The 72,089-nt window shown below is 41.6% G+C and overlaps 1 long non-coding RNA gene across 2 annotated transcripts; it reads right to left on the bottom strand.

Annotated features, from left to right (window-relative positions):
* Positions 1–35,683: 35,683 nt before the first annotated feature.
* Positions 35,684–43,126, bottom strand: LOC118538307 (uncharacterized). 2 transcript variants are annotated; one of them, XR_004918551.2, is made up of 3 exons: positions 42,627–43,126; positions 41,813–41,884; positions 35,684–36,015 (listed from the first exon to the last, which is right to left on the bottom strand). It is a non-coding gene; the product is annotated as an uncharacterized LOC118538307 (long non-coding RNA). The 2 variants fall into 2 exon arrangements; XR_004918550.2 differs by lacking the exon at positions 35,684–36,015 and adding an exon at positions 40,003–40,142.
* Positions 43,127–72,089: the final 28,963 nt, after the last annotated feature.

The raw sequence follows: 72,089 nt of genomic DNA, 5'->3' as shown, positions 1-72,089 counted from the left end.
CCAGGACCCTGGGATCATAACCTGAGCCAAAGGCAGATGCTTAACGACTGAGCCACCCAGGCGCCCTTAAGTTGTCTTTTTTTAGAGGACAAATAGCAAGCTCTCTGTGTGGGCTTCTTAGGGCCCCTTTCTGTAGGATTGAGATGTGGGAGAAATGATCTTACCCTGCCCGGTTCTCCAATAAAAACGCTTTTTAGAGAAAGCCTCTCTTCTCTTCCTTTCAAACTTTTTACACCCTTGAGGTTGGGTAATGGATGAGGGCTGACCTAGCCAGCTTCAAAACCACCTAGGCAGTCTGATCCCTCACTATGTGATGTGGAGATACTTGGCATCCAATGTTTTGTTCTTGGTCTTTCTTCCTTGGCAAAAACGAAGTGAGAGAGAGTCGCTTGTAAGATTCCATTAGCAGGTTAATTTTGGCCAATGCTATATACTTTGCAGAGTGTTTTCACATATATTAATTTCATTTGTTTTGTAGCAATTCCATGAAATAAGCAGGACAAAAAAAAAAGTGACACCCAGATAGATTAACTGGTGTATATGAGCCCAGAAAGATATTAATGGTGGAGTCTGAATTGAAACCCAAGTCTTAACAGCCTAAGGCCGGTTTAGGACTCTCCTCATAGAGTGGAAACACGAGAAGTTTTAAAGTGGGCCCCAGTCCAGCTTTTCTTATTACTTATGTTCTGACTTTTACGTCAGTTTCTTCACCTTTCTGATCTTTACTCTCCTGATATAAAATAGAGGTAATACCCTATTTATCCACAGTTTTGGTGAAGATGGAATGAGATAAAGCGATGCTGAGGATCTGTTAAAATGCAAACCTGGATGGTGCCTGAGATTCTGACTTTCTAACAAGCTCCCAGGTGCTGCTGATGCCGCTGGTTGGAGCGCTGACTGCGAACCCCGAGAGCATAATGCTTGTCAAATGTTTGGGTCACAGTAGACATTCAATAAATATCAGTTTCCTCCTCCTTTCTGATCATCCATTTGCTCTGCTTTCCATTTGGTTTTAGGATCTACTATAAATTCACTCCACTTGTTATTTGGCACAGAGTCAGAGATAACATAAAATACACATGGAGAAGACACCCCCCCACAAACCCCGCATAGGGTCTTTGAATGCAGTCGAGAGAAGAATCTAGCAGCGTCTGAATTCTGGCTCTCAATGGTGTGCCACCAGCACCACTAACATGAGAAGAATGACCCAGATCAGAGGGCGTGCCTGGTTCCTGGTTCCCAAACAACTGCTTTATCTTCACGGAGCTAAGAAATAAGTGGAGGGCTTGCTAACGGGGTTTAAAAGATGTTTTCGAGAGTTATTTTAAAGAAGTTAAGTGGTATTACCAATCATGAAGATGGCTCGCTACCCCTCACATGACGGCCTAAATCCATAAACCAGCTATACCTTTGACAAGTTTGCCGTGATGATCTATTGAGAGAGGAAGGACAAAAATATTTTCAAACCCCAAACCTAACTTCCCCCGCTGAACACATCTGTTTGAATTCTGGCACGGGTAGCATATTGGCATTCGTTGAAGTTCATTAATCTTTAAGAAGATGTAAAGAGATCTAGAGAAACCTTTTTTTGACAGCCAAGGGCTGCAGATTGCGCCTTTGTGTGATAATCAAGTACCATTGTAAATTGTCACCGGTTTCAAAAATAATCCTAATCCAGAAAGGGGAGGCATTTCTGTACTTGTAGGCAATTCTTCCGTTGTACTTCCTACATTTATTTGGGATACTTGATATTTCTTCCTAAGTAAAAACACCTCACCTGTTAACACTTGGAGCCTATTAGCTACCAAACTAGTCTTAGATGAAGCAGAACGAATTCCTTCCCTCGGTGGACAAAATCAGAGGAGACGCCTGCTTTCCCCAGGTGGCCGTGCGTGGTCTGTGGCTTGCGGTGTGTAGGAGGGAACATTGACGTATTGGACACATGCCGTGGAAAAAAAGAACCAACAGGGGTAAAATTGTTTGTGGTATAGGAAGGCACATTTTGTGTATTAATAGAAAAGACTAGAATATGCAGCAATTTTCTTGCAAAAGTAACAGAAATTTATAGAAGCTAGGGGGTACAACAGAACAATTTGTTGTCCCTGAATGTTTTTTTCATTACCAATAAATGCAGACCATAATGACATGTTTACTATTTTTTTCCATTGCAAAAGTAACACTTATAAGACAATACCTGGAAATATAGAAAGTTAGTGAAAATATATTCATATTTTTGGCATTGAAAGGCAACCAGGTTTAACATTTTGTAATGTTTTCTTTTTGTCATGTTTCTTTTGTCATGTTTCTTTTTTGTAATGTTTCTTTCCTGCCTTTTCTCTGCGAGAAGACAAAAATTGGTTACTGAAAATGTTTTTGACCATAATGTGTGGGTTGATGGCCTCAGACCCACCAAGAAAGGAGGTAATTGGCCCCTCCATAATAAGATAGTGCTGCATGCCTGTGCTTACCAAGGAAGGTAACGTCTCAACGAAGAGATTGTCAATGTTTTACGTTCCTTGCCAAACAGGGTGCCATTTTTTTTTTTTTAATAGATCTTCGTGTTTTACGGACAAATGCTCTGAGCTTGTTCAGGTGTGTGTTATCCATCTGCCTTTTAAAATAGCCTTCCTGAAGCTTCCTCCCTTGGGGCTACGAGGCTGCTCTCTTCCCAGCCCTGCTGAGAATCATGAGATCTCCCCTTGCTCCCTGACTCGGGGAAGAACCTCTTTCCCTCTTGACCACACACACAAAAATTCTTGGAAGGGTCTTAATTTGAACTCCTGAATGAGAGCAAACCTGTAATTTTCATGAATTAAAGAACTGGTAATCCCTAGCCTCTGGCTGGTGAGCATCCCTCCTTCCTTTCTGCAATATGAACTTTATAAACAACGAGGTCACATTTAAACAATTCTGAATTTATGTTTTATCTTCTACAAAGTTAGATGGCATATTGAAGAATCAGGTACATCATACTCTTAAAATTAATCTTTCATTGCTCTGACGTATGAATCTTATAAAATTTACTTGGCCTTGCAACAACAATATGTTAGTAGGTATATATATTTGTCGGATGTTTTGGCTTTTATTTTTCATGAAACTTAGTGAGGTAAAATTTACATAGAAAACATGTTCCTGTTGGAGTTTCAAACTGTGTTCTGCTGTGTAGTCACCACCACCATAATCCTAATACACATTTCTGTCACCCTGAATTTCCCTTGGGTTTCTTTGTGGTCCGTCCCCACCTGTGTCCCACCTTAACTCTAAGCTGAAGTACCGATCTTCTCCCACTGTAGATTGGTTCTGCCTAATCTCGAATTTTATACCAGTAGAGTTATTCAGGATGGATTCTTTGTGTATTGCTTCTTTAACTCGGCATAATGCTTTCGAGATTCATCCACGTTGTCGTGTCTTGTAATGTGTTGTTGTGTTGTTACTTTTCATTGCTGAGCGATATTCCATCCTATGGAATTATGGAAAAAAATGTATTTTTTCATTCATCTTGTCATCCTTTTGATGTCTTCAGGGTCTCTAGTGAGAACTTCCTTTTCCCTTCCTGATATTGGTAATTTGTATCTTCTCTCTCTCTCCTTTTTTTTCAGTCTTGCTAAAGATTTGTCAGTTTCATTGCTTTTTTTTCCTTTCTGTGTGTCTGCACGTGTGTGTTTCATTTCTATCTTCCTCATGTTCATATTTTCCTTACAGTTGTGCATTTCTATAATAGCTATTTTACAGTTCTTGCCTGCTAATTCCATGAACTCTGTTGATTGTGTACCTGTTTGTACTGACTTATTTTCTTCTGGTTATGGGTCATATTTTCCTTCTTTTCATCTTAAATAATTTTTATTAGGATTCTGGATATTGTGCATGGGATCCCGTTGAATGTCTGGATTCACTAGTCTTCCTTTAGAAAGTTGAATCTTGTTTTGGCAGAGAGTTAAGTGACTTGCAGTTCAACCCAGTCCTTGTGAGGCTTGTTTTGAAGCTTTCTTAGAGTGAGTCTAAAGCCTGCTTTCCTCTAGGGCTAATATAATTCTCCTCTGAAAGCATGCTCCTTCAGGAGGCTCTGGTAAATATTCAGGGTGTTCAGCAAAGTCTCTCCATTCTAGCTGGTCACAACGCAACTTCTAGTTCCCGGATCCCAGAAACCTGGTCTTTTAGAGTTTCACCCTCTCTGTGTATAGTAGATATTCGACAAAGGACTCAAGGTAACGTCTAGGTATATTTCCAGAGCTCTTTTTCTCTGGTACTCTGTCCCTCACATTTCAGCTCTTTTGGCCTCCTTAAACTCTGATCTCTGTCTCCTAAATTCAGCAAGATGCCTGTGCTCTGCTAGGGTTCCACCTCCTTTTGTTGCTGTCTGGGGAGTAGCTGCCTCTAGCCAGAGAGCCATGTTGATCCTAGGATGTCCTTCACTTTTTTTCCTGTTGTCAGAACTTGCAATGCTGTGCTATGTCTGTTTTTCAAGGTCCCAAAACTCTTGCTTCCTATATTCAGTTTCCTGATTGCTTACAGCAGGGGAACAAATTTGGTACCAGTTATTCAATTGCATTCAGAAGTGGTAATCCCTAGATAGGCTCCAAAAATGTTTAGATCTATTCAGAATGATCAGTGTTTCCTTCTTCAGTTTCTCTTAGTAGTTTTGGGAAGCTCCAATCCATTTATTCTTGAATATATCGACAATCACTTGGAATACTTTAATGTGATATACAAAACATCATTCCTCCTCTGCTTGCCATCATCCCCTCTCCTCCCCTAAATTAGTAGGATGTGTTTTTCGGAGGCCATGGCTTTAGTGGTTAGGGAAAGAATTCAGTTTTCAAATTTAGTGGGTAGGGCAAAAATTGTTTTCCCCTCATTTTGAGGGGATAAAATCATAAGAATGAGGAACACTGCCACACCTAATGTTGCTCAACAGACCCCTAGGTAACTTTCCAAAAAGTTTCACTGAGGATAGCTAAAGATATCCTCACTTAGGGAAGTCTCAGTGGACTTTTTTTTTTTAAATACTATATCAGTAAACTTCTTAATAACATGGTAAGGCCTTGGTATTTATCAGAAAGGGAGTTGAGCCAAAGTGTTTTAAGTTGATCAGTATCTGGAGTGAGAAAAATCTCGGTTTTCATGGGCCTTATCAGAAAATTTTCCCCTTATTTATGAGGAATGCCAAATTCCTCAGATTGAAGTAGATACTCGGGCACAGTTCAATGTTGTAAGAATAAATGCCAAGGGGAATGTGTTTCCTGTTCTAACTACCTCACTCCTAGACTTTTCAATTTTCTCTGAAGGGTACTTAGAAAAATTAGAATTGATGGAATAATGCAGTTTGGATTATATCTTGTTGTTGAAAGAGGCAAGTTGGTAACTAATGATTTTTTTTTTTGTAAATTAGTTCAAGATAACTTTGAGGAGGGCCTCAAGTCTTAATATTACACACAGAGTAAGAGGATTATATGAAGTGTGAAGAAAAATTTCCTTTGATTTTCTGAAAAAGATGTTGAAGACCTGAGATGGAAAAACCAGTTGAATAATGTAATAGTGGTTGGGTTAATCAAAGCTCTGATGTGTCAAGTTTAAATATTCTCTTGAAGGATGGTTGGTAAATATGTGGAACTCTGATTTATAAGAATATCAAAATCATGCTAAGATTGACTGAGAATTGCACTGATACTGGAAACTGTAGGTTTCTAAAAAATTTATAAGGAACTAATACTGAGTTTAGAATTTTCAGCTAGTAATCAAATATAGAATGTTATAAGATAGCTGATGAGATCTTGTATTTGATTTTCTCAAATAAATAGAGGCTCTTGTTGATTCTATCAAGACAATTTTGCCTGTAGGACAATAATTAGCATGTGTTTTTATCTCCATGAACATATGTTTGCAATTGCACCCACACAACGTTTTTAGGAGGAGAATGTTTGCTGGCCTCCGAAATAAGTTTAGTACCTCATGGCAGAATCCAAAGCCAACAAGATAAGAAGCACATAAAGCCTTCTGAAAGAATCAGATTGGTGAATCAGTCAAGGACGGTGGGAGACATGGGGGCTGATAGACTTGTCATATCTTCTTACAAATGTTCTCACCATCAAAAAACCATTAATGTGCCGTTGACTGCTATGGTTAGATGTCAGATATTACCAGATCCTGGTCACAGAGGAGCTCATAGTTTAAAAGGGGAACTTTTCAATAAGTAAACAAATTAGTAGACTTAATTTGCCAGTCCAAGAGTGTTGGAGCACTAGAAAGATCTAAATTTGAATCTTGGCTCTGTTACTTAAGATGTGATGATAGGATTATATGTACTTTCATTTTAATGGGCTTCAGTTTCTATCTCAGGTAAAAGCATCAAAGCTTCCAGGTAGAAATCCTAGGGATTATCTATCATGTCTCATTTTCCCTCATTCCTTACCTCCTATTTAGCAGTAAGTCCTGTCCGCTCTACTTTCTTTTTATTTTTATTTTATTTTAATTTATTTTATTTTGTTAAGCTTTATTTATTTAATTCAGAGAGAGAGAGAGCACGAGCTGGAGGGGCAGAGGGAGAGGGAGAGAGAACCTCAAGCAGATTCTGCACTGAGTGGGGAGCCTGATGCGGGGCTTGATCTCACAACCCTGAGATCGTGACCTGAGCCAAAACCAAGAGTCAGACGCTTTACGGACTGAGCCACCCAGGCACCCCTGTTGGCTCTACTCTCAAATAGATGTGAACACCTCTCTCCCTTGCGCATTTACTGCCTAAATCCAAAGTACCAACATCTCTGGCTTAGACAATTAGCCTCTAAGCGACTACTCTTGTCTTCCCCCTTTCTTGGCTGAATACCAGATTGATCCTTTAAGTGTACATTGGATTATAGCACTCTCCCACTCCGACCCTCCGGTTCCTGCCCATTGCATTGGAATACCATCCGAACCCTTCTCCATGCCCTTCCTAGCTCCCTGGGAACTCGCCCCTGTCTGCCCTCATCTTCAGGCACACCTGACCCTTCTTTCCTTCCATACCTTACTCACTCCACTGCAGTCATCCACGACTAGAAACTTGTTAAACTCATTTCTTTCTCAGGGGATGCTCTTCCTCCATTTCCACAGGCCTGGCATCTTAGTACATAAGCTCTGTGGCTAGCTCAAGTGCTACCATCTCGAAAAGGCTTTCCTCACCCTGTCTAAAATGGCCTTGCTCTCTCTCAGCCCTCTGGCCCTGTTTTATTTTCTTTATGGCAATTTTGCCATCTGAAATTTTATTACTTTTAAAAATACTATTTCTTCCTTACTAGAGGCTACATTCCATAAGATGGACTTTTTCTGTCTTGTTCACTATTCTAAGCACATAATGAATACCCAGTAAATATTTGTCAAATGAATAAATAACTTTTAAATGGGGTAATGATAAGATATTTTCTTTTAGATTTTGTAAGGATGGAATAAGAGAACATACACATATCTATATATACTTTAAGACTGTAAAGCATTAAAATCTTAGTTATACAGAGACCTATCACTAAAATGGTTGTAAGGTACAAAAAGTATTTGGACATCGTACTGATAAGTGTCTCCATGAGCTGAGACTTTAGATCTTATATTTAATTCTAGTTTCTGTCTTAGGAGAAAATAAGTGAGTTTAACTCAGTTGGACAAGTACTCATGACTTACTCTTCACAATTAGACTGATTTATGCATTTTTGACTCATTATTATACTCCAGCAATTACAAAATGTCTTATCTCTCTTGGAGGTGGGGGGCACAGTGGAATATCTTGTTTGCAATAATGCTGTCTCTTATGCAGAAATGTTTTCATCCTTTCCATCATTCGATTCTGTTCAAACTATTCCCCAGTTCAATGGGAATAATTTTTACTAGTCATTCAGTTCGCCCTTACAAATGTGCACAAATTCGGCAAAGTCCTCAGTTCTCTTCCTACAAATTCTGAAACCACAATAGAGCATTATATGAGTAATGATACCTCTTAGGACAAGTGTGGGAGTAACAGTGTGACCTACCAATACAATATTGGTAGCACGTTCCTTGGATTTGCTGCCTAGTAGGACTCTCCAAATTCCTGTCCGATACTCTCCCTGGTGCTTTGGTTCAGACCACAGTGTACCAGCCTCAGTGAAGTGCAGCTAGATTGTGCAGACTGTTGGATGTGTTGTGGTGGTTGAGGTGGGCCTCCTCTATTGTGTCCCAAGAAACGAGAATATTTACGCTCTCTCCTTCCGTCTATGTGACTTTAGTATATGTTTCCTTCGACTTGAGTGACTTTGAGTGGGAAATAGACACCAAGATGAATTTTCCCCATGATGTCCGGCTAACTCTGAATGTCTCTTGGCATTTCTATGATAAACTCCATCATAGTGGATTAAATGATCAGTTACTGCTCCCAGGGTTTCTGTCATCTGGTTTGGGGGTCAGAGATGGGCTTTCTGTAAAGCTAATGAAACTATAGCTTTAGGGCCTTCAACTTGCATAGGTCTCTTCTAAGAGCTATACCTATTTTTGCATTCTTTTTCTTAAAATTGCCCCCACCACCCTGCCACCCCAAACTCTGTAAGCTTCAGCTCCACAAAAGCCTGGATCCTATTCCCCACAGCACACCATTGTCTTGGGATAAGAAGCCTAGCACAGTGGCTCCAGAGAGTTGTTGCTTTGGATGATTTTTGGATAAAATGTCCAAATTGGCAAGGTAAATGTTTTACACTTAGACAAGTTGTGTTTGCTTATCCTAGGTCCCAAACAACTCGATTCATTTTGGTTACTAGCTTATTTCCTTTCCCAGTGGTCAAAGCTGTCACATTATGCTCTCAGGAGTATGGGGCAGGAATGTAATGGTTTCCTTTTCACTGGGCAGCACCTAATGCAACCTCCCTGCAACTAGTTGTAGTTTATGCCAATTTCAAAGCAAAATTCTGGCTCTCTAGGAGGAAGATTTAATGCTCTTTGGCTGAGATCTTTAAATTATCCTGTCATTATTACATCCCTTACTTTAACAGCTTCTCATCGTGCTTCCTCCAATACTCAACCCCCAGCTAGGACAGTAGACATCTCCCACAGCCTTGCAGAATACCAGCAACATGGACACAAATCCTGAAGGTGGCCCCCAGGTTTCCTCAGACCTCCGAGAGTATTGTGAACCCCAGATGGCCCGGGCCGTGTCGCTGGGGATATTTTCAGTTTCTTGCAGGAAGGGCTGGAAAGAGATTATGTTGGAGTCACCGAGGGACCCATCCTTGGACCGCCTCTCTATTTTTAGGTACTCTCATTCCCTTGGTGATCTCATCTTTTTGTCATGGCTTTAAAAAGCATCCTTACACTGACAATTCCCTAGTTTATATCTGGGAAGTAATTGGAGGGCTTAGAGTAAAGAAGTGTTGGGATCTGATACAAGCTTAAAGGATCAGCTCAGAATTTCTCCCCTGAACTCAAAACTTAAATTTAACTTTCCACCTGGATGTCCACTACGTATCAGTGACAATTAATAAAAGGAAACCTCATTGAGAATAGAGTTGCGAGGCCAGCAGGGGGAGCTCTCAGGTCCAGCACTGGTTGTCAATTGCAGACCCAAAGGGAATGGACCTTGCTAGGGGACACTACTATCCCAGCAGGAGGAAGGAAGATTTCTTCGGATCCTGGCAACAGCCTAACCAATGAGAGACAGTCACAGCTCAGCCAATGGGAGGCTACTATACTTTCAACTCCCAGTTTACTCCAATGGACGTTTAGTTTATAACAGCCCCTCCTAAGCCCCTCCTTTCCTCAATAAAAGAGGGTTCCTCTCTTTGTTCTCTGGACCCGCTGTGGTTTTGCTGTAGTTTGCTTGTCCTGGAGTGCAGTTCTCAGCTATTCCTGAATAAACCCATTTTTTTTTCGCTGGTAAAATAAACTGACAGTTTTATTTTTAAGATTAACACATTTCAGACATATTATATCCAAATCTCAGCTTCTGATCTTCCCTCCTTCCCTCTTTCTTCAGTTTTCCATCTCAATAAATGGCAACTCCATCCTCCTAGATGCTCAGGCCAAAAATCTTGGAGTCATTTCTGACTCCTCTCCTACTCTCATATCACGTGTTCAAACTATCTAAATAAAAATCTGTCTATATGTTTCTATGTTCAAAATATATCCAGAATCCAGTCACCTCTCATCAGCCTCACTGCAAACACCTGGTCCAAAGCATCTTACCTCTCACTTGGTTGAAGTGCCTCTCACCTCCTACCTGGTCTCCCTGCTTTAGTCTGTACTCAGCATACCAGCCAGAGTAGACCTTTCAGCACACAAGTCAGAGTATGCTATCCACCACTGGAAAACCTTGACGAGCTCCCAAATCACTAGGAGTAAAAGGCCAAGTCCTATAATGGTTCACAAAGCAGTACCTCATCAGACCCCTAGCAACTGCCCTGACTTTATCTCCTTACACTTTCCCCATCACTCACTCTGCTCCAGCCATATTGACTTCCATGTTGCTTTTGATACGACAAGCCAGGCACGTTCCCTGTTCAGTGCCTTTCCGATTGCTGTCCTGTCTGCCTGGATTGCTTTTCCCTCAGATTTTTCTTTCTCTCTTTATTTCCTTCCTTTTTTTTTTTTGCATGCTCCATGAACACTCCCAGGTATTTTCTCAAATGTCCCTTTCTCAATGATCACTCTATTTAAAATTACAACCTCCCCCCATTCTTTAGTCTCTGTTTTAATTTTTCTACATAGCATTCATTACCTCTAACATCTAATGCTTATTTTAATTTTTTATTGTGTCCCCTAATGCTTATTTTAATTTTTTATTGTGTCTCCAGGTGTAGGATTAGGGGCTGTACTTGACCCCAATGACTCTCCTCTTCTTGGTTTTCCCCAGGAAGAGGTACTTGGTAGACCAGTGGGAAAACTGCTCCTTGAATATATATGGAGAAGTGGATCCAAGTGGTATAAAGGATAGGCTGTGGTGGATGTGGAGATGTGCACCCCAATCTCCTTTCTGAGAGGATGTGTCTCCAGCTATTGTTATCTTCAGCAGATGGCCACTAGCTCTCAGCATCTTCAGGGGTCACCCCTCCCTTGGGTGGTTCACGAGCAATGACTGATGGAGGCAGGAGTGTAAAGGCTCAGCCATTTTAGCCCTGAGTGGGATAATTGACAGGCTCCAGAGCTCCCTGTGGGGTTGGCTAAGCCTGCGAGGTCTCTGGGTCTGGATCACAACCTATATCTCCTGCTCAATCCTGCTCTCTCCCTCCCTTCCACAGGTGTTGATCCCAAGGGAACACCTTCTACACTGAACACTAAGCTTGGTCTCAGCTCTGTGGCTGGACAACCCAACCTACAAATTGTTATATGACTGGGGGCATTTTTGTGGGGTTAAAACTAGTCAAGCGTTATAAAAGCCTGGGAATTTTTTATTTTTTATTTTATTTTTAGCAGATGCAGTATTCTGAGAAAGGGATTAACATGATTGAAAGTGGTGGCCAAGAAATATGATTCTTGTTGCTGTGTTGGAAGATCTGGAAGTGTAAGAGGCTAAAATATAAAACAGACTGGGAATCTGTTACAGGAGTCGAGGAATGAAATCCACAGGCTAACAGAGGGTTGTAGTTGGAGGGAAAAAATATACTTAAGTTATTTTTCAAAAGAGAATTGGAAATATTTGGTCTCAACCTGGATGTGAGGATGAAGACAAGCCAGCTAGAATAAAAATTGATTCCAAAGCTGAGAGCAGAGGTGTCTGAGAGTGCTGCTGATGGGAACAGACACAATGGAAAAAGGTTTAAGCAAGAGGATAATACCTAATTTAAAATGTCGACAAGATATTTAAGTGGAAATTTCAGTCTGCTGAGAGCCATCTAAATTATCCAGCCACGTGGAGGGACTTCAGATATGGTGGTCAGGCTATAACCAGCAGCAGGGCCTCATGCCCATGGCTGAATGGAGGCTGAGCTCGAGCCTCAGTGGGGCTCATCTGCAGAGAGGATGGGGCACCTTCCATGACTTGCACAAAAGTGTTGTATGAGCGGGTTGGGGCCCTGGTCATTGTCTTGAAATCAGAGAGAGAGAGAGAGAGATTTTGTGATGTGTGGTTAAATGCATGCATTTGATTTAGATTAGCCATGGAAAGTTCATGAAGGAGAAAAGGCTTCAATAAGTTCGATTTCGGTAGGGTCAGGGATGAGGCAGTTCACTTAAACCTTCGGAGTCTCTTCTTCCTTATTTGTGTGGCAGGATAGTTGGCTCCTCTCTACTCCTCTGCAATGTCCTCATACCAAGATATGATGACCAGATGAGCTATTTGGCAAGGCTGAGAACCTTGGAGGTGGAGGCTCTCAGCCTCACACTGGTGAGACTTATGTATGAAGTGATTCACTGTAGCAGCGGCAAGGTGTACCTTACAGACCCTTTACAGGGCAGGCCACTTCTCCTTGTCCTGTCCTCACACATGCGGGATCTAAGGATCCCAATATATCCACAGAGGCAGAAACCAGACGGACTGCAGAGGTCCGCGTTGCCTTCAAGAGCAAGAAGAAGTGAGACTCTAGGGAGCCAAGGTACACAACGGACAGATCAAGAGTGCTGCCTTGTAACCACATACCTAAGGAGTCACCCAGGGAGGTTTGTACCAGTTTGTCAGCATTGTTTTTGGGAACAGTGACACTGATGATGTGTCCCCTGATCTCAGTCCAACCTGGAAGGCTCTGTGGTTGGGCTGGTTACACAGCAGGACTGTGCCTATGTGACCAGCGGGGTGTAGGAAGTCCAGGCTGGGACTCCCCTGGGGCTCACTGGTGTGGATGGGTTCCACGCACACATCAGGGGTTCTTGATCTAGAAAGAAGCACATCCTGGCTCTGTACCCTAAGGGAGGGCACCTGGAGCACAAGCCTGACTCCTTCGGAGCTCGTTCGGATGCATACCTTCATTGGAATGGCACACTATGTCGTATCCTTTTCCTGTCATCAACCATACATTCCTAAACATTGTCATGTTCATCCTGTCTGTAGTTAAGGCAGGACAGAGATCATTAAATTAATTTGCATAAATTAAATAGCTACTTGGTGTGTCCCGTGCAGAATTGATGCCCCAAAATGCCCATTTTTTAACCCTTCCCTCCCCTATAATTTCATCCTAACTTATTTGTCTCCCTTTTTCTCTCAGACATTCTAACCCTTCTTGCTAGACGGGTATAGGTGTAAATGGTCCTAAAATACCCTTGGAACTGTGTTTTTTGGGAAAATATAGAAAAGCACAAAGCAAATGAAAATTCTCTGCAATGTCACTGACCAAGTATAATAACTATTAAGCTGTTTTCACAAATATTTCCAGTTTGTATTCTATGAATAAAACTCTCATGATTCCCTCCTCGCTCACTTGGCTCATCATTTTATCATTTTTCATGTGCCATGGTCCTCGTAGGGCCTGTAAAACCTGGCAGACGTATCTATAGCCATCATTGTTTTCTTATTTGAAGGAGGAGATAGACATGTCTATAATCTTGCTATGGACTCAAACTTGTTTTTGCCGCTCTGAGCACAAAGTGCTTGCATCTCACATCTTGGGCTAGGTATCCTGGCAATAGAGTTTTCTGTAATGTTGCAGACTTTGTCCCAAATAACAAAGGAAACCAACAGCAGACATAACACTTCCTATAGATGATTGCATTTCATCTGCCCAGTGCTTTCCAGAGGTTGGTACTGTTATCTTCATGTTCCTGATGAGGGAACCGAAGCCAGGAGAGGCTAAGTATCTCAGTGAAAGTAGCCCAGCTGCTACACGACTCCCTTCGAAGGAGAGCCAGCCATTGATACCTTCAAGGTCATCACTACCATCACTCATGGCCGTCATGACTGAGCCCCTGTTGGAGCCACCCTGGGGTCTTGTAGCTCCATAACTGCTAATCTTAGCTCTTATATTGTGGCCAAAGTGAGCCTTTAAAAAACATAAGGCCGATTGTGTCATTCCTCTGCTTAAATCCTTCGCTGACAAATCTCCCAGAGTAAAAATCCAAAGTAATTACTATGTCCTGTAAGGCCCTCTGTGATCTGCTTCTCCCTGCCCCCCACTCTCCCAATCACCCCAATCTCCACTCCGACTTCCCCCTCCCCCACCTCTCTCTCTCGTTCCCTTGACTCAGTGCCATTCTCCACACATAACTGATGTGTCCCCACCTCAGGGCCTTTGCACCTGCAGTGTTTACACTACCTGGAATCTATCACTTCATTCCCATCCCTGTTTAAATGTCATGTCCCCTTCAAACTCTTCCCTGGCAACCCTATTTATAATAGCACAGTCCTCACCTTTCTTTATCCTTTACCCTGCTTTATGTTTTTCATAGTATTTATTACCACCTGACATTTATTTATCTATTTCTTCATTTGTTTATTTTCTGTCTTTTCCTACCAGAATGTGAGCTGCTTGAGAGTGGAAACTTTGCTTTGTTTCTTGTTCTGTCTCCAGGTCTAAAGCAGGGTCTGGCCCGCTAAGGAAAATTTGATATGGAATGATAGGAAGGAAGGAGCCAGAATTCCAATTCATGTCTTCGTCCCAGGCCCAGGCTGTTTTCTTCTTGCATTTTGAATAGCTCAGAGCCACTTAAAGGGAGGAACATACAGTAAGTACCAGTGGTATGGTACTTACATACCATGTTTCTATTTCTATTAATCCCCTTTTCTTGCCTCTTGCTGAGAGTAAAATGATTGAAGTGAATCAAGGCAGACTCATTCCTCAGAAGGTCAAACCAGCATTTGCGCTTCTCGCCTCAGGAAATAAGATAAGGCAGAGAGAAAACAGCATCTATAACGACGAATTTGTAAGGAAGAACTGAAGGGAACATTTCTTTTTTTCTTTTTAATTTTATTTATTTATTTGAGAGAGAGGGAGAGAGAGAGCACAAGCAGGGGGAGCGGCAGCAGAGGGAGAAGCCGGCTCCTCTCCTAGCAAGGAGCCTGATGTGGGACTCGATCCTAGGACCCTGGGATCATGACCTGAGCCAAAGGCAGATGCTTAACTGACTGAGCCACCCAGGCGTCCCTGATGGACCATTTCTATGGTGAAATTACCAGGCCTTTGAGGGCAGGGAGTCCTAGCTGTGCTGTGTGACTTGGAGCAAGTTTTTTGTAACCTCTCTTAGGCTGGGTTTTCTCATTTCTAAAATGGAGTCAATGACCTTCCCTTAGAGTGGTAGAAGAGTCACTTTCTAAGTAAAAAAAAAAAGGGGGGTGCAAAGGAACTGTCTCCCCATAAAAGCCCAGGGAGATTTGGAGAGAGTTCGATACTCCATCTTTGGGATGGAAGTAACAAAGCATGGCTTTAAGAGATCAAAAGTAAAAGCTAATTGAAAACAGTGATAATCGGTCTGCTTTAGCAGGTGGTGGCAAGGCTTTTAGCAGATGCGCCCCCTAGCGTTCGTAAGTGGTGGCCCCACTGGCACAGATACCGCCCCTAAACGGCTGGTGCCGGCCCCCGAAATGGCAGCAAGGGGAATTCACACAATTTCAGAGGTAATGAAGCTAGCGGGCACCACCTTCACAAAGGTCTCCATCTCAGTCCCCACCGTCCCCTGCCTCACCACCATCACGTCTGACCTCCTGTTTCCCATCCCCTCCTCCCCGATCCTCCTCCTTCTCCCGCACCCCTCCCTCCTCCTCCTTCATGTAGGCAAGAGATTCACTCTCCAGGACTTAGATTGTATCGGTGGGGATATAGACAATAAATCAATAACAATATTTTAAATAAAGCATTAAGCACATACATAGCATTTGATATATACGCTGTCTCATTTAATTATTAATCTCCCTTAAATAAAGTATCTTATTTCCCTATTGGACTGGAGGGAAATGAGGCCCAGAAGGGAAAAAACTTCTTCAAGGCCTTGCAACTCGTAAGGGATCATATCAGGACCTGAGCCCAGGTCCATGTGGCTTTGAGACTCTTGTACTGTATTCCTTAGTTGTTGACTGGCTGTGGTGGGGGCTGGGGGCTTTGAGCAGGAGAAATGCTCTAGAATAACTTCTAGGTTTCCGATCTGGGTGGTCTGTTGGAGAGTTAGTGGTGCCTTCCCCGGGATTGGGACACCCTGACTCCTAGAAATAGCTCCAGCCCCTAATTAGCATCAAGATCTTTTTTTTTACGTTAAGAACGAGATGTTGGCCAGAGTTACAGGAATTCTTGTTTTAATCCTTCATTTGGTTTTTGCCGACAATAGACTAGCTAAATGGCGAATCAGAGACCTCTCATTAATTTGAAACTGTCTTGAAAGCAAAATAGTCAAGCTATTAAGCTAATGAATGAGCCCCGTTCCTGTTACCTTTCTACTCATTCCTCCAGAGTCTTTTTCCCTGACGGTCAGCAGGTATCATGTTATGGCAGTGGAAGCTATTAGGTAGTACTTGCAGCCTGAAAAGCAGAAAAGTCAAGCATGCTGGAGGAGCCCTGGCCTATTAAGGAGAGAGAAGTCTGGTTCTGATTACCGATAATTATAGATAAGCTGGAGCCGACAGTCATTTTCTGACCACAAACTCAAATCAATCAATTAAAAACTGCGTGTAGCTGTACCACGGCTAATCAGTCCCAGGCACTTCAGGATGATCCATTAAGTCCTACCTCGACCATGTCATGGTTGCTGTGTTCCGTCTGCTACTCCGACAGTAGATCAAATACACACCTCATTTTATACTCTCCGACTAATCAGAAATGCTGTTCACAGTGTCAGCCTTCCCTCCACTTACTGAAATCACCCGCCTTGTACAAGAAGTTCAAGGACTGAGTCATCATTTCCTTTTCTGAAGCCAGGCATGCAAACCCAAGAAAAATGGTTACTAGCAAGGAAGAGCAGTCTTTGCGGAGGCTTGTCACTTACGGTGTTGCCCACTCAGGAACACAGATGGGGGCAGGGCTTCCAGGGGCGGGTGGCGGTGGCCGCATGGGACCTAGAAGGTGGTTGCACAGAAGGAGGTATTTTGGGAAATGAGGGTTAGCTTCAAACTACGGCATGTGCAAAAGGGTGATTCTTGGTTCCTCCAGGTGCATGGCTTCCCGAGGAAGCAGATTGCAATGCGATCTAATGATGAAGGTATTTATTCAGAGGTTGCAAACCAGTAGCCCATGAGTGGAAAACCACTAGCAGACATGGCTTGTTGGACCCCTGGAGTGTTTAAGACAAAATCTGAATCAGTTGCCAACATTTAGGATCCAGGAGTTGTACTAGGATCTTACATCGGTGGCTTCCTGTTGTTGTTGCAGATTTGAAAGATTCAGCAACACTGAGCCCAAACTCCCCCCCAACTCCCAGCCCCAGCTGAAGGCTGTTTCCTTTGGAAAGAACTTGTTCTTTCCAGCTCACCGCATTCCCCACAACTTTCTTTGGACCTACATCACTCATTTAGGTTACTTCCTGGCTCTTGCAGCTTCTTTGAGATTGTGATTCTTAGTAAATACTGAAGCACCTTTAGAAGTGAAGATCACTCTGCCCTTTGAGATGCTCCACGGGAGGCTGGAAGGACACCTCCTGAAGATGGAGCAGCTAGGATACCCATGGCAAAAACAACTGGGCTCCTGCCCTGGGCCCCATTCTGTAAGAGGGCACTGCTTTAGCCCTCCTCCAATTGTGCTCAACCCATGGGAATCGTCCATGGTCCATGTTCTCTTGGGGACCAGTTCTCCTAGATGTCCAGACATTTACTCCTCACTCCAGATACCGAAGGCCACCAGATGCTTCTCCATGCTTGTCCTCCTGAGGATGGGCTGGTGTACTGGCCCCTATGTGTGTGGGATGAGCAAGGGAAGGATGTATTTAGTGCTTGGATATGTGGGGTTTGGGGTCCACAGACGGGAGACCCCTTGCAATGTAGGACAGGATTCAAGGTGGGCAAAGAAGGCATGCTGGGGGCCTCTGTACTTCTTCCCAGGGTTTATCCTGAGCTCATGTTAAGGAGGGCATGTATTGTGTGGAGCACTGGGTGTTATACGAAAACAATGAATCATGGAACACTACATCAAAAACTAATGATGTACTGTATGGTGACTAACATAACATAATAAAATTAAATTAAATTAAAAAAATAAAATAAAATAAAATAAAAATGCTATGTCCCTAAAATTCTCTAAGGTCCTGGCAGTGGCACAAATCCTGTGCTTGGGAAAACACTGGATAGAAGGAGGTCTCAAGAGGAGCAAGTACATACCACGCTAACATGTGATAGCTTTTCTTGGCAAGAAGAAAAAAAGAAGCACTATGTCTTAGAATACTTCCAGGCCACTTATATTACTTCTTTTCCTATTTATGAAGTATTAAGTCATAGGACGTTGTACTGGCCTGGCTGTTCTGGAACCTGTGGTCTGTAAACCCAGACAGCATGGTATTCTATCTCCTTTGAGCAGTATTGCCGAATTCTCATGGCTTTTCTCTACTTTATCCAATCACAGGCACCTAGGCTATGCTTATTTTCCTGGTTGATCTAACTCCCTTTTGCTGGGACCCCCCGACTCTTATGATCAAGAGATTTTTGTTCTAGGACAAGAAGAACAATTTGCCAAAGCAGCCTGGAGTTTACAGGGTTCCCATTGCTTCTTGTCTTTAAAGAGGCAACCAGGCAGATGACTCCTAATTGTTGGCCAGATGAGAACAGCTTTCTCATCCAGAGGCCGTCACGAAGCTTCAGTGTTACCATAGTGCATGCCTCCTCAATTAGGGCATTTCATTTTGGTGACTTTGGCATCATCCCTCAGGTTATAATAAGAAACACGTTATCCTTCGAGTAAGAACAACAACACAACAACAGCAAACTGGTCAGCTGGGCAGATCTGATTCAATTCATTTTCATCAAATTTAACTTCAAGCAAATTGATGGGATAAAAAAATTGGCCAGGTGCTAATTTAGCCAAATCTTGTCGATTGGGGTTGGGCTTACAAACACAGCCGTGGGCTATCGAGGTGACACCATCCCTCACAACTGCCAGAGAGGAGAGCCATGCTCCCAGTGTTCAAAAATGCCCCATGTCAACACTTTTCCTTTAGCTCCAATCATTTTGGCCATGCTGAAACTCACTACACCATCAAGTAAACTTCAATATTTGGCCACAGATCACAGAGTTGTAGAGACGTTAATAGCAAATGGACTATCATCACTTTCCATAATGAGAGTAATAGAAAACAGATATCTAACAGTCATTTCTTTGCCAACTTATTCTTGCCATCTAATTTGACCTTAGGAAGAAAAGATAATCTTGCCTATGGCAGTATTGGCTTATTTACTTGTTGGAAGGACTGGAACTTGTCATGAATACACAATTGTGTTTGGGCGTTTACCACGAGCCACTCCTGAAGGAGACAATTTTTTTCCACTCAAAATTAAGAAAAAGATATTTTGCTATTATTTTCTTTGTTCATTATCATTCCCAAAAATGATGTATTTAGAAAATATGTTAGAAATCACTCCAAGTATCATTGTATTATTTTGCATTGTATTATTTTGCAGAGGCAGGAAATTATTCTAAAAATTACAGAAGGCAATGTGCTTCTATCACCCTTTAACAATTCTCAACCCGAGCTGCACATTAGAATCATCTGGAAAGGGAAAAATAAAATAAGATGAAATCAGAGAGGGAGACAAACTATAAGAGACTCTTAACTCTAGGGAACAAACTGAAGGTTGCTGGAGGGTTGCTGGTGGGAGGGATGGGGTAAGTGGGTGATGGGCATAAGGAGGGCACTTGATGTAATGAGCACTGGGTGTTCTATGCAACTGATGAATCACTAAACTCTACCTTTGAAACTAGTAAGACACTATATGTTAATTAATTGAATTTAACTAAAAAGTAAAAATAAAAATGCTTATCACTGGGTTTTCAACACAGGCAGACTGATTTTATTGGTATGGGTGTGGCATGGGCATTCAGTTTTAAAAGCTCCCCAGGTGATTCTAATGTTCAGCAACATTTGAGAACCACTGATCTAGTATAGCCTGGTGATTCTCAAACTTTAAAGTGCATGAAGATCTCCTGGAGAGCTTGTTAAAACACAGATTGCTGGTCTGCACTCCTAGAGATTCTGATTCTCCAGGTCCGGGTTGGGGCTCAGAAATGTGCTTTTCATACCAGTTTCCATCAGGTGGTGCAGGTGATGACCACACTTCCAATAGCACTGGGGTAACTCATTTATCTGTCTCTCCTAGAGGCAGAGCAGGGGAAGACTCTTGAGGAAAAGTGACTTGTCAAATGTGTTCACCAGAGTCTCTTAAAGGACCTCTCTTAAATCCTATAAGGGGTTGCATCAGAAATGTTAGATTGTATTCGAGGAGGTGCCAAGCCAGTAAACAAACTCCTGAAACTCTGTGGGATTGTTTTAATAACTGGAATGTCAACACAAAGCTTAATTTATGTAGGAAGAAAACTGGGAATTAACAAAAAGAAAATCTGATCACGTAGACTAAAATTTCAAATTGCTTTCTAATTCAATGCCAACTAGAAACAGAGGAAGGAAGCAGGACAAGAATATGAGGGACATAAGAAGGAAATCTTTATTATACAACCACATGCAGATTTTTTTCTAGAGGGTCTCTGCACTTGGATTTGGGATCTAGAAAGGCTTCAGCTTGATTTTTGTTGTGAGAATATTGTTAGTTTTATGATCTGATGGGCTGACCAACCATCTCAGTTTGTCCAGGGATTTCCCCTTGATAGCACTGAAAGACCCGCACCTGGAAAATCCCAGTCTCTTGCCCATGGGAGGGTTGGTCAACCCTAAAATGAGCAAGTGATTTAATCGCTCTGTAACTATAAAATGTGGATGACAATGCTCACCTTAGTTGCTGAGGGGATTAAAAGCCATAAAGCGTGAAGCACGCTGCACAAGCCTGGCTTATAAGAGAAGCCGGAAAATCATGGCTTTGACTAATAGCTTTTTCCTGGTTGTGAAACTTCATAATGGGAGGCTCCTTACACCAAAAAGCTGGGCCAATTGTTTTAGGAAGTACCTATTCTGGTTGGATGGAGTGTTTGGTGATGACAAGGAGTAACAATTTTCTAGACCGAAGGAGAGTTCCGAGCATTTGCCAGTTAACTATCAAAGTCTTCCAGTGATAGATTTTGGATCTGTATTGAATAAGATATGCGCTGAACCTAAAATTAAACTTTATAGAAATTCTCTGCTAACTGTGCACACAGTTGCCTACTTTAAGAAAACCCAGTAGCAGAATTCCGACTTATTTTTATTTATTTTTGAGAGGGGTGGGGGAGAATGTGCATATGCGAGAGAGTGAGCAGGGGGAGGGGCAGAGGGAGAGAGAGAATCCCAAGCAGACTCTGTGGTAAGGGTGGAACCCCATGCGGGGCTCAATCTCACAACCAGGAGATCATTAGTTGAGCCGAAATCAAGAGTCCTACGCTCAATTGACTGAGCCACCCAGAAGCCCCAGTAGCAGATTTCCGGCTTAAAGCAGCTAGATCTGGCGGTGTTTATTCACATAATGAGGATCTTTCATTCATCACAGCAATTTGTTCCCGTAGCAACTTTCTGTGCGGATGGGAATACTCTCTATCTGTGCTGTCCAGTGTGGTAGCCTCTGGCCGTGTGCGACTATTGAGCATTTGAATGTGGCTATGGCCCCTGAGGAATGAAATTTTAAATTTCATTTAATTTTAATTAATGTAAATTGGGATTGCCTGCCTGTGGGTTAGTGGCTATTATCAGAGGGAGGAGGGGCTCTGGTACGTCTGATAGAGCTTACTGTTGATGATTAACAGAAGTTGAAAGGTAGACCCACTGATAATGACATTTTAATTAGAACAGAGAATGAGTTCTTTCTGAGATCTAATTCGATTGACACACAAGCATTTATTGAGCAAAAGAATACTAGTGAGGGGCGCCTGGGTGGCTCAGTCGGTTAAGCGTCTGCCTTCGGCTCAGGTCATGATCCCAGGGTCCTGGGATCGAGCCCTACATCGGGTTCCCTGCTCTGCGGGAAGCCTGCTTCTCCCTCTCCTACTCCCCCTGCTTGTGTTCCCTCTCTCGCTGTGTCTCTCTCTGTCAAATAAATAAATAAAATCTTAAAAAAGAATACTAGTGACTGCCTTTTCAGAATGGCTCTGACATAACCAGTAGCCTCGGTAAAGGACATCTGGAAGAGGCTGGAAGTCATGGTGTCTGAGTTCCAGTGGTGGGTCTAGTCTGATCTAACCTTCTGTGTCTCCTTGGGCAAACCACTCAACAGCACCGGGCTATTCTTCTCTGAGGTCTTGTAAAAGTCCATCTTTTTAAAAGAAGAGCACCTGCTCATTGTAGATTACTTTTTCTTGGTGGGCACATCTAAAAGCCATTCTGATTCTAGCATGGTTGAAAGACTAGGGAGGGAGGGAAACTTAAGAGTCAGAGAAACGTTCTTTGGCGAGAATCTGGGCTACCACAATTGAAATTCATAAACATTCAGTCTTTATCGACTATGAACAAGGTCCCATGAAGGATGGCTAAGATAAATTCTCTGCTTTTTTATTACTTATAAGTTGGTTGGGGAGGGAGGTAGGTGAGACAAACTCAACAGGACCCCGGGCAGAATGAAACAAACTTGCGGCATCCATCCAGGCAATGTGGGGTGGGGCCAGAAAGGAGAACCATTCTTTCACAGGGATGTGGGCGAGGTGGGTGGCTTGTGGCTACTCAGGCCTGAAAGAGTCTGGAGGCTTCAACGGAGTGAGGAATTAGAGGCTTGACCAAGCCCATTGGCTTAAGGGCACAGAGCATTTGTGCGCAGTAATTGATTTTATTTTTTATCATGCTGAAGCAATTCAAAATTTACATTTCTAGAGAACAAATAGAATGACTTCTGCTCATTATTTATACAGCTCACTTCATTTACTGTGGACAATTCAACCATATTTTCCGTGATTATAAACTTACCTGCTACTCCCTTCCCAAATGCTCCTGTTTTCGAAGAGCATTCTAAATGATTCCAGGGAGCACTGTGAGGAAAAAGCTGGGAGATCTGATGATTTCCAACGTGTGCTCATTATGATGCAATTTCACTCAATAAAACAATTTTGAGGACCCGTGGTGTAGGTATAATGGGATTCTACCTGTATTTGATCTTGCAACCTGAAGTCAGCTGCTAATTAGACTGTGTATTTATCTTTTACTTCTTCTAAGTGCCTATTAACACTCAAATGCCCCCCCACAAAAAGCCTATACAAACAACTTCTACCAAGGCTCCTTACCCTCTGGTGCCTTTCCAGACCTCCCTCACACAATTTCCTTAATTATATCTTCCACCGTCCCCAGCTGTACCACTGAAGCAGCTGCCGCTAATCCTAAATAAATATTTCCTGTTCTCCTTAGACACAATTAAACCCAGCCTTTACCAAACCCTTGGCATGGAAGGATCACACTGATGGTGGTACAACAGTTGTTCTTTGTCCTCGTGAATTGAGCAGAGACTAATTCTAGACTCTTCTGACTAAAGTTCTCTGTCTTGAGACAGAAGAGCCTCAGTTGACAGGTCTATAGCCTTTTGGTTAGGCATAGAGAGACTGGTGCTCTTAGAAAATCACTCCCAGGAGCATTGCACCCTCCAGGCAACAGAAGCGGGTGGGATATGTGCCAACCGATGTGTGTCAGCCTCGGGGTGAGGGGTGCTGATAGACTTGGCTAGCTTCCAGAGGGCTGGAGCTGATGAGGCCCACACCAAATCTTCTTCCAGCCTCCGCCTTTCCAGTGGACTCTGACAGTCTGAGATGCTGGTTTGCAAACTTGCCTTCTCCCAGATATCACCTGGAGGGTTTTTAAGAATGCTGAAGCCTGAACTTACCCCAAGAGAGCATAGAGAGGGGCGCCTGGGTGGCTCGGTCGTTAAGCGTCTGCCTTCGGCTCAGGTCATGATCCCAGGGTCCTGGGATCGAGCCCCGCATCGGGCTCCTCGATCCGTGGGAAACCTGCTTCTCCCTCTCACACTCCCCTTGCTTGTGTTCCCTCTCTCGCTGTCTCTCTCTCTGTCAAATAAATAAATAAAAATCTTTAAAAAAAAAAAAAAGAGAGAGCATAGAGATGGCCCTGGTCCTTAGGATATTTGAAAGGCCTCTGGGTGATTCTAGTGGCAACAAAATGAGCTCTACTGGCTTGAATAAACTCCTCTCACATACCTGCTGGCTCTTCAGGTGCCTTGTTTCCCTGCTGTGGTTCCCTCTGATTGCCAGCAAGACCAAGGCAGATGAGACTGGGCTTCAGACCTTGGTTGTTAGCCTGGCTCTACTTCTAACTGCAGAACCAGCCTAGAGGAAGAGAATATCAAGATGGTATATCCTGCCCCTTCAGGCTGAACCTCTACTTTTCTTTGGTTTGACTACTCAGACACACACAAGTGCTTCCCAACAACTAACCTAAGAAGCAGGTTTAGTTCAAAGGAATTCCCAAGATGGCGTTCAAAGGGATTCCCAAGATGGCGGAGCAGCAACCTTCCCCCAGCCCCCAAGTGCAGCTGCCACTGGTTAATGCTGGAGAAATCGGGAGAGGGTGCTGTTTGGCATGCAGGGTCATGTCTGCACAGGCTGAGCAGAGCTGCCTGCAGGACCAAGGCTTCGTGTAACCCAACTGAGCCTCTTCACTAGCGTCTCTCAGGTCTTGTGTGAGGCCTTACTGTGTGCTTTGAAGTCAACTTTCAGAGGCACTTTGCTTTTTCCCTTATCAATATGGAGACACTATATCCAGAGAGTAATGTAAATTTGGACCGCGTGCCAGCGCTGAGACCCTAGTTTCAGGTAGCCCTGGGCAGTCTCTGTGCCAGCACATCTTACGGGCCAACAAGCAGGCTTTGGAAAGTCCATTCGATGAGAAAGAGATCAAATGGTGGCAGAGTGGCAATTCTCTCAGAGGCAGCTCATCCATCATTTCAACTTTGTCCCTTTTACAATAAGCACTTTCAATTCTTACCTTAATTAAGGAGCTGAAAAGCACACGGTGGGGGCATAAGTATAGCCAGTGTGAGTCCTGGGTAAAATCTGTGTGTCCTTGACAACAATGGCCACTTGAGTATTTGGTTTTCCTGGCCTTCCTGTGTGGAGTAAGGTGTGTGGGGGGGGAAGGTTGTTTCAGGAATCACACAGGTGGTAACTGTTGACCCTAATAGTCCTCCATTCCTCCTGGAGTCTGCGCCGTCAGTCAGTCAACACCATTTATAGAACCCCCACTCATTGTTGAGCTGTGGAAAGCTTTGCAACACGTGCAGTAAGGTGCACTATGATTCCTGTGAGCCAGGCTGTGTGGGGGTGTGGGGGTGGTTTCTTCCGTAAACAGGTATGAAGTGACACCGTAGGGCTTCATGGATTCACTAACTCAGCAGCCTTTGAATCTCCAAAGGTTACAAGTCGCTGCTAGGAGATACAGAAATGAACAAGACAGTCTTTATGTCCACAGACCTTACACTAGAGCAAAATGCGGGAAGGGAGAGGTGAAGAAAATGTAGTGAAAGCATAGCACTTGCCATGAATGTTCTGGGCACTTTACATTCTTTAATTCATTTAAATCTCACAGTAACCCTTTGAAGGAGATGCTTTCCATGCACCCCCTTCTTCCAACTGAGAGGTTTAACTGAGATCACAGAGCTCAAAGTGGTGAAGTGGGTCTTACCCCCTCTCTTCTAATCTAGTGCTTCCCTAGGAGTGTCCTAAGAGAGGCAGAGAGAAAGGGAGCACATGAAGAGGTGGGGGGAGACACTTATTCTAGTCTCTGGAATTATGGAAGGCTTTGTTCCAGATCAAGGAGCCCAAGCTTTTAACTCTCATTAGTTGTTGATTAGGTTGCCGTAGAAATGCCCAATGCAAAGCAAGAAGGGTCTTGCAAAGGGAGAGCAGAAAAGAATGAAGCCAGAAGGTGGGAGCAAGGAAAATAAGAAATCGGAGCTAGGCCAAGTGGAAAGCTGGTTGGTGGTAACTGCCACCTGTGTGCTTAGCTGCTCTCCCATCTGAAGTCACTGAGTACTCCAAGTGCATTTTCCCTCACCCACTAAAACCTGCCTTTAATCTTTAGATCAGTTTAGCAAACACTCTAATGATAAGGCTGATAATGAAACCTCTTTCCTGAGTACCCTGGAAGAGCTTGGGGAATGTTTTGGATGCTTGCTCCTTCTCAGATCTTTGAAGGCAGAACCTAGGAATTTCCCCACCAAGGGGTCTCCCCATGCTGCCTTCAGGAGCTCACAGAAATATCCCAGGGCCAAGAAGCACCTGGGGTTTCCCAAGATGAATTCACCACTTTCCATTACTGCCATGTTTGAAAATGTAGGGCCCCGTCTTGGTTATGTTCTTCGGTTTGACTTGGAGTCATAATGTGTTTTCGTGATCCTCGGTGTAAGTTAAGAATAAAAATATATTTTTTTCCATTTATTTTGAAGAGCACTTTCTATTTGTAATTAGCCAAGAATATTTAAACCCTCCAGTGCTCCCTCCACTCTTCTTAGAGCAAACCAAAGCCTTCTCAATGGCCCACCTGCTCTACCCAATTTGTACCTCCTTCCCACCTCCTTGCAGCACTATGCCCTTACCTGGTTTCTGACCTCATCTTTTACTGCTTTTCTCTTTGCTGTCTATGATCCAGCCAGACTGGCCTCATTTCTGTTCCATGCATATGCCCGGTTTGCTCCCACCCCAGGGCCTTTGCACTGGTGATTCCCTCTCCTGGAATGTTTCTATTTCAAATGTCCCTGTGGCTTTTTCAGTTTCAGTTGTCTTACCTTCCTCAAGAGAGGCCTTCCCTGATCACTCTATTTAAAATTACAACTTCCCTCCCTCTTATTTCCTTTCTGGGCTTTAGTTTTCTTGAGTACTCAGCACCTTCTAATATATATATATATATATATATATATATATATATACATTTTTTTTTTTACTTAAACTCCAGTAAAATGTAAGTTTCATGAGGGAAAACAATGGTTATCTTAATCATGACTGGGTGTTCAATATAGTTCCAGACACAGAGTGAATGTTCAATAAATATTTTTAAAAATTTCTTCAACTGACATTAAAAATAGAGTTAAGTCACCCCAGCAGCAATGAGCACACCTAGCATCCAGAGCTTGATTTCTGATGTCATCCTCAAATAAAAGGAACTAGGCTCTTTGGAGAAATGGCTGATTCTACGACTGGGTAGGAAATATATATGATGAACCTGAAGTATCTTGTAGTGCCAGAAATTGAGGAAGTATGAAAAGAAAAAACAAAACAAAACAAAACCCCAAACTAATCAACCAAACAAACAAAAAAACAAAACAAAAACCCCTACATTGATGGGGGTATGTCAAAGGGCTACAGAAACCAGCTGGTAGAGCTCCCAGTGCCAAAGCCAGAACAATTGAGCAACAAAATAAAGTAGCACTGAATTACAACACAAAGTATGAAATAAATACCCATGAAAAAAAATCCATGAATCCATACTGATATAGGTAATGATTGACTAAATAGATAGGAAAAAAGAGACAAGTCTCCACAGAAAAATTCCAAATAATTGTTGTAGATATTCTGCCCTCAAGGAGGAAGAATATAACTCTCTGTTCCTTAAGTGTGGGCTGCACGTAGTGATTTCCTACCAAAAAGTACAGTATGGACAGAGAGAGAGAGAGAGGGAAAGAGAAATAACTTTACAGTGGAAAAATCTGGCAAACACTACCTCAGCCTGGTGTTCAAGGTCAACATCAACAGTGATAAATCATGGTAATAGTATGTGTCCTTTTATGATATGAAGAAAATGACACTTTTACCTTTCTGGTCTTCTTACCCAAAGCCCATAAGCCCAGTCTAATCATGAGAAAAACATTGGACAAGTCTCCACCGAGGGACATTCTATGAAATACTCAACCAGTACCCTTCAAAACTGACAAGGTCATCAAAAATAAGGAAAGTCAAAGAAACTGTCACAGCAAAGAGGAACCTAAGGAGACATGACAACTCAAAGTAATGTGATGTCCTGGATGGAATCCTGGAACAGAAAAAGACTTAGGGAAAACTGAGGAAATCTAAATAAACTATGGACTTTAGTTAAGAATTCTGTATCAGTAATTACAACAAATGTAACATACTCTTGTAAGAGATTACTAATAAGGGAAATGGGTGGGGGTATATGGAAACTCCGTAATATCTTTGCAATTTTTCTGTAAAATCTAAAACTGTTAAAAAAGATAAAGTCAAAAAAGAAAAAAAAAAAAACTGAGCCAAATCCAAATTAGTTAGGAAGCCAGAAAACCATTATTGTATCTTGAATATGTCCGTTCCAGTTGGAAATGCGCCAGCTCTCTGAGAATGATTATACTGACGGCTCTATTAATCTCCTGATACTGGTAATAACCATACTCCTTTTAAATTTAGAAATGAAGTAAATGGTCATTTTTCTTCCCACCATTTTTTCCTTTTACTCTTGATGTTATAGCCTTGAGGAAATCTTTAAAAGCACACTTACTTACCAAAGAATGCAATAATTAATAATTCTGCATCTTATTTCTTAAACTTGCTATTAATTGCTTTTCTCCAATATCTTTTATCTATTATCAGTAATTTATTCTAAAATCGTTTTCTTATTGTTTTTGTCTCTGGGACATAAAACTGGAGACTCATCTTCGTCTTCTGGAAGGGCGGGTTACCGCTAACATGACCCATAATCTACACCTATATATATTTTTAACCTAATGTGTTTGAGGTAAATTGTCTATAATCTCTCCCTAGGTGAAATTTGTTCTTTTAGGGAATAATAATAAAATGACATTGGTGATTCATATTTTTGCTACAGTGCACATTTTCATCTGGAAGAAAATTCATCAATTGAAAAAATAGAATTGAATAAAAATTAATAGTTTGTTATGTTTTAGATGCTGAACAAAATTCCATCCAAAAAAATCTTTGGCTTTGGTTCCTCAGCATGTGGCTGTGACTCAGTGATTCTCCTTTGATCTCCTACCCTTAGTACTTTGTTTCTCTGGGACATAAAAAAAAAAAAAAGAGTGTTAACAATATTGGCTTCAGTCAGTTGGGCTGAGTCTCTTTTTAACCATCTATTTTAACTACACCTGAGAATGTCAACCTTGGGTTTACTCAGCTTTTCCAGAGTGTATAAACATTGTAAAATAAAAATACTTGAATCCAAGTGCGAAACCCAGTTTGTACCCCACCCCCCAGTGCTGCTCTTGAACTGTGTAATCCCAGTCAGGGGATTTCACTGCTCCAAATCTTGTTTCTTAACTTGCAAAATGGCGACTGAACTTTCTTTCCTGCCCACTTTCCTTCCACATTGGGTCGGGAGGAACAAATAAGAGAAAAGATGCAAACGTTTCATGTAAACCACAGAGCACAATAGGAAGGTGAATGATCATAATCAGAAATATTTGCAGTCATCAACACATTTTTTCTTACAGTTTTTAAAAATAACTTTTGGAGAATTCTTAGAATTATTTTTAACTGGTTTAGAGTGCTTGTATCCAGGCCCTTATCTCCACTTTCTCCTGCACAGCTGGTCCTCCTGCACCTTGACCTTGCCTATACGTCCTATATTTCCAGAGCTCCTTTTACCTAAATTTTTCCTGCCCATCAATTCTTTCCATTCTGTGGACACACCAAGGAAATTTCTTTCTGGCTTCAGATATTGATTTCACCTCTCTGAGCTTCAGCTTCCTTACCCATTGAAGGGGATAATGATAATAATACCCATGATATTGGGTTGCTTGCGGGATTAACAAGATGGTGTGTTTGAGGTGACAGTGCCGTAGGAAACCTAATAGGATCTCAGCAAATATTTGTGGTGTAAGTGGGTGGATTTCCTCCTATGGATTTCCAGGTGCATTGTGCCCTCTGGGTTGCTTGTTTCCCTGGTTCTGATGATAAGCCCAGTTCTTCAGCACCTTGGAGGGGCCACGGCCCGAGCCCAGAACTGTATGGCGAACGCCATTTTGACGATGGTGAGAAAATGAAATTTATCATCTAGACCTACTCTTGGTCAAACCCTGTCCTTCTTTGTCAGGTTGGGTTGACCTGGTCCGAAAGAGCGTATTGTAAAAACTTAAAGGAACTGAGGTAAGGGAACTGCCCATTTACCCACCTTCCTGGCTGTGTCACTGTATACAGCCTGTGTCCCAAGCAGGCAGGGGGTCGCTCAGGCTGCTAGGCTCTGCCCGCGTCTGTGCTTACCATGGGGCTTAGCCAAGTGTTTCAGCATCATTAGGGGAAGACGTGGCCTCTGGGAACTTTGCTGCTAACACTCCCATCAGTCCTGCCTGACAGTGATCCTCAGAAGAGCGCTCAGTGACTGTCTAGTGAGACCTGTGTGTGGCAGCCATGCCCCAAAGATCGAGGTGCGTCTGACCCGCACTGTGATTAGAAGGGAAGAGGGGAGAGTGAATGGAAGGAGGAGAGAAGGAACAGTGAGCTGGCTTGTCCTGAGGGTGTGGTATGTGCCCAGCACTAGTCCAGTTCCTCCCAGCCTGTTGCCTTTTGGCCTGTCCTCAGCATCTCAGCACCCAGGACCGGCCTGTCTGGATTGGCTCTTGGATTTTCTCATGGACAGCTTCTGACTGCCTCCCGACAGGAATACAGGGACGGGTCTTCGGGCCGTTGTGATTTTGTCTTGCCTGTGGCACTCTCGCAGGACAAAGAACAAAGGACCTACAGTAGGGACTTCGTAAGCCCTTGGGGACAAGGTGGAGGATGGACGGCTGTTGCTGAGATGGAGTCAGGGCTCTGACCATATGGAGTCCACCTGTGCTCTCTCCTGGGCGGGCAGTGGGGCCTCAAAGAACTGTTGTTTCCTTTTAAAAATCTATTAATGGTTGTGGAAATCTCTGGGGCTTCCAGGAAACACTTCTGGAGGGAAGACTTTTTCAATAGTGTCGTTTTTCATTATCTTTGCCCTGTTTGGGGTGGGAGCAAGAACTCCTGTTCACTCTGATCTTTGGAAGTCCTCATTCTCCCCAGAGACCATGAAGCCAGCAGGGTTACTTCCTGTCCCACTATGGGTTGCTGACCCATGTCCTTGGTCAATTCTTAGTGTCCAACATCTTTTCAGTTTGCCACACTTAATGGGCACTCATGCGGCTATTTTAAGACTTTTCTCGAGGTGGGGAGCCCCCGTGACATGCATCAGTACCTGCGTGTTATTTGTGTTACATGTATGTTTAATTTCTTTCTCTGGAGAACTCCATGCTTATCCAACCAGGTGCCATAAATCTCTTCCAAAATGTCATAGCTTGGGTTAAGTTCAGGGCTATTGGACTCTAAGGACTGTGTTCAGACTCTGTATTCGTTCCTTCTGTGCCATTTCAGCCACAGGGGTACATGGCGATTTTTAAAAATGTATCCTGATTTTCAATATTCTCCTGGTTTTCTGGCTACCTCCATGGTACTTTGGGAAGCAATAGGGAGCAAAGATAGCTTTTGGCCAGCAACTAAGTGGGCAGAACGTGAGGAAGTCTGAGAAGGCTCATTCCAAGCAGGATGAGACCCAGAGATACCTGGAAAAGAACTTTTAGAAATATTTCTGAATTGGCTGGCAAAGCTCAGTATTCACTAAGCCAAAAATCTTTTTACCTAGAAAATGTCAAAGCATCCAGTGGCCAAAAGGTGGCACTCCTCACCCACCATTTTTGTCCTTCCAGAGTAAGGCCACCTGCTCGTATTCTTCTGTTCCTTCTATTAGTTCTTTCATAATAAAATATTATACCCTCATCCTCTCCTGGTAAAACATAGCAATAGAACAGACCTTATTCTTTGGGTTGATTTGTGTTTTTATATATGCCAGTCCTTATCCCTCTCGGTGGACGATGCCTAAGGTAAACTGTTTGCATTTTCAGTAGAACTTGGCTCATAGCTCTGTGTGTATCTAAGACCCTGCTCTATTACTGAGCACCTTTACTATAAAATCATCTCTGACCAGCTCCAAGATTGTAATTTGTCTCCAGAGTTTGCCTCTTTCGATTTCATAAACCGTGAAAACACAGCTGGAGCAATTTACAGTCTGTGGCAAAACTCTTGAGTATTTTTGCTGAAGTACTAATTCAGGGATCATGCTTTGTTATTTCCTGTTTCATTGTTGTTTGTAAAACTAGTTAATGGCCAATGGGCTGTTTCAAATTTGCCTGGCCCCTCGACACTGTTGCGTGCACCTCCTGTTGGGGCATGGCATGAATTGGGTGCAGCGTGACAGCAAAATGGCAGTGATTGGAGAATGAATTCAAGAACACATCACTGAGAATGAAATCAGAGCAACGATTTGGAAAGAAGCTAGGCTTGTAATCTCTGAGTTATATGAATGTGGAGCCTGAGGCTTTCAAAAAGTCAAATCCCACTCTGTTATAGTTTTCCATCAAACCTGAATATTTTTGAGATCTACTTCCAGAATCAGCACTACAGAGTAAGGGAGACTTTTGCAGCCTCCTGACTTATGGGTCATTCGAATCAAAGACATAAAACATGATGGAGAGCAGCATGCCAGCATTGAGTAAAGGTAGAAAGCAAGAAGATTAACTCCAATAATGCCCCCACTAACCTAGAATTTGGAAATCTAGAAACCTCAGTCGTTTAGAACACAGGCACAAAATCATACATGAGTTAAAAGAGTTTCTGAGCCACATGGAAAGTCATTATCATAAAGTACAAGCACTTTCCCTTATAGGAATAAAGCCTATAGGAGTTTTAGAACTTTCATGCCTAGTATAATACAAGGTAGGTGCTCAATAAACATTTATGAAATAGATGGATGATGTGTGGAGAGAAGCAGAACTCCAAGGGAAGCATGCCTGCTGAGTGCAAAGTCATGAAAGGATGTCAGGGAGGAACCCTGCCCTGCACTCCCCAGCTCTCTCTCTGAAGGCACCACCACTCTAGCACAATTAAATGATTGAGGCTTTCTATGTAAACTTCATTTGTTGACAAAACATGGAATTACATTTAGAATACCCTATTCGTTAAGATTGAAATGTATGTAATAAAATGGTTAGAATTAAAAACAACTCGTATTAAAAACAACTCATGCTATTAAAAGGACAAGGTTAAATTAGGTATTTTGAACATTTACCACTGGCCAAGAATTGAACTCGATTCTAGAATATAGTGGTAAACAAGTCATCTAGGGTGTTCACTTAGATTGTGTATTTTGTACTTTATGGTGCAAAAATAATGAGACATTGGTACATTTAAAAAATATACATATGGAGAAAAAGTGCATTTGAACAGAACTGATCCAGAATACTTCTAGTTCTGGTTCAAGTTCCTCTGCAGTGCAGTGATCAGAAGAAAATATTCAGTGCTACAACAAACTTGATTTATCATATGGATCTGTGTATATTGATAAACTTTGGGAGGACTTTCTTAGTCCATATATCATCCACTAAGGCAAGACAAAGAAATTAGGCAAAATGCCGAGCATCATGCTTGTCATCTCTCTTGCCAGCATAAAGAAACTGCATTATGAAAATTATCTCATTTTTCAGTTTGCTCATGGGCCCACCAAACTTTGTGGCTTCTAGTACTGTCTAGGTTTGGGTGGTAAACCTCACGCAACTTGGTGTGTGGAGGATGAAGTAAAGAAGTGAGATGTCTTTAGTTCCCCTAACCCAAAACGTTTTCTCATCGAGCTCTAGGAGACATTTCTGAAAAGGTTCCTCTGGTGTAGGTTTGAACTGAAGTTTGACAGTTTCTTTTACCTCTTTAAATGTGTAGGAACAAGACTTCAAATAGTGTCCCCCTTCTATTCTTCAACACATTCAACCATTGGTTTCCCTGGTAATCTTACCAATACTCTTACCACATTGGTAGTGTTCTTCATTACTTCTACTGAGTTTTAGGGGTAAAGTCAGATCATAGGTACAAGAGTTTACATGTTCAGTTTTAGGCCATCTGGAGTCACAGAGCAAGCTTGGGACAATGTGTATCTTTAGATCTTTTACTACGAGTGCTCAACTTTTCTGAGATTCTGCAGTCTACACATTTGCTAGCTCTCATTCCACATTTTTGAAACTAGAAGACGCTCTTTAATGTATTGGGTTGGTTTTTTAAATGTAGATTTTTTTTTTTTTTCCATCTTTATAGGCTGATGTTGAGTTTCCAGAACATTCTTTAAGTGCAAAAGTCTGGGTCTTTCCAACATCAACTCATTCTAGTATTACAGAAACTGAAGAACCAGTTGCTTATCTAAATTTTTCACTTACCAATCAGTTTTCATAGTGATTTTAAGATCTAGCCTTATCTCAGGACAGGTCTTACAGATAAGCGATTAGTGTTGTTCCTGCATTGCAGCTTTAGGTCATGCCTCGTTTCCAGCCGTTCCAACTCAGTGAGATTCAAGAAAGAAATGCCCCTATTCATGCCACAAAACTAAACTCATGAGTACGACTCATTTTCTCTCTACAAAGTTGTGTGTGTGTGTGTTTTTCCACTGACAACACTAGGTTCAGGCAAACACAAAGGTCACTCTGGCTTCTATTTTGAACTTACATATTGGCCCGAAGATTAATGAAGTGCCAAAGCCAAAAGAGTCCTAAGCCAAACATAGTTAAACAAAATAAGTCTACTTCTAAAAAATTCACATATTGATTTGAAAACCTAAATAGAAAATTATTTCTGGATTTCTTATTCTATTGGTTGGATTTTATTGGTGGGCATGATTAAGAGTCAACTATATGTATTTTTTCTGAACCACCAGTCTGCCCACACTGTCCAGATTGTTTTTAAAACTATGGAATTTTCCACCCAGGTTGCATTTTCCTTGTTTGCTTCCATCAACATTTCTCTGCCCAAATAGTTTCTTTAGTGGCTCAATTTTTCCATCTTTTTAATATAGAGGGTTGGTCCCAGCTGTAATTGTGTGTGGTTATATACTGACAACCCACATAAACAAACATCAACAAACACAGTCCTTTGATAAGGTGATGTCATCACAATGGGAGTTTCAAAAGCAAATACAAGTGGGCAACTTGGACACCTGTGTCAGCTCTTCTTAGTCCTCCCACCCCTCGCCCTTGATGATGAAAGAATTATCTTTACTGAAGGTGGAATGCTCTGCTGACACCAGCTCACCTAGTTTCAGCCGGGGAAGATCAACTTCACATCAACTCGTTTAGATTGACCCTGAGGCTACCTGGGCCTTAGCTGTAAGGAAACCCAGTGCTTTGCTTAAACAGTAGACAGCTATCAAAATAGGGGAAAGATGGAGGGTGGGGGTGGGGGAGAAAGAGAGAGAGAGAGGGTATCACTCTTAATATTGACCTCACATTAGAGAGCCCGAGAACTCTCTCTGGTCTGCTAATGTTGTCATTACCATTTGTCAGGTGTACAATCGACCTGGAGAATAGGGATAATGGGGTCTTTGTAGGTTCCTGAATCAACATTCCAAACAATTCAACCACTGTTCACAGGTTACAGCCATACCTTCCTGACCCTTCTCCTTCTCTTTTCAAAGAAACCACTCCTCCTTCCATCTCCCAGGAGCATTACATCAATCGGTACATTCACTTTTCCTCAGTATGACAGCTGGTTAAGTGACACGATGAGATTCCATTCTGATTAGCTATTGTATAGAAACAGCTGTTGGAATGATTTTTCATGTTGTTCAACCTTGTTTCCAGCATCAGAGGATTTAGAAATTGTTGGAGAGACTTTGACCTTTTAAGTTTATTTAATAGAAAAAGTGAATGCCATTTATGGTAAAACAAACAAACAAACAAACAAACAAAAACAACACCAAAAAACCAGCAACAACAACAATGGGGGTGGGGAGGATAATTTGCTTTTGAGGTTTATAAAATAATCTTTCTAGTCACTTTAATTCAGCGTTAAAAATGGCAAGCGTTACATGTACCTCCATGCCACGAGGCACAGAGGGCAATGTAAGCTCAGCTGTGCATGTCACCCAGGCTGGCTGGGCCTATCGACTCTCCCCGGTGCGCTCAGTTTTGCACTGGCTCTTGCTTACATTCCATCTTCTCCCCTGGCTGCATCTTCCCTTTCCTTTTGCTTTTCATGTCCCTTAGCTCCTTTTTAAACCATCAAGCCCGATCTAGAACTCTTCTGAAGGGATTTATCTTCTTCTCTGTTAGCACTGGGGAAAAAATGGAAGGAAAATAGCAATATCAAATAAAGAGGTAAAAATCTACCTTTGTGCCCGTGGTAGTCAAAAGACTCTCATACCTGGAAGTCCAGGGATGTGATTTTAGATTTCCAGAGATAAAAAACCAGAACTAACATTGGATTGAAGAATGGATGAGACATCAAAATCATGTCCTTCAGTTGTTCTGTATGTAGCCCAGGAAGAATTTTCCAGAGCCCTTGAACCCTTGATTGGAAAATACATTTAATATGGTTGAATTTTTCCAACACCAAGAAGAATAGATGACTTCTTGGCAGGGCTGCATTTCCAGAACACAGTTACCTTTCCCTCCTTTTGGGCTGAGACGTCTGTCTTTTTTTGTAAAGAAGACTGGGTCACTCAAGGGAGGAAAACATGGTGCAGGTTCTTGAAATGCTACTTCCCCAAGACTTTCCTTAGTGGTTGGAACATTGATAAAGAGCAACGGTGACTAAAGTCTTTCCTTGCACATTTAGATACCATTTACCCACAAATATTATCTTGAGAAGGTACCTCATTGACCAAAACTCCCATCATGGCACAAATTACTTGTCTAAGGGAAGAGAGAAAACTAGCAAGTATTGGATCCCATAGGGTGTGTTGTGTATACGTGTGGCTTTTGCCTAAGCCCAGTACTGTTTTGGTTCAGAGGCAAACATTCATAGTGAAATAATGTTTTCGTAGTTTTAATTATTGCATCATGAAAGGATACTTTGGGTTCAGGTCTTAGAGGCTCAAAGCCATGTATCTCCCCAGGAGAATACTTCAGCACACCCATTGACAGGAGTACTCAGCAGCAAACTTAAATTTATTCGTAGAGGATTTGGTCAATATAGCCAATTAGGTCCCTCTAATGCAGCCACATTGTTAACTGTGTAAATTAGCAACCTGACGCTGAATCTAGGAATAATACATGTGAGGAAACCCAATCTGCAATATAGCCATATATTCACTTCATGAACACAGTTGTTGAATGTCCACCATATTGATTTAACAATGGGAAAAAATGACTCATAAACTAGAAATCTAATTTTTATTTCGTCCCATAGTAAGCTCCTAGTTGTTTGGTATGGGATGCGTGGAATTCTTTTTTTTTTTTTCCCCCAGCTATTAGTTGCCTCTCAAGAAGGACAGAAAATATGGCATCTCCTTGGGTACTTGCTCACCATGCGCACATGACCAGACAGAAGAGCAAGAGCTAGGGAGGCAGAGTGAAGTGGGGGAGGAGAAGGGAGACATTGATTCATTATTCAGATCCTTGAGAGTCTCTTGGTGGTTTATTTATTGTGAGGAGCCAGAAAACAAATCCATTCTAAACTTTCTCCTTCCTGGCAGATTTTTCAAAGCTGAGGTTTCACTGCTGACTGTGCACGTCCTTTTATCATGTGTTTGGTTTTTCAATATCAAGTTATTTCACAGAGAAGAGAGAACATTTACTTTCAATTAATAAACCACCCGGCAATTATCCTTTGTTCATAAGCACGCGGATGCTTCTGTATGTGCAGATGATAGGTTACGCATGAAACAGATCTCCCCATTAGCTTTCCAAGGCTGTCCTCGCTCCTCGCTGTTTTCCAGTTTGCCTTCTTCCCTGGGACTAGTGTTATGCCTGCTTACTGGCAGGTCTGCAGAGAGACACCCGCATGGCTGTGGAGCCCTACATCATCGGCCTCCCTGCTTCTCCTTCTCCCTCTGCCCCCTGCTTGTGCTCTCTCCCTCTATCTCTCTCAAATAAATAAAATCTTAAAAAAAAAGAAAGAAAGAAAAGAAACTTTCATTGATTTTAGTGGAATGGGTGGTTATTTTGAAAACAGTTGGCCCTCTGGCTAATTCTCTTGGTTATATCAATGTTTGGAGTTTCAGGGCTGTGTAGACACAGGATGAATCGTATGCCTCTTGAGGGCAGCACTGATCTTTCTTATCTTTATATTCTCATAATTGAAAACAGGAATATAATAGGCTATGATATCCATATCCAGATACAGGTGTAAATGAAGAGATAATATAGAAAACTATATTTAAGCTGGGCTGCCATCACCCCGAGAGAGTGGGTATGCTCTTCACACTGTTCCTCTGGGTCTTTGCCAACCATTCTAAACCAACAGGCCAAGACACAACTTTCTTTCCTTCCTATATCCTGGGGAAAATGGTTAAAGAATTAACTAAAAAAAAACACATTTAAAAATTAACATTGACACTTACTGAACGCAAGGCTCAAACTCTACGAATCTCTGCCAATGTGAATAGAGTGGGTACTATATATAGCTACTTGTTTGTTAAGTTAAATATTGCCTAATCCTCCAGGTTGTTCAAAGAGCCTTCCCCCAAAATACTTTTTTGTGGGAGATAGAAATTTTCCCCGTACAAACTTGCCAACAAAATTCCCAACAACAAAAAATTTCGTGATTATTATAAAAGGTTTAGCAGGTACAGAAACATATAAATATGAAAATGAAAATCACCCATGTTCCAACCATGAATCACCACTGAAACAGTGTGTCATATGTCATTCCAGATTTATTCCACAGATACACTGAATGTCTATACATTCATCCTTTATCAGCATTGATCTCTACCTAGAATACTATGCACATGGTTTTTGAACTTCATTTTCCCCCTAAACTTTATACACTTTGCCTCATCATTTTATTGGCCTTCTAGTATTCCAGTATATGAATATATTATAGCTAATAACCTATTCACGGTCATCTGAGTGGTCTCCAATGCCACTACACTTTTAATACTTGTTTAAAACATTGGAAGTGACACTGAACAACACAAAGAGGAATACAGAAAGTTACTTTGACTGCAGCAGAGCCTTAAAGTCTATTTATGATTTGACATGATGCACATTAAAAAGATTAAAATATTATAATAACTAAAAACACTTGAAGCTCTTCTATAAAAGCTGGTTGATTAGTTGTATATAAATTGAAGATTATGGATTGGTCATTTTATCCATCACTAGACATTAAATATTTTTTAAAAAAATATAATTATAAAAATGTATAATTATAAAATATATGAATGATGTAAGGAGGTAGCAAAGGTGTTAATTGATGGGGTCCAACACGCAGTACATATTTGAAAAATCAAGCTGGAAATCTTAGACTCTGAGCCCATGTCTATATTTAGACATTCAGAAATCTGCCCTAAGAGGTTTAGGTTTATCATTGCCATTATAATTCATTGTAGGGCCTACTGATGTATTATTTTTTAATGTTTCCTATTTGGTGGTTTTCAAGTTGCAAATGTAGTTCATAAGTTTTGCAGCACATGTAATAATACTAAATGAATGTGTAAAAGGTAAAACTAGACATCTCAGGGCAATCATACATGGTTGGGAACATTGGGAACTGAACAAGGGCATCACAGCTAATGGGGTTCCTGTCGTATTGCAGACAGTGAAGGTTTTTATATGTATTACAATGATTTTCTAGCAGATGACAGTGTATTATGAAAGCATTCTAACAGATAGAAATAAAGTATCTTGAGTTCTCCAATTGACAGCATCTCTGATTATTCCTCAAACTCAGGCCCCCTTGTCCCTTATATTGCTCAATCAATGATATGGAAATCCTCTCAGTCAACTAATGTGGTTCTAAATCATTCTTTCTAACAGATGCATCATATATCTCATACAACTTATATGAAGAAGTTGAAAGGCATAAAGACATATAATAGTTATTGATTGTCAATATTTCGAACAACCACATATATGAAATCATCAGAATTTTAATTTTTGCCATAGAATTCCATTGGATCTTTCTGTAACTGATGCCTACATTCATGGCAGAAGGAGGCATTTCTGCTTCCTAAAATACTTTTCAAATCCCCAAAGAAAGATTAAATTATATTCAAGACTATTGTAGTGGTTTCATGTTCTTTGAAACTGACTCATCTATTGCTCATATATGTGATGCTTCTTTATTATAATAAATTACATCTTCATACAGGGATTTACAGCTTTCAGAACATCTTCCATAATCTTGGTATTTGATCTTTGAAATTACAACACTGTGAGGCAGGAGGTGTCAGGTTCCAAATTTTCCCGTTTTGTAAGTGGTAGCTTCGAGAGGGCAAATGTCTTGTCAAAGGTCCTGTGGTCATAAAGTTACAGAGTCAGGGTGGGCACTCAGTGAGAGGGGTTTACATGGCCCCATACTGCTTTAGAGGGTGGGATTAATCAGACCCCACCATTTTCTGACTGTCTTATTTAAATGGGGTTTTGCTTTGCTATGGGTAATAAAAAATTTATCAGTACAGCTTATAAGATCAATGTTCTTATCTTTATTAGAATGATCCCGTTGTTGCACGTCCTCCTGAATACATTTTTTACTTTCAAACTTTATGTTTCTCAGGTGCTAGAGGAACATTTTGTTTTCATTTTCCACCCCTGTGTACCATTTGCCTTCCCCACCACACACATACACATTTAAAAGGCTAACTGAGTCTCCCTATGATTTTAGCTATTGCAATGGCAATCTGGTAGAACAATAGGCTATTAATTAGCATTAATAAATAATGTACTTTGGTCCTTCAAATCTTCTGTCAAGCATCTCTTGTTCTAGTCTAGGCCAAGCTTATAGTTAAGGTGCTTTAACAACTATGAACACCCTACGGTTTATAAAAACACATCTTTCTTCATTAACATTTAAGAATAATCTCTTATTGTTGGATTGGGTGGACACAACTTTAACCACAGGATTTCAGCTTTTCTAGGGTGGGAAAAGCGGAATGGAATGTAGAAGGAAACCATTTCTTTAAGTTGTGATGAGATGGAATTCTTTCAGATCACAGTAGTCTGCTAACATCTCAACACCACAACCACCACCAAAAAGCAAAGCATTCTTCCTTTTAAATTAAATAATGAACAGTTGGATCCTTTTGTCAGGAGCTGGTAGATTAGGTAACTGCGCTTATTTACATTTTAACATTACAGGCTAAAGAATCATGAGCTGGACAGAGAGCATCCGCGGTTGACTGGGGCTGGTCTGCCAGGATTAACATATTAATTAGTTAATTCCATCCATTACGGTTTTAGTCTGTTCCTGGGCATCCTGCAGACTGTTTATTTCAGCTCTCCAAAGTTGCAGAGCAGGGCTGTTCGTTTAGCTCTCTGAATGGCTGAGGAGAACAATAAGATCTCCCACCACCGGGGGCACGTCAGTGTCTTTGTCAGGGGATAATGTAGCTATAGAAAACCCTTTTCATCCTCTGCAAGGGTCCATTATTCCTATGTATCTCTCCTCTATGCTTTGTGAAAAGGTTTGTACAGTAAATAATGACTGACTATGTACTAGTTCTTTCTTCTTTTGCCAAGCTCTTTTTAGCTTTGGCAGCAATTTTGTTTTCCCTGTCATCATCTAATGTCTATTTATTTTACATTGCTACAAAGCCAGTGAAATTCCCTTATAAATCCCAGGTCATGAAGATGAAGCAGCAACCCGATTCCTTTTATTAAATGTCTGCAGTGTCCTCTGCTTTTTCTAATTAGGTTCAAAGTGGTCAGTGGCTTGAAAGACTCCGGGCAGGAACCAAATCTGTTTGAACAATGCATTCCTCAAGGCCATTGCGTATTAGATGTTTGGATTTAATTAGAAGACAGGTATCAAAAGTCAGATCCTCTCTGGATGCATTGGGGTCCTCATCACAAGGTCCTCTTCCTCTGCGGGCAACTTGGCCAAATGGACCCCCTCCCTCTGGCGCTCCCCACCCACCCACACGTACAATAGGCATTAGGTATTCCGAGCCTGGGGCTGTTACTCACCACCACCAGGCTTGCAGGGCTGCCGTTTCCTGTGTCAGCGCTGCCGCAGCATGAAGGTGAGAACAAGAAGCTCTGAAATTGAAGGGGAAAAGATAAAAGGAAAAGTGTGGGGAAGAAAAGAGAGGCTCTTTAACTGCTCTGTCAACCCGGTTTTCTTCTCTTCAGCGGCAGGCGTGTTCTGAAGATGGATGGATGTAGGTACAGCTGGTACGGGAGACCAGCTGGGGGCTCCATCTGGGTACCATTTGGTAGCAGATAGATTTTTTTTTTCCCCAGGCCAAAGTCTCCTCCAATTGTTGTGGTTAGAGAGCGAAAGTGAGAGGCCCAGTGTGTTTTCTTCCACCTCAGATGCTCTTGTTCCAAACCACCTCCTCTCCCTCCCTGCGTTGGCTTCTTATCAAAGGGAAGGGAATTATTTAATTGTGGGGCTAAGGGGGTGAGGGAGTTAGCTGATGAGAGCTGGTGGAGCTCAGACACAAAGCGTCTCATGGAACACATTAAACATCAGATTACCCGGCCCATACTTCTCATAGTGTCTGTCGTTACCCTCCTTCCAAACTACGAGGCCATCGGTAGAGATGGGGCTCTTTTGAGGAGGGATGTCAACGTTTGTGTCTGCACAACGCTAAAGCAACTGGTTAAAATATGAAAAGTTCAAAACATTGAACAGATCTACGGATCTCTTGGTTGTGCTAAGAAACCAGTTTGAGTCATTGGTCTTTAGGTCGATGACTGCTGGCATGCGATGCCAGGACAACCACCTCAGCCAACATGGTTCTTCTAGACAAAACAGTTTTCTAAAAATATTGCATACCCGGGTACCTGGTGAAGTGTCTGTTTTTGGCTCAGGTCGTGATCCCAGGGTCCTTGGATCAAGGCCCGCATCGGGCTCCCTGCTTGGCGTGGAGTCTGCTTCTCCCTCTGCCTCTCTCCCCTGCTCCTGCTCTCGCTCTCAAATAAATAAGTAAAAACTTAAAAAAAAAAATGCATTGCATACCTGAAAAGGCTTTATTAAGTACATTTTTTGATAAAAATGCTTTAAAAATCCAATGTGCTAATATTTTAAAAATTGAACATTGGTGGTTTGTTGTTTTTTTTTTTTCCAACTAGTTGCATCAGTGTGGCATGGGCATTGATTGGATTAAATTATTGTTTTGGAGTGAATTTGCTCTATACTTTGCTGTTCTGCAACTCTCCCACCCTTAGTCAGGGGCATCTACAAAAGTCGGGCTAGAGGCTGTTTCAATGCTCTTAGAAGATATTTTTTGGGCTGACAGTTGGTGGTTTCTCTTGACCTGAAACTCCTCTTTTCAAAGAGGCAGTGCCTACGGATGCTCCTCGGCCCCAGTTCTTTATGTTGTTTGGATTTGGGACCTGAGGTGTTTCACAAGCATTCACAAGAATTAGCAAATCTGATCCAGGGAGAGATTGCGATATCTTTTCTGGCAAACCAAGCTCCTTTTTTTCTTGCCAATATGGACATTTTTCAGAGTTGGCGTGGGCCCTTCAGCTTTCCTAATGTACTCAAGGTCAATATTTCTATCCCTAAGGAGAAACCATTGCTGAGAGATATGTTCAAAGTCGATTTTGTTTTGCCTCTTAGTTTATTACCCTTTTACCTTCAAAAACCCAAGAATAATTTAAGAACATGCTGACATATATGATAAAATTATACTTGATTCTTGCCCTGAGTGTTAGAAGGAAGAATTCAGTGGGTGAGGTGGGGTGGTACTGATGGGATGAAGTGTGTGAGGGTGTAGCAGATGCATAAACAGACCATCTAGAGCAGTGCTGGTCAACAGAAATATCATGAAAGCCACCAGTGTAATTGTACATTTTTCAAAGTAGTCATTTTAAAACAAACAAACAAACAAACAAACAAAAACCCAGTAAAACAGTAAAAAACGGATACAATTTTAATAATTTATTTTATTTAATTCAATATATCCAAAACAATTTTGTTTGGACATGTAATTAAGGCAAAAATGATTAATGAGATATTTTATCTTCTTTTTTTGGTTACTAAATCTTTAAAATCTGGTGTATTTTATACTTATAGTACAACTCGACTTGAACTAGCCACATTTCAAGTACTCAGTAGCCATGAGAGGCTGATGACTACTAGACTGGACAGTGGGGATCTGAAGAAATTAAAGAGGAAGCTAGTTTTAACTGAACATTTTCTATGTCTAAGGCACTGTGGCAGCAGTTAATATACATCATGGCTAGCCTTCACAACCACCCTTTGAGGTGACTATATTTTAAATTTAGTGGAAGAGTGAGGTAGCCATATAATTTATTGTCCAAACTGGAACCCTTTTGGAGTAATAGGGCAGCTTTTATTAATTACTAAGGATAATAGATATACCCTAGGACTGTTCTGGGCAAACTGACATGGATAGTCAACCTAGATGGGGAAACAGGGTAGGATACGTTAATAAGTTAATTTGCTCAAGATTTCAAAGCTAGTAAATGGAAGCATGATCTAAGGATCTGTTTGTCTCAAAAGCCCATGCTTGAACTGCACTTCCTTCTAGAAGGAAGGTTTTCCTTCTAGAATCCTTCCTTGATAGTTTAGTTAACCATTCTAAGCTGAAAGCATTGGTTTCAAAATCTGCTGGGAGCATAGTTCTCTATCAAGCAAAAAAGTCTCAGCCTCTCTCTGTTCTTAGAAAGGTCCTTCTGAGGAAGCAGAACATACATAGAGACTGACTACAGACCCTCCATTTTTAGCAGCGGTGAGAAGCCAGTTTAGCTGTGCTTATTTGGTGGCGGGTTGGGAGATGGGGCGTTCAGGTCTCCAGCCATTTTCTCTGGAATGCTCTGGCAAACAAGCCACTTTCCCTGTTGGGGCACATATCACTGGAGTCTGTTCACAGACATATAAGAGGGCCAGGAATGAAAACACTGTGCTCTACTTTCTCCAGGTCTCTTTGGATGTCCAGGAAAATGGTGGGTTCTCTGATCCTCAATTAGTGTTTCTCCATTTGCTTGTCTATTCCCGAAACGAGCTCTTTGTCAGAAATGCATACATTGACCCCTTTCAGTGATAGCTAAAAGTAATGATGGCTGCAGAAAATCAGAATACAGCAGGAGCAAGGTTTGGGAATATTGCTGATAACGATGGCTAGCATTTATGAGTGATACAGTGATTCTTATGTGCCAGACACTACTTTAATTGCTTTATCTCTATTAACTCACTTAATCCTAACAATAAGACTATGAGATACATATAATTATCCCCTTTTTATAAGTAATGAAACTGGCTCAGAGAGTTTGGGTGACTTTTCTAAAATCACACAGCTAGTTAGTACCAGAGCTTGGTCCTGAACCTAAGTTTGACTGATTACAAAGCACTCATTTCACATTAAATCAAAATCAAACCCATCTGCATGACCAAGGGCATTCCTTGGAAATAACCTGTATTATACATTTGCCGTGTTGTCTATTAAATCTCTGTTGTCCTGAGATCTCCTCAAAATATATTATTAGCACATTGAATGAGACAGGTGACTGGTTTGTATTTCCTGTAATGGCAAAAGTTCCTTGGTGGACGTTTGTGGAAATATTTTGTATATTGATATGCACCTTTCTGTCCTGCAGGTTAAGTAGAATCAAGCTAGCTGCCCAGTATGGCTGGAAATCTAAAATAGGATAAACGATGGACTCCTTTTCTTTCTCTGTCCACTTCTTAGTCATGGCCGTACTTGAAAATTTTAAGAGGTTGAGAAGCAGTGCCATTTTTTCTCGTTTGCATTCTTCTAGTCAAAAGGTGGATCACCTAAGTTGCCTGAATATAGATATTTACCATGAAACTCAATAAGCTGTTACCAAGTGGAATAAAAAAAAATAAATATTGGGCCATATATATATATATATATATATATATATATTTTTTTTTTTTTTTTCCCCCTCCTGAATTGGCTCTCATGAGGCAGGGGAATGCTCTAGTGAAGCTGAACACCAGAGTGACATCTCTTTTCCTGTTCTGGAATAGTACATTACTGGACCCTCTGAAGTGCAAAGGAGAAATTCGAGCAGAATTTTATAAACTGGAGTTATTGTTTATATTGGACATATTTCAGAACTGCCTGTGACTTTAATATGAGTGGTTTGGTATCAAGTTTTATATTCTAATTGGCATTAAAAAAATTATTCTTTCCCTGAAGGCTGCAACAGCCAAGATGTTATCTGTTCTTTGGGTTAATTACTGAAAATGAGCATAAGACACACAATGGCAGACACTGACCACATGCACAGATTGTCCCCAGATAGAAGAAGGTTGGGTCTTCATTAGACTGTAAAAGTAGATTGGATCCATTGACAAGCAGCATCTAGCAGGGGGTTTCCAAGTCCCCCCATGGAAAAGAAATGAAATAATTCTTTTTTTTTTTTTTTAAAGATTTTATTTATTTATTTGACAGAGAGAGACAGTGAGAGAGGGAACACAAGCAGGGGGAGTGGTGGAGGGAGAAGCAGGCTTCCCACCCAGCAGGGAGCCTGATGCGGGGCTCGATCCCAGGACCCCGGGCTCATGACCTGAGCCCAAGGCAGACACTTAACGACTGAGCCACCCAGGCGCCCCAAGAAATGAAATAATTCTTCCCCGTGTTTGATCTTTGTAGCAATCCGAGGGCTCGGGAAAAAATAAAATAAAAATTGCATTTATAGGCCTGGAAAAGTAGGGGAGGATTATCCTCTTCATAAAACTAACTTCTAAATGTGAAATTGTCTTTCTTTCAGACTAATATTTTACTTTATTTTTGATTGTTATACATTATTCTTTTTTATTTCTTTCTTTTTTAAGTCACGGTTGAGAAAGTAGTTTGTCAAGCTGCTCGACACTGGAGCTTAAATGGACTTATTTACTGAAAAATACTCAAAGCAAAAATTCGAAAGTGCTTCACATTGCATTCATCTGAGCCCCCCCAAGATCACTGTCTGTGTAAGTCAAGTAACCACTTCTGTCGGCAGACTCGACTATTTGCATCTTTCAGTGCCAAATTTGTTTGCTTACTCAGATTTTTGGTTGAATCACATTTTTTTTTCCTTTTTCTTTTTGGGTAATCCCAACTTGTAACATGGTTGGGAAAATTTAGTCAGACCTGAAAAAAAGGCCATGGATGGTGGTGGGGGGGCCCAGAAGAAGGTGGCCAGGTTTTTAAGCCTTTCTCAGTGGAATTTCTAGAGACCTCAGCAGCAAACATCTTTCACAATATGAATATGTGGGTGTGTGATCATTGATAAAGGAGAATCGTTTGAGCAATGCAGATTACTTTTAGAGTCAGCTAGGGTCCTGATGGGCTCTTGGAAACATGGCAACTCTTTCCAGACACTACAGCAGTGATGGTTAATACTTTTTCCCCCTGTTTTTCTGGTAGCTTTTCAAGTCGTATCTTTCTGAGGCCTTGTAGCCTAAACTGGAACTCTGAACCGGGAAAGCTGGTGATTCCTTTTATTAGTAGTAGTAACAACATTAATACGTAAATGAGAAAACGATCACTAACATTTAGGACTTTATGGTTTACAAAACGTTTTCTCATCCGTTATCTCATCTGTGATAATGACAGTCGGGTCACAATACTGCTGCTCCAGAGGGAGCTTCCAATGCACTCCTTCTAGATTAAAGTGGGGAGGTTTCCCCCAGCCCCTGGATATGCTATAAAGTGAATATCCAAGGACATTCACCTGGCCACCCGGGAGAACACAGAGGGAAGAGGAAGGAATCAAAGGGAGAGCAATAGATTTGATGCCATTATGTGAAGGAGCTTTGTTTCTCCCCCATATATTTTTAACTGAACCCTTGGGACTTGGGGAGGTGGTTGGATGATCACATGCTCTTTGAATGCTGTATTGTATTTGAAACATAAAGCTGTTCCATAAAAGTTCGTATTGTGAAATGTCAAGGTTTTGGCTTGTATCGTATTTGTCAAATGAGGTTCTGTAAGCTGAGCTTTCCAGCATGGTCGCCCCTTGTCTAGCACTGGAAGGTTCATAGAGGAAAGCCCAAGAAGCCATCTGAAGCCAGATTGTGCTCACTTTCCAAAGTCATGAGAAACCACCCAAAACAGAATCGTTTGAAAAAAAAAATGACTGAAATCTAGAAAACATACTAGGACATATGGCATCTTGTTATGTTTTTGGACTGTCAGGAAGAGGGCAAGTGAACAATTATGATTTGCACTAAATCCAGGTAGGGAATGGTCCAACCATTTATGTCTTATAGATGGAGCATCAGTTGATTAATTACATTCTTTTTTCTAACCTCACTCCACCCCCAAGTCATTCAACTATTTGTTGAATAAATAAACCCCCTAGTCAAAGCTTTAGTGGGGAGGTAGCGAATGGAATAATGGGTGTAGAATCTCAAACTGAAAATAAAATCAGGTGGTGATTTCGGAGGCAAGCACGTGCTGGCTGGCTCGTGTTGAGTTTGACAGAACTAGGATTATAGTAAAGTGTGAAAAATCACAGACAGGCTTCTGTAGGAGACCACAGGCTGTTTCCTCACCTGCTATGCAAAAATAAAACCCTAGTTATTTTTGGTTGTGTGGTTCCCACAGTTGCACGGAATAGAGATGTTTTCCCTGCATTTGTTCACTGGGTTAATGCCACCTACCTCCACCGGCCAAAATGATCTGAGAACCATGTAGAAGGGTGAGCTGCAATAGACATTGCTCTTTAATTGCAGTCACTCAGGTTGCCGGGGTGGCTCGGTCGGTTAGACGTCTGCCTTCGGTTGTGATCCCAGGGTCCTGGAATCGAGTCCCGTATCTGGCTCCTTGCTCAGTGGGGAGCCTGCTTCTCCCTCTGCCTGCCACTTCCCCTGATCATGCTCTCTCTCTCTCACTTATGCTCTTTCTCTCTGATAAATAAATAGAATCTTAAAAAAAAAAAATAATTGCAGTCACTCTTGCTGTTGCTAACCATTTCCTTCAATCACTCTATCTTGGGTCTGACCCTCTCAGTGCTACCCTAGCTACTCACTCTCCTGTATTCATCCTCCCTCTTTGGGCTTTGCACTGGGTAGGTGCTTCAGGGCCTCCTCTTTGCTCTCATTCCCAGAACACACCCCCTGGCTGCCCTTTCCCCAGCTCTGCAGCTGTCACCAAGCTGAGTCCATCCCCTCTAATGGGAATTTGAACTTTGCTATTGCAAATCCAAGATTTCTGTCACTGCATCTCTCTCCTTTTACTCTCATGGAGAAGAAAGGAAAAAAAAAAAGAAGGCAACCATCAGTTTCTGGGTGATAGGCGAAGAAGCAAGTCATAATAAAAAACATCTCCTTTCTGGTTGTAGTTATTCAGTCTGCTTGCGTATTGCTTGAATAAGAATAAACAAAAGACTAGGTGATTAGCCATGATAGGACCATGTCATGTTTTGGGGGCATTTAGTAAAGAATAAAGTTGGGCCCAATCTAACAGACAGAAGAGACAACATATTTGGTAAAAAAATAGGCATGGGGACAGCAAAATACAAAAACCACAACAATGAATACTGAGAACGGTGGATTCGGGTTAGTGCTGGTGGGTTGGAGCGAGATCAATAATAATGAAGCAATGCTCCCCAGCAGATGACCAGCTTGAGATCTGTTTTAAAAGGAGTGGGTGGTTTGGCAAATATAAGGTCTCGTGCACCATCTAAAAATCGATTCCACATTCTCAGCCTTTTACGGGGTGTTCGCACTAAAAGCGGTATGGTGTATTTATTTTCAAGCAAGATTCAATTTGAAAGCAGGAATAATTGAAAACATCATTTTGAATGACGTGGTTCTAAAAACTGAATTTAAAAAAGTGTTGACAATCCTTGTGAGTTCTGGCCACTCTCACCTCCTTTACTGCAAGAGTAACTTCTGGAGACTAAAATTTCTTTTGTTATATGAGATACTTTATGATTCCTTTTTAAAGTGCACATATGTGCTGAACTAAGCATGGTTACCTTAAATTCCTAAGCCAATAAGCCAGTCAGTCAACAAATGCCAGATTCTGCTTTCTAAATGCTTGATGTTGCTAACCATTTCCTTCAATCACTCTATCTTGGGTCTGACCCTCTCAGTGCTACGAGAAATGGTCCTACGAGAAGCTTATCAAATATCTAAATGCCCAGCCATTGAAGGCATTAGGGGACATATAAGCACTGTTACCTTGTTCTAGTCCCAGAAAGGACTTTTGTTGCCTAAACCACTTTTTTGTTAGTGAGAAAACATTCCTGGGTAATGTTTGGGCTCAGTGGGCCTAGGACATAAGTTAAGTGGCTATCTGTATTAATAATTTTCTTTCTCTAACTTCCTGACAAGCTTTGGGAAATTCTTGAAGCCCTTACCTAAATTCTCTCCCTTCTAGAAGGCTGAGAGCTGGTGTACTCATGAGTCTTGCCATTATCCAGTTGCTCATGCTAGAATAACCTCGGATCTAACCATGACATCTTTCTCACCTAGATTCATGCTGGCCTATTGGGTCCTGCTTGTACTACTTTCTGGCTGGCTCTTAAATTCATCCTTCTGTTAATCTGCACTGATGTTGTCATTACCTTTTCTTATCCAGATTTCTTAAATTACCTTCAAGGTGGATTCTCTCTTCTTTCTAATCCATTACCCACACTGCTGCCCAAGTTTGAGATGCCAATTTGTTTAAAAGCCACCTAAGACTCCTCTCATCTTCTTGAACAAAGCATGTAAGATCCTTCATGGTCTGGTCTTTCTCTAACTCTAAACTTATAATTTTGTCACATACTTTTATGTTCTCTTTTATAAAGCCAGATGGCACTAATGTGCTTGTCCCTAAAAGGGTCATGTTCTTAAGCCTTTGTGTCTTTAGCTATTTCCCATAAAATGCCTTTTCCCAATATCCTGTCAAACTCACCTGTTTAATTACCCCTAATTGTCCTTTACTAATCAAGTCAAGCCTGCCTTTCTCTGGGATACCTTCCTATACATCCCCATGGCAGGCAGGTGCTCCTCCATCTAATATAACATTTTTACCCTGTTTGTAATTGTTCATCTCTTATCTGTGTCTTCCTAAGTGCTTTAACTGCCTTAAGAGAAGCTGAGCCTTGTTTGCTTCCTTATCCACAGTTTGCATACCTAAGACTTGGCACAGTAAAATAAATATATACAACATGGATAAGTAGATCATTTGCACAGTGAGGTTCTGGCAGTTTCCATGAAAGAGGGAATTTCCCCATGTTTACACCTTCTGCTGGATGAACCCAAACCTCCTCTGGCATTTGCTTTGGAGATAGGTCATAGGAGCAGAGATTCTCATAATCCCACCCTGTCTTGAAGGGCTGGAGCCAGAGTTTATCGTTCTCCTTTTAGCCCATAAGGACCTTTGAATTTTCATAGAACTCACAGATTTTCATTGAATATTACCAATTACTTCATTAGTGCTTTATAATGTCCAAAATAACATCTTTCACAAATAACATCTCTTTTAATCTTTGCTTTAAACATATGAAAATAATTGAGCAGATGTGTTTATAATTCACATTTTTAGAGACAACAAAGGGGGAGGCCCAGAAGAATTCTTTAATCTGCATGAGGTCACACAGTTGATAAATGAGAACATATAGTCACTCGACTGGGGCTATGTATTAGTTTTCTGTTGCTTTGTAACAAATTGTCACAAACTTAACAGTTTAAAATGACATGTTTATTGTCTCTCAGTATCCAGGGTCAGGAGTCTGCATATGGTCTAACTGAGTCCTCTGCTCAGGGTCTCACAAGGCTGAAATCAAGGTGTCAATGGGGTGGTGTTCTCTTTGGACCCAGAGTTCTTTTCCAAGCCCATTCCTGCTGTTGGCAGAATTGTTTTCCCTGTGGCTACAGGAAAGTGGTGTCATCTTGCTTGCTGTTGGCTGGGTGATCTTGTCAGTCTTGTCAGAGAGTGGAAGCCACTCTCAGGTTCTAGCCACCTGGTCTTCTCTCCACCTGGCCATGGACTTCTCTCCACCTGGCCATGGACTTCTCTCTACCTGGCCATGGTCTTCCCTCCACATGGCCATGGTCTTCCCTCCACATGGCCATGGTCTTCTCTGCACATGGCCATGGACTTCTCTCCACATTGTCATGGTCTTCTCTCCACATGTACTGCTTCAATGTACTTTTCTTCTTCATCGTACTTCTTCCAGCAGGAGAATCTCTCTCTAATCTTACAGTGCAAACTTAGAGAATGTCATCTAATCAAGGGCGTGATAATCCCATCATATTCGCATGTCCTGCCCACACTCAAGGGAAAGGAATTATATGGGACATATACACCGGGGGACAAGAACCTTGGGGAGTCATGTTCCCCATTACATCATTACATTAAAATGCTGAGACTCCCATGACCTACCAATATTCTAGTTATAAGATATGCCACTAAAAGTTTATCATGGGCTCTGGGGTTTCAATTTGGATCGTTTGTGCTGAAAGAGGAATCATGATTGTGTATGTGGTGGGCAGTTTTTTTGTTCTGGGTGAAGTTGAGGTAGCCAGAGACCATTTTAACTCTTCTGTGTCTAAGAACACTGCAACCGGATGTCTCAGACAGTTCCTAAAAATGAATGTCCAGGAACATCTGGCTTTTGGAACCTTATCTTTTGCACTTACTCTGCACAGACTTTAGCTGAGGAAACAGGTCGTCACTGCGAGGCTTGTCCTTGGAGTAGAGACCTCTACTGGGTAGTTAGTTAGCTGCGTTGATTCCCAAATCGGATGGTGTCATCTAATGAGTTTGAGTTGAGTCCAGAGTCCTGTCAGAGTTGAAGCTTTCCAGCTCATCGATCTTGTGTTCTGGCTGGGAGCTAGCTGGGCATTGACCCATTTGCCTCTGGGCAATTTGTGCCTTTGCTTTTGGAGGTTAAAAAGTATCTATTGCTTACTTTTCAGAAGTCACTTTTTGAGAGTCTCTTTCAGTATATGTCGCTGTTTTTGTTCTGGCCTGGTGAACGGAACCAGCAGCAACATGGGACCTCTGGGGGTGCTCACCTCGGTCTGAGCCTATAGACCCATGGACATGGATTAGAGTCAGAACTGCTTCTCTTTCTGGAGTTTGGTTAACACAGCTTTGCTTACAAAAAGCCAGAGTGGCTGTTGTTTAATTTCTTTCATTAGGAAACTCACCAAATGTTTGGCCCTAAGTTCTCTACTCCCTCGAGCCAGCTGGAAAATACCATGGAGTTGCAAGGCACCACCAACCCGCTAAATTAGTCACACACACAAATCTATGTACCAAATCTCTCTTGACCCAGTTCTTTCTATTTGCCCCTTTTATTCTACCTTCATTAGATTTTGTTTACTTTCTGAGGAAAATGGAGCCTTTTGAGTGCTTGCTTTCGTTGTGACTTCCTTCTACGTTTATAGTCGCCAGGCTGCACCAAGATGCCAACACGGTGCGTGCATGAGCATTCCCTCTCTGCACTGCTCCATGTTCAACGCTGTGGGCTGTGCCTGATGATGCAGCTGGGATCGGGATACTTCTGACCAAGTGTGGGTATCCACCTAGGCAATATCTACTCAGAAATAGCTTACTGAGGGGCGCCTGGGTGGCTCAGTCGGTGAAGCATCCAACTTTGGTTCAGGTCATGATCTCAGTGTCCTGGGATCAAGCCTCACACCAAGCTCCCTGCTCAGCAGAGAGTCTGCTTGTCCCTCTCCTTCTGCCCCTCCCCCTGCTTGGGCTCTCTCTCTCTCTCGCTTTCAAATGAATAAATAAAATCTTGAAAAAAAAAAAGAAATAACTTACTGAGAAAAGCAATATTGACCGTAAGTAAGGCAAACTGTTAGCACTTACTAATTACTGACCATGCTTGGCAATCTGTCCAGCAGTTTTCATGCCTCACTTCCTCCAAACATCATATTCTCTATGAAGTAGGGACTATTATTTCCTCAATTTTATGTTAAAAGTTGCTATTTATATTACCTAAGGGAATAAACTTTTCAAGTGTGCTCGTGCATTTCAAAAGTGAAATAAATTTTGGGTGTGATATTTATAAAATATTCTTTTTGCTCGTTATAGAAGGTCTTTGAAGGTTTTATTAGCTCCAGTGTCCACTGTGAGCGGTAGAATCACCCCATAGTTGGTTGGAACATCCTGCTAACGAGTCTATTTTTAATCCCTGCATCCATCAAATCCTGTGATCCTTTCCAAACCCGTATTACAGTCTGTTCTCAACCCCGCTGTCAGAGGGGTTTCTGTGACCACAGGTGTGGAGAGCTGGGGGAGGGGATTCAGAGTGTCTGGTCCAGGATTTCTCTCAAGAATTCTTGCCAGGAGCATCTGCGTAGATGGTCATCTGACCTCACTGAAATAACAGAGAGTGTAGTAGTTAGTCCTTTTCAGCAGAAAGTCCTTCTTTGTCTTAAACCTGAGTTTACTCTTCCATAGAGCAGTCATAATGTCTTCCTAATTCTTGGCCTGAACTTTTGCTCTTCTATTATTAAATATTTTAAGGAGGGATACCATTCCACCAGACCCCCACAATGCTACCCATCCATTTCAATTGTCTAAATCCATCCTTACCACGAAGAAAACAGCTCAAAATTCAGATTTCTCTGATGGCTTGTTAGTGGCAGCAATGAGCATGGCAAGGAGAGCAGAGAACTTCACAGAAGCCCTCTTAAAAATTTTTAGAATGAAGGATTTTTTTTTTTTTTTTTTGCTATTTCATGTTGGCCTTTTACAATAAGTTAGTGGGGCTTGTTGTTAAGCCTAGGGTGGAGAGGAGAGAGAGGGTGGGGTGTGGGGGTGAAGACCTCAGAGGGTGGGGATGTGGGTGGGGAGTATTCGTGCCCGGGAGGTGAAGTGTTTGAACCAGAGGGTTTATGTATCTGTCGTGTGTCATGGAAGAAGCCAACCGAATCCAAAAATTCTAACAAAACAAACGGCTATTTCCCAGCGAGGGGTGACAGCAGCAGGATTGCCTCAACAAATGAATCCACTGGGAAACACCACTAGCCCCACAGCTTCTCTCCTCCACAGGCGGGCTAGCACAGCTGGATTTGTGTTGTGCAATAATTTGGTGGATTCAGGGAGAAGAGAACTGGTGAATTCCATCAGGAGTTTCTCAAAGGTTGCATTTCAGCATGTGTAACGGCGGGGAGTGCCAGAAAGTCATTTACATTGCATTTGTGTTCAGTGTGTAAACACTAGGCTGTCAACATATATTCCTTGTTATTTTTTGCCAGCCTGTCCTAACTGATGGAGAACTCCTATTGCACAAGCGTACAGCAGAAATGCGAGTGTGCGCACGTTGGGGGGATGCAGTGAAGTGTGTGTTGGGGGGATGCAGAAGAGGGTGAAGAGGAGGGGTGTACACAGAATGATGGGGAATTAGAAGGGCCCACCAAAAATCAAGAAGGGAGCTGAGTGGAAATGCGAACAGGGGAGGAAATAGATCTAATTTAGCCTCATTTCTTCTGCTGACCAGCTGAAAGATCCTTGAAAAGTCCCTTTACTTCTCTGAGTCATAATTTCTTCATATGTAGAACATGAGGGTTGGACTAGCAAGTCTCCCAGGTTCTGCCAGTGCTAACACATTAAGATAACAAGTCTTATTCTGAATGGGCCACAAGGTCTAGGAAGTTAAGGTAGTTCATAGGGCTCATCACCCCCCTCCCCATATTTAAGGCAGGGATTAATAGAGCCTGAATCTAGGGAACTCTAAACTGCTTAACATGGGCAAAACGTTCTCCCACTTCCCTTAATGTGTTTGTTACTCACTCTTCCTCCTTTCTTTTTGTTACTTTTAAACTTCTCTTACCTGTCTTGCTTCTTCTATCTTGAGTGCCTGAGACCACAGTGTCAACAAATATACTTGACATTCTTTACACGATCAAGGTTTTATTGCGATAAAATTCATTAGGAAGTTTATAAATCTCTCCACTTTGCCTTGACTGAGGTTTATATGTTTCATTTCTAACCTAAACTGCTTCTCTTTTTGTAGGTATTTATAGAGGCATACGTCAATGAGAAGCCATTCTGCTTTACCTTGTTGAATGTGAAATTATATTAGAAGAAAAAAAAATAAAGCATATCCAAGAGTAGCAGGCAGGGCTTCCAAGAGTGAAATCATCATCCCACCAAACAAATCCAGTTGGGTGTGTTTGTGTTCATAGCACTTGGGCCTATTAGTTTCTTCAGTTCATGTGTGGGTGAAAGCTGCACAGGCTTTTTACTACAGTTATTTATATATATTTTAAAATCCATCAAAATTTCACTGAACTAATAAACCCAAGGCAGACATACCGTAGGATTTGTGAGGTAATGAATAGCCCTCCTTGAAAACTCCATCCTGTTTTACAGGCAGCCCATAGTGGTCAAAATTTTCTAGCTCTCATGTGTGAGAATAGTGCTCTAGATGGACCAAACCTTGCTTTGAGGAAGAACAGACCCGTTCATGGGATGATTAATGTTCAGTCCCAGGAAGGAGAGAATTCCAGCCCAAATGCATCATTTCGTTACTTGATGGATTGAAATTCTTACAAAAGAAAGATCCTTTTGTCTGATAATACAATTGCCTTGCATATACCAGGGCATGAAGCCTCCAAAAACTCCTAGGAGTCAAATAAAGAAATTATGGACCCCGGAGTATTAGTAATTCTATTTACTAGATGAAGAATGTGTGGCTCTTACCCATCTTTTAAGGACCAATTGTATGAAAATCTTTGTGTAGTAAGAGGGAGACCCCATAACATCTCCAAGATGCTGGTTGTACAGCTTCCGGACCTGGCCTTAGATTTATGTGGCACTAGATTCTAACACAGTGGCTTTAGAGCTTCTTCACAGGCTCTCAATATATTATCATGTATTGTTTAATGAATTAGTTAATATGCATGGATATTGCTGTCTTAGCAAAGCTGTAAGTTACTTGAGGGTGAGTCTAAGTTTTATTGTTCTCATTTCCCAGTTTTAGCTGCTGTTGATTTGGCTGTCTCTGGTCACCGAGGCATTTGGTGTCAAGAAGTTGAGGTGTTGTTGGGGGTTAGCATCCTAGACCTCTGAAGGTATACACAAGCGAGGGTCAGTAGCTATTCTGAAGACACTGCAAATTTTCCCAGAGTAAGGAAGACCAGGGTAAAATAATAACTTCCCAGATAAGGTGCCTTTATTGGAGTGGGCTCTGGATATATAAAAAAAAAAATGTAAGAAGGAAGGAAGGAGGGAGGGAGGGAGGGAAGGAGGGAAGGAAGGAAGGAACGAAGGAAGGAAGGAAGGAAGGAAGGAAGGAAGGAAGAGGGACTTCAATAACTGGGAGAGGTAATGCCTAGGCCATTTTACACCCTTCTATTTTCCCGAAAACCAGGAAGCATGCTTTCTTTTTGAAAAATGTCTGTCTCCCTTGACCACCCCCTACTCCCCAACATTTTCCAGTAGCACACCTCCTATGGAAAATGATAAACAAACCTTGGGGTTAAAGTAGCCTTTTCTTTTTCCAAGAGGGGTGGAACCTCCCAGGAAGCAGCATGAGGCTCCTCTGAAGCCCACCTCTGCCCAGGACCTCGTCTGCCAGCAACTTGAAACTCAACAATCTAAATACAGAACAGACACCAGGAACCTTTTTTTTTTTCTTTTTTTTTTAGAATAATAAATATTTGGAACAGAATTCCAGGCCCAACTGTATGCAGCACAGAAGCAATTAGATGCTGCCCAAGAAAAAAAGAGCATATTGGAAAGGAATGGCCTCCATGGACCCCACTGACCTTCTCCTGTTCCCTGTGTTTCTTACATTCATATGAATAATGAGTGAATTTGAGACCACTATCCACCAGGGCATAGATCTTTCTGCTTTTTATGTTCTTCATTTGCTACTTCCATATGGTAGAGTAATTCTCCAAACATTTAGTCCTGGTATATTAACTGGCCATTCTGGGTGGGAAGGGAACGTTAGGCTTATAAAAACAGCAAACAAAAGAGTCTTGCACGGTGCTCAAACACAACACACTCTTCCTGGACTGATACAAGCAAATGAGATTATCTCGGTGCTGTCTACTTTAAAAGCAAAGCTAGCTTAATCACTGAAGCTGGGTGCAGGGTTCTATTGATGCGTGCATTATAGGGCGGAGACCATGCTTGTTGCCAGTTTGGGATGCAAGCTGTTCTCTATAATTTCTTACCCAGCACAGAGTAGAACTGCTTAAATATTCCTTCTAAGTAAGCTGGGTGGAACCCACAGGCTTCTGTGATTTAACAGCCCCAGAACAAAGAGGTCAGTTTCCCAGGATGCCGGACCCCTGGCGGAAGCCAACTCTACAACTATGACAGAATCAGATAAGATAGAAATATCAGCCCATTTTTCGTTGTCACCAAACCACGCAACTGCCTGGGCAAAAATGGTCATCCCCGGCATCTAAAAGCCTCTTCCAGTAAATTAGATTTGTTGATATTTGCAGTCCTGTTAATGTTTCAAAATGGTAGGACACTGATCTTTCGTGTTGTTCCTTAGAAAATGAAAAATAGTGAACATGATATATTGGCACGCTGGTCAGTTACGCCATGAAATGGTTTTGCCCTGGTAGTTTTTCAAGTCATCATGCAAATGGAGTAGAGCTATTAGAAGCAGATATAATTTCCACCGTTCAGGAAGTTGGTTTTGCCACTGTATTATCTAAATGCATTTAATGATTAAGATTTGGGGCTTTTTTGTTTTTGTTTTTGTTTTTTTTGGCTCATTACATTGGCTGAGGTTTAAGGCAGAACAATGCAGCTAGAGTCAGATTCCATCCTCTTGAAACTTAGTGTCTCAGTATTTTTATGCTATTTTATGAAGGGATTAATCTCCCTACAGTTGGAATTTGCCTGCTTTGTATAAACTAACCCTTCCAGAGGGTTTTCATAATTTACTGAATGCTATCCCTGGAAACATAGATAGCTATGTGCTGACAATCCATGCTGGCTACTTATGTTTTAAAAGAACAGAGATCAGAATGGTTGAATGACTTGTCCAAAGTCATAGAATAAATCTACCTTTGAGATGATAAGAGAAACCAGCTTTTTCACGTTTTCACTTTTGTCAGATACTGAACTGATTGGATTTAGCAGGAAGAAGTGGGACCAGACAGAGTGGATTGCAAGGAGATGCCAGCAAGGCAGCTGGCTGTGCTTTGGATCTGGAAAGCAGTTACACAGCTAAGTAGCAGGATCCCCCTAGGCTTTGTACAATGGGACAACCAAGCATCGCCCTGAAGGCACTGGAAATCTAAAGTCTGAGGGCAAAGCTGTGTTGGGAATGTGAACTCATCAGAGCCAGGGATCAGTCACTGGCTGACTCAAGTTTCATTCACTGCTGTGCTTGCTGATGTGGCTCGTTTAGATTCACTCCGCCAATCTTGTGACCACCTGGACCCAGGACACTTTGTGCAGATCACAAAAGTCTCTGACCAAAGCCTGCTGAGATTGACTTCCTGTGTGTTTCTAAATGAAGATAGATTTGGCTCACAAAGGTCACTAGAAAGCAGCCGTGCAGGAAAAGACTGCCAAAACCTGAGAATTTTGGTTGCAGTCGAATTAAGGAGGTGTTTTTGCTCTCAATGTCTCGACAGACCAAATACAAGGGTGCCTGCTGAGATTGACTTCCTGTGTGTTTCTAAATGAAGATAGATTTGGCTCACAAAGGTCACTAGAAAGCAGCCGTGCAGGAAAAGACTGCCAAAACCTGAGAATTTTGGTTGCAGTCGAATTAAGGAGGTGTTTTTGCTCTCAGTGTCTCGGCAGACCAAATACAAAGGTGCAAGCAGCACCATTCGCTTGCTCTCTACCAATCCTCTGTCACCAGAGCCATGGTTTTGTTGGAAGCTCCTTTCCTCTGGCCAAAGAATACACGGATGATCTGAGAGATTGTATTTCATTCCTTTTACTTAGTTGAAATAGTTAAGTGCTATGTTGTGATATTATAGTTAATGGTAACTGGTGAATTTGGTGGGTCTCTCTTACCCTTTAATTCCCCCCGACTTACGAATTTTCCCCATCACCCCTAAATGAAGTTTAGGGTTGTGTTTAGGGTCTTAAATCTGATTCCCAAGATAGGCATGCTTATATTTCTCTTTTCCATTTAATTCTACCTGATCAACATTGGAACTGATAGCAAATTACATTTTCCTCTGCATTCATTTGAGATGACTCTGTAGATGATAATGACCCAGGTTCAACCAAGTGGGAAAGGGCCTGAAATGTATTTCAGGCTTTGATGGAGAAGAAATCAAGTCAAGGAGATAATATTTTATATATATATATATATATATATATATATATATATATATTTTATCCTTGTATTACGAGGTTTCTGGATCAGAGGCAGACAGATTTATTTACTTAGGGAACATGTTGGCACCAGGTCCCCGTGCCCCAGTTCCCCCTGAGGGCGACATGATAAAGGCAGCCATCTCCTACATGTCTGAAGCAGGGAGGGTGTCTACAGCACAGGAGTGGAACCCGGAATTATCGATAGAGGAAAAGCTGCCCAGCTGTCTTTCCTCTCTTCCTGAGAGAAGGACAGAAACCTTTGCTCTGTTAATGTAAACACATCTCTGAGGAGACCCTGGAAGGAGTTACAACCCTTTGGAATGTGAACAAATGGTTCTAGGAGAGATAAATCTGCTAATCCCTCCTGGGTGATTTTTTATCTTTAACGTCCAAGTCTTGCTTGCCATTCACTCATCCTTTAACCCAGATTACTCAGAAAGCCCTGAACATGTAAAAACACAAAACTACTCACATTGTTTTCTGACACACGGAGCCCAACTAAAGTCAACAAGTGCCACAGCTTGAAAGGGGCAAGCGGGAATTCAGCGTTCAGTGGGAAGAAAAGAAGGAAGGGTCCTGGTGCCAGGGGAAAGGGCTGCTTTTCCTCTCTGCTTGGTGTGGGTGGCCCGAGGCCAGGGGGTAGTAATGAAGCTGGTGGCCCGTTGAGAATCACTGCCCTGGACTAGCAGGTAAGGAGAAGATAGAATTACCTGTAACGAGTTTCAGGGATGGTAGGGGTAGCATGATGTAGTCAGTAGAAAGGCTATGGAATCAACAGTTAAAAGAGAAGAAAGAAGGAAATAGGATTGATTCTATCAACTACCTGCCAGGCACTGCATTCTATGGATGTCCTCCTGTCCAATCACATACCCCCCAGCCTGTTCTGCTGATGGGAAAACGGAGGCCTCTTCAGATGGACAACTTTCAAAAGATGCAGTAATAGAAGATGGTGGAGCTACTGTTCAAGACCAAACCTGCCTGAATCCAAACTCCATGACCGTCACAGTCTTCCGTGGGGGGTCTGGGTAGGTGCTCTGTCACATACCGTCTGTGTAACTTGATACGAACCACATAACCTGTTTCAGTCTTAGTTTCCTCATCTGTAAAATAGTAATAAATAAAAATTGTAAGCTGGTCTGGTTTTTGTTAGGCTGCTTACAAATGAAGCAATGTACTTGCCAATGCCTTATAAGCTAATATACTATATGAATTCTAGTTGTTTTTATTATTAATGAAATCCAGTAAAATACTATTATGAGGTTAGCATTTTGGAGATTGACCTGTCTCTAATTTTTCACCATTGTATTTAATGCTCCAATGAGCATCCTAGTTCATATTGCTTTTCCCTCTCCGATTTAATTATTCTCTTCTGTGTGGACAAACTGAGATCCAGAGAGAGTCAGTGATTGGCTAAGATCCCACAGGAAGTTGGTTTTCCCACATTATTTAAAACTCTACTGGATGGTGAGATAAGATACTGTTCTATTTAGGAGCAGAGCCTGGGGAGGGTTCCTTAAAAAATTTCATCTGTGAGTTGGTGGCTTCACTTCAGCTATTGCTCTGAATCTCTAAGTCTAGGTAAATGGATAAGATCGAAATTGGGGTGGATGGGTATTCCTTAGAATCACACTGGGATAAAGGAGGAAGAAAACTCCTGAGGGAACTCCTTCTGAACCAATGAAACAGAGATGCCTATCTTTGTCTCGCTGTCTTAATAGCTTTGGCTGCAGAGAAAAAAATTAATTCTTAAGTGATGCAGTTGAATGGACCAGGAAGCCCCATGGGAGATGGGTGTGGAACATGCAAGTAAGTGCTTTTCATAAATTAAAAAAGGGAGAGAGAATATTTCATCACATGGTGGGTTTTCTATTAAGCCCACTACATAATGTGTTTCAGCTCACTTTTCTGGCACCCACTTGACTCTTCCTCCCCATCTCTAGGGGCTGGAAAAAATTACAGTTTCCAAAAATCACATGTACTCTCCTCAGAGTCATCCCAAGAACCTAGTGAGAAAGAAAAATCTGGAGCGGTTCTCTCACTGGCTTTAAAAGACAATGAAAATTTCCTAAGTGCTTAACTTCAGCTGTGGTCTGAAATTAGGAGCCTGGGGCGCAGTATTGCAAGGATTTCTTTGCTTATTTGTAGAAATAGATTTTGCAGGAGCAAATGGCAATAGCAGGGTCCCTGATGGCATACTGTGTACCTTCTGCATGTGAAAATTCATAAGACAAAGGATAGACCCCTTCGGTGTGTGTGTGTGTGTGTATGTGCTTTAAGCTTTTAATATTTTCAAATTTCTACTTAATTATAACATCGTATATTATCATTAAAGCATCTTATTTCAGCTAATTAAAAAAAAAAGAACAATGTAGGTCTATTTCTAACTCTTTCAAAAAGTGTTTAACAAATGATTGGAAATATGGTAGTGTGGATGGTAATAAAACCCACATTCCTTGCTATGACTCACAGGACTCCCGGTGATCTGGGGCGGGCTCATGTCTCTGATGTCACCTCCTGTCTCCTCTCTTCCCTGTTCCTCACCTTCCACTGGCCTCCCTGTTGCTCCCCACACCCTCTGCTCTCCCTGAGGCCTTTGGAATTCTCTTCTCCATGCCTTTTTCTTGCTAATTAAGGTCATTGTTCAATAGGGTTCTTTTCAGAGAGCCTTCCCTGACAGTCTTACCAACTTGACCCCACCTATCCCAGTTAGTCTCTTTATTACCCTGCTTTATTTTCTTTCTTGTCCTGGCCATTATATGGCCTTATTTTATGCATCTCTACATGTTTATTATCCTTCTCTTCTACCAGAATGTAAGCTCCAGGAGGGCCCCAATCTTTTATTTTATTTTATTTTTTTATTTTTATTTTTTTTAAAGATTTTATTTATTTATTTGAGAGAGAGAGTGAGAGAGAGAAAGAGCACAAGAGCGGGGAGCGGGAGAGGGAGAAGCAGACTCCCTGCTGAGCAGGTAGCCCGACGTGGGACTCGATCCCGGGACTCCAGGATCATGACCTGAGCCGAAGGCAGTCGCTTAACCAACTGAGCCACCCAGGCGCCCGGGCCCCAATCTTTTATTTGCTGCTCTACATACAGCATCTACAGCAGTGGTGTGCAACACACCCTAGGCACACAATAAATAGATGCTGAAGAAGTGAGAAGAAAATAGAGGAAAAGATAGGGAGAGGTTGAAGAAGCCTGTCAGTACTATTTTCAGTGCTATTTAGTGACTACTTCAATGTATTGCACTGATGAAAACAGTTCTCATTAGCCTAATTGACTGATCTCTTTTCTTGATTGCTAATATAGTTGAATTAATTTCACCCCTGCTTTTATTTGTACCATTACACTGAACCAACCCAGGATGAGGAGTGTTTCATCATTCCGAAGAGCACTAGCCTGTTTTATACATGTTGGTTTATTTATTTTACAGTTTTGCTTTTTATAGATTTTATGTTTTTAAGTAAACTCCTTAATCTACTCTGGATCTGTTTGTTTTGGATTCCAAAGTCAATATGTGTGTGGGTTTGAACATGGAGTTTGGGAGAAGTTGCTAAGGAGAGCCGAACTATTCTGCATAACGACAGGTGGGGTATAGGGGATCTGAGAAGGAGGGAGAGGTGAGTGGGAGAGGTGGTGAGAGGTCATGTGACTCTTTCCAAAGCCTTTCCCTGTGAGCCCCAAATCTTCAGCAGAGCTCGATCTTCTTCTTCTTCTTCTTTTTTTAAAGATTTTATTTGAGAGAGAGAGAGAGTGTGTGTGCACAAGTGGGAGGGGCAGAGGAAGTGGGAGAAGCAGGCTCCCCACTGAGAAGGGAGCCCAAAGCAGGGCTAGATCCCAGGACCTGGGATCAGGACCTGAGCCAAAGGCAGACGCTTAACTGACTTAGCCACCCAGGCGCCCCAGAGCTCACTATTCTTATGGAAGTTTTTGTGGAAATTCAGAAAAAAGCTTAGTCTCTGTGCCTTTCCAATGTTGTATGAAAGAGAGGCGCCACAGAGTGCCTGGAGGAAGAGATGACTAGGTGAACGGAAGTTCCTGGCAATCTGCAAAAATCTTCTGGATGCACTGGGACTTCCACAGGGCACGGAATGAGAGTCTCAAACTATATGGCCTCTGGCTTCAGGGCCATGAGAGAGAATTACCTACATATAAGTGTAGGGCAACACAAAACAACCAAAGGAGACTAGAACTTATGCTATCACTTTGATAACTCCAAGTTCCATGTTTAGAACCTTGAGAATGGCTAAAGAGGTTGCTGGTAAGGCTCTGGTGCGTACAGTATAGGCATATGGGCAGATCCTGTCCTACCATGATTGAATAGAACTTCCAAGGAGGCTTGTGTCTGGTCTGACTTGCTTTTTGCCCATGTTATTTTAACCCTGGCAAGTGTGTCTGCTTTTCACCCCCTACCTGTGACATTTAGGTCCATTCTCTGGAAGGCAGAGCAGGCTGAAGTTCTCAGCGCCAGCTCTGGGATCCAGTTCAGTTTCCTGTCTGGACCATGAGCTACCATCTCCCTTCATGAATTGTTACTACTTGACCACTTTGGTTTTTGCTATCAGGTCATTTGGATCTTGTTACAAATCGAATTGTGTCCCCCCAAATTCATATGTGGAAGTCCCAACCCTCCATGTGACTGTGTTTGGAGACAGGAACTTTATGGAGGTAATTGAGTTAAATGAGGTCAGAAAGGGTGGGACCCTAATCTGGTGTCCTTATAAGAAGAAGATGAGACATCAGAGCTTTCTCTCTCTGTAGGCACATCCACAAAAGAAAGGCCACGTGAGGACCTAGTGAGGAGGTAGCTATCTACAAGATAGGAAGAGAGCTCTCAAAATGACTCAAATTGGTCTGCGCGTTAATCAGGAACTTCTGGCCACAGCACTGTGAGAAAATAAGTTTCTGTTGTTTAAGAGATCCCAGGCTGTGGTGTTTTGTTATGCCCGCCTGAGGTGACTGATACAGACCTTTACTAACTAGTAGAGTCCTCTGTTCCATTTATTGTACTTCAATAGAGGCAACATTACCAGGTCCCAATTTCTGGTTTGGTCTCCATCCTCCACTGTTCTTTCCGACTGGGGAGCTTTCCCCATCTCGGTGTCGCCTTCCAGATTTTCACTGTTCTGTGTTGTCCACAGACTAAATGTGTACTTGGACATAAACTTGCATCTCACTTGTCTTAGTATTTCTAGTGACGACGAAACTTGGGTTCTAAACAAACACTGCCACATCATGTGACTTAGAATAAAGAAATAAAAGACGGGGGAGAACCTACCAGTTACTGAGCGCCCGCCATGTTCCAGCCTGATTACTCTCATTTTACAGATAAGAAAACTAAGGCTCAGGGAAGGTAAGGCCACATGTTAATTGGTGGGAGCTCTGAGATTCAAACTCAGATACGACTTCCTCATTGCTTCTGTTCTGTCTTGTATATATCATACTGCCTCATTTCATTTAATCTCAAATCCTATAACCTCTTACTTTTCCACCTTGAAAATGAGGAGGGTTGGACTGAGTGGAGGCTATGCAACTCCTTTTGAACTGTAAAACATACATTTTGAAACTTTGGCTCTCAGCCTATAGTTGATCATTTCCTAATGACCACAGATCTTGTCCATATTAGTTGAAGTGAAGCACAGGAAGCAGAAACACTCTGGATCTTTCAGACAGAAAGTTGTGGAAGGACTGATGGACCAGGGGGTCAAGGACCCAGCATGGGACTATTCATGGTTGTGGCCAAGGCATATGGAGGCTGCCGCTACACCACAGTGGATCTTGCTGCTGCCACAGTAACTGCCTTTTGACACACAGGAGACTTCATACCCAACACTGGACACGTGCTTATGTCAGCAACATAGCCTCTTCACAGTCACATCTCTGACCTGGTTGGCCAGCAGAAACATCTGCAGGAAAATGGTCTCCTTTACTTCTCTCTAAAGCTTAGGCAAATGCATGCATCTAAATGTTGAACCTAATTTGTATCCATAGCCTTCATTGCTAATGAGTCTGGAAAATGTAGATTTCACTGCAGAACAGGCAAGAAGGAAGGTTGAATAGAGGCTGAGCGAACAAAACCACGGGGCCCACCACACTCCTTTGACTTTAGATGTCATCTGGCTTTCTATTACTCTCTGAAGCTCTGGTCTACTGCAGGACTCCTGCCCTGTAGCTATCTGATTTCCTATAAACTTACCTTAGCAAAGGTGATTTTTTTTCCCCTAAAGGAGTAACATGTTCCCTGACAGGTGAATAGAAAATTTAGGTATTTGGAAAGGTGTGGTAACCTCATTTTGTCACCAGAATCGCTGAAAACATACTTGGAATGTGATCAGTAGTAAAGATGGTTGATCATATTAGCTGTATTAAAATTCCTAAAAAATCTGTTTTCCCTTTGGAGTGGCTTTAGAGATGTAAGGAGCTCTCTGGAAGCTTTTCACTTAAAAGGAGAATCTGAAGGTAGGTTTCCTCCTTGGGTCAAGGAATATGCCATTCTGATGTGGGCATGTGGGATGTGTTAGAGTGCACAACTGCTCTGTCCTTTCTGGAAAAAAAAAAAAAGTGCTGATTCTGCAATTGAGTGTGGCCCGAAAGAGCTTGTCCATGTGGAAGGCACAAGCCTAGTCCTTAACCACTTTTCCCTTTGCACAGCCTTATTCTCAAGGAGGCCACAAGTACAGCATGTTAATTCAAACTTTTCAAAACCATGAAACCACTGAATATCTCAATATCCGCGTGTGGACTCTCATTTGCCTACTCTGTGTTAACAGAGAAACATTTGGTTTTAAACAAGACTTTATTTAAGGGGAAAAAGTGTATAGGATTACACTTCAAAATGTCATTACTGAAAAGATAAACCATATGTCATAGTCTTTGTTTTACCTCCTTTTCACTGGGGCCTGCTTTTGAGAGTTCATTTGGAGGTGTATGGAAATTCTAATTATTCTGTAACCAAGCTGGATAAGCCCAACGAACGCAGCTCACTCACCAGTCATATGTGTTTACATTTTGATGTAGTTACTGTCAAAGTATCTTATGGTCCAGTGACACAGTCTTACTAAAAAAAGAGCACAAAATATTGACTCGGAGATACTGAGACTGAAGATCCACAGTGCCTTCCAATTTTTCTCACAGCCCTCCCATTGGGACCCTGGATAAGGGGGTGGTTGAGATAAGGGTGTAGACCAGGGACTGGAGTGGGGAGCATGGTAGAAAGGAGTAAAGAATAAAAATTGTGTTTTCAGGTTCCTTTGACTTTAAGTTGAGTGGATCATGTCCATGCCGCAGTAAAACTAGGAACAAAATGTAAATAGCTAGAGAGCTCAAATCCATTACAGGTCAGTCAAAATCTTTTACAGAAATGAATTTGGACTTTCAGTAAGCAAAATTTATAACCCTCTCAAAGGAAAGAAAAAGGCTAACGCTGATACCAATTTCTGGCTCTTGCCAAGTTACTTTAAGTTGACTTGGATATGCATACATAACTCCTGGGTTATTTTTGGTAGATAAAGGTAATAACTCGAAATGTTTGAGGTTGATAAGGACGACTGTTCCCCTACATCCTTGCTACAAGGTTATAATGAAAGAAAGCTTCTGATGAATTTCATGATAGATGTAGACAGTTTTAAACAATTTTTTTATGAGCAAGCAAGCACAATACAATCTGTTCTGTAAGCTCAGTGTGGTCCAGTTCTCTCTAGTAGTTACTTTGACCAACATCTTGCAAGAAAATTTAGCCCAAGGAAAACTAGACGGCCTTTTTGAAGCAGAACTTTTTTTTTTTTTTAATCAATTGTGATTTTATGTGGGTTGGATTAAATCTACATATTATAATTTAAGAGAAAGAACATATTTCAATATCAGGTCTTTGACCTATGTACGTTGTGTACCCTTCCATTTATTTTGTTCTTCTTCAGTTTGTGTCAGTAAGGTTTTATAATTGTCTGCATAGAGTTATTGCACATCTTTCAGTAGCTTTATCATGGAACACTACAGCAAAAACTAATGAAGCAGAACTTTTTAACAGCAACCAGAAATGCTTCTAAAACCAGTGGCTGGAGATAGGTCTATTGCAAGGAAAAAATGTGAACGACTTTTAAATGGACCAAAAGGTTACTAGATTCTTTTAGTAGAAAACTCTATGTTGTTTAGAGCATACCCTTGCGGTTATCTGATTCCATGGGGTTACTGCCTTTATTGTCTTTGAGCTATTTTACAATTCTGTAGATCTAAGTCAACCTGTAGGAAATGGATGGGAATGCAACTCATTCTTGTCTATACACATGCAAATAACTTCTGCCTAGAGGAGGTTCAGTGGATTTTCCTTTCCTTCAGTGGAAGAAGCCAGTTTTGCACCTGTTAAGAAAATTCATTTCAGCATTACCTACAGACAGGCTTATATATTTGCCTGGTCTTGTCTCCTTTGAACCAATTGGAACTTCTTTTCTGGCTTCCTCATTATTTAAGGGCTCAGTTTTTGGGCCTGGCGAGATTGTTACACACTGTTCACCAGCCAGTGAATGCATTTAAAATATTTCCTCCGATTTCCAATTTACACAGCTTAAATATCTTTAATTTAATAAAGTATTTCAATGAATCTATATATCTCCAGTCCATTTAAATTTTGCTGATAATTTACCGAATATAACATTTGCAATTCTCAATACTGATTCTGAGAATCTGATATGCATTAGGTTAATTATCAGTCTCAGGAGCTGATCAAGACATACATAATAGAAGTGCTTGTAGTAGCCAAATGTAGTCTTCCTGACATCATACTAATTGGTTTCCCTGAAGTGTAGATTTTCAGTCTGAGGAAGAGACTGTCATTACAGCGCAAGCTTAAATTAAATGGCATATTTATAATATCCTACTGCCCGTGCTAAAGTATTTTAAGTTCCAAACATCATAACACTGCCTTTTACAGACATTAAGAAAGACTCTGAAAGCTGAGGATCTCATATTTTCTGGCACAATAGCTCATGCAATCATTAAACACAAAGGAATGTGGTCTTTATATCACTAGAAGATCAAAAGTTGTTGAAATCTCAGTTGGGTTGTAATGAGTCCTGATGACTTGAGCATCATACAACTATTCGTAGAAATCCACAGGAAAAAAACGTGCACATTACACTTTAATATAAGTATCTGGGGTTTTTTTTTTTTTTTTGCAGAGGGAAAGCAAAGAATTATACAAAGTAAGTAGTAATTTCCACATAATAATAGTGTTTCGCATTTATACATACCACTGCTAACAATTTCAAAGTGAATTTGTGACCCAACAACAGTAGACCCCAAACAGCTAAACAGTAGAATCTCAAGGCAATGCAGCTGTAAGGATAGGCAAGTCCTTTAAGGGAACTTACACAGTGTGAAGGGAGTGGGGGAGGAAATATTTAAAAGGAAGGACATTTGAGTAGTGGGTGAGAGTACTCAGCTCAAGTCACTGAGATACCCATTGGATTACTGAGAGTTTTCTACTTAGGGTCATAGGACAGAGTCCCTTCGAATTTGAAAAGGACACCATCCCTTACAGATTCAACATTGTATGGAATTATGCAATTCAAAAATTAGGAACAGGAGTAACAATTGAAAAGCAGTAAATGTTCAGTTGCAAATCTTAGGGCAGTTGAAGCTAAAACCCTGGATTTTAGGATGGAAACCTGGAACAGTTGTAGAGAGAATCGAGGATTGAGCACCCTAGGAGGAAAGCAGTGAGACCAGCTTGGTTCAAAGAGAATTGTGGCCGCACACAATTTGGACTGGAGATAATAGTGAGCCAACAGAAAGAAGGAAATGGGGTCGGACAAAACGATTTTTCTTGACAGCCTGGCTAAGGGGCTCACTAATACCCCAGAGAAGGGATTTGATTAATTTCCACCAGAACTACATTGTTCTTATATCTGCAAGTGATCTGTAATTTGCTGTACACTTTTACGCTTGAGCTCTTCAAAGCTCATGTTATTCCAGGGTCTAATTTTAGTTTATATAAATTTCAATAAAGTAATAAAATTAAAGAAATAAAATCTTACGTGAAAATAAATCTCCTTAGGTTATGTTAAGGAGGTGTATTTGAATCAGGGGAACCTCATGGACAATTATAGTCCAGATTTTCATAGATCTAATATGTGTCCTTTATAAAAGATGATTAGAACAAGCCTGTTTCATTGGATCCATCAGTTCTTAGTTCCCCCATGGTGTTTTTCATCTCTGTCCTTTTGCTGCGCTCCCCACTTTGTTTGGAATCACATTCTCCACTCCGGCAGCAGCAACACCTGCCCCCCCAACCTCCTGTCTACCCACAGATGCCAGGATAACTTCTACTCATCCTCCTACACTTAGCTTACCATTATATTCCTGCTGGAAGCTTTCTCTGACCCATGCCTAAATGTTACCCTGTGTCTTACCCTATGATTGTATTGCCCCATTTTATTTAAGTTATGTTTAGGTCTCCATATTCCCAACCAGACTATGCACTTTTGGGGGGCAGGAGCCCTGTCTCATCCATCTCTGTATCCTTAGTACCTTGCACTGTATGGCCAACACATAGGAGATGTTCAGCAAGCACTTGAAGATGGAAGGTGTGAGTTGTAATTTAGGGTTCATCTAATTCAACATCTTCATTTTACATAATGGAAAACAGATGCCCAACTTCCTCTTCTGGCCTTGTGTCAGATAGAAGAATTGTCTACAAAGCACTTGAAAAAGGCACATGAAACACCACCAACATTATCTCCAAAGAAGAGACTGGCTGCCATTACCAGGGACTAAATTTAAGTAGAAGGCTGGAACCCTTCAGGGGACACTGAGGCTGCCACAGCCGGGGTTTGCTGAACACTTCTTAATCCAAATGCTGGTTTTGGACATTTGATTTGGGTGGGGGAGAAAACCCAGGACAAGGCCTTGAGCTGGGGTGAGGGTGAGGGGCAGTTGGGATACTTGAAGGCCTGTTCCTCTGTGACAGTGGAGACTAGGAAAAATCCTCATGGAAAAGAAATGATAGGGGTGCCTGGGTGGCTCAGTCGTTAAGCATCTGCCTTCGGCTCAGGTCATGATCCCAGGGTCCTGGGATCGAGTCCCACATTGGGCTCCCTGCTCTGCTGGAAGCCTGCTTCTCCCTCTCCCACTCCCCCTGCTTGTGTTCCTGCTCTCGCTATCTCTCTCTCTCTGTCAAATAAATAAATAAAATCTTTAAAAAATAAATAAATAAAATAAACATTAGGTGACCACACACACGCACAAAATTATAAAAAAAAAAAAAAAAAGAAATGATAAGGAAGCATGTCTTTTTCTGCCTGGGCTCCGGGCAGAAAAGCAAATTTCCTGAGGCTATATAACACAGATCTGCCCTCATATGGGTTTAGGTCCAATTATATAATACCTGCCCAGTCTGCAAAACCCCAAGCTAAGGTATTGACATGATGGCCTATCACCGTCTTGGGGTGTCTGAAAGAGAAAACCGTAAATTCCCACGAGAGGGGAAGATTCCAACCCTGATGCATTGGCTTGTCAGAAGTACACACAGGCCGAACACTAACGTAGTAAGCAAAGTGTATATAACACACAAAAACAAATATTCATGGGACAGACTTGTTGGGTAAATAACATCAAACAAGTATGCTTAAAATATATAAAGAAAAATGAACCCCACTTTGGTTAAATAGTACTCAGCAGATTTGTGGCAAAAGTCTGAACTATATTATATCCAAGGCTGGCTACATAATTTGCATGGTCCTGTGCAAAATGAAAATGCAGGACTCCTTGTTCCAAAGCAGGAAAAGAAGTGTCATTAATGGTCCTAACATAAAAAGCTTTTTCTTTAAAAATGCTTTGTTACTTATGAAACATAATAGGGATAATAATGATACATGAGTAACAACATACACTTATAAACTGCAATAATATATTGCTGTCATAATTTTAAATAAAAAACAATACTTTATTAATGTGATGTCTTGATTGATCATAAAATTTTTCTGACTTCAGTTTTCTGCAAATTCTTTAGGTCATCAAAATTTATACTTGTAGATACTTCATTTTCAATTCATGTAATTGAAAG

This window comes from Halichoerus grypus, chromosome 7 (genome assembly GCF_964656455.1).
Source record: "Halichoerus grypus chromosome 7, mHalGry1.hap1.1, whole genome shotgun sequence".
In the NCBI taxonomy this organism is placed as follows: Eukaryota; Metazoa; Chordata; class Mammalia; order Carnivora; family Phocidae; genus Halichoerus; species Halichoerus grypus.
The sequence above is the reverse complement of the archived record's forward strand: the minus strand, read 5'-3'. Positions and strand labels throughout refer to the sequence as shown.